The sequence below is a fragment of the Peromyscus maniculatus genome, chromosome 20, assembly GCF_049852395.1.
Source record: "Peromyscus maniculatus bairdii isolate BWxNUB_F1_BW_parent chromosome 20, HU_Pman_BW_mat_3.1, whole genome shotgun sequence".
NCBI lineage: Eukaryota > Metazoa > Chordata > Mammalia > Rodentia > Cricetidae > Peromyscus > Peromyscus maniculatus.
Genome location: NC_134871.1, coordinates 47748494 through 47817476, shown reverse-complemented (window position 1 = coordinate 47817476; position 68983 = coordinate 47748494). Strand labels below are relative to the sequence as shown.

General features: G+C 54.2%; 3 protein-coding genes across 9 annotated transcripts in view; all 3 read left to right on the top strand.

Annotated features, from left to right (window-relative positions):
* Positions 1–4465, top strand: part of Sstr3 (somatostatin receptor 3) — an 11755-nt gene extending 7290 nt beyond the window's left edge. For 3 of the 4 annotated variants that reach the window (XM_042264877.2, XM_042264879.2, XM_006979113.4), the window contains one exon: positions 1074–4465. In XM_042264877.2, coding sequence (XP_042120811.2) covers positions 1113–2396 — 1284 coding nt within the window. In that variant the 5' untranslated portion in view covers positions 1074–1112 and the 3' untranslated portion in view covers positions 2397–4465. The remainder of the gene's footprint in view (positions 1–1073) is intronic. The other variant, XM_076556253.1, reaches the window with a different exon arrangement.
* A 6831-nt stretch (positions 4466–11296) lies between these two features.
* On the top strand, positions 11297–17857 carry C1qtnf6 (C1q and TNF related 6). Its single transcript, XM_015997789.3, has 3 exons — positions 11297–11439; positions 13530–13779; positions 15726–17857. Exons 2-3 carry the CDS (start codon positions 13536–13538, stop codon positions 16268–16270), a joined length of 789 nt encoding a protein of 262 aa, XP_015853275.2. The 5' UTR covers positions 11297–11439; positions 13530–13535; the 3' UTR covers positions 16271–17857.
* Positions 17858–45531: 27674 nt separating this feature from the next.
* Il2rb (interleukin 2 receptor subunit beta) lies at positions 45532–64616 on the top strand. 4 transcript variants are annotated; one of them, XM_076556251.1, is made up of 10 exons: positions 45532–45735; positions 53540–53660; positions 54653–54767; positions 55426–55504; positions 57558–57663; positions 59702–59850; positions 60304–60469; positions 61117–61237; positions 62149–62233; positions 63040–64616. In XM_076556251.1, exons 2-10 carry the CDS (start codon positions 53570–53572, stop codon positions 63757–63759), a joined length of 1632 nt encoding a protein of 543 aa, XP_076412366.1. In that variant the 5' UTR covers positions 45532–45735; positions 53540–53569; the 3' UTR covers positions 63760–64616. The 4 variants fall into 4 exon arrangements, with proteins under 4 accessions (XP_076412366.1, XP_006979174.3, XP_076412365.1 ...); XM_006979112.4 differs by lacking the exon at positions 45532–45735 and adding an exon at positions 49857–49975; XM_076556250.1 differs by lacking the exon at positions 45532–45735 and adding an exon at positions 50617–50633 and having other exon boundaries at positions 63040–63894.
* The last annotated feature ends 4367 nt before the right edge of the window (positions 64617–68983 follow it).

Genomic DNA, 68983 nt, shown 5'->3' with positions numbered 1-68983 from the left:
GGTCCAGACCGGGGGGAGGGGGACGGGACACACGGACGGACGGGACACAGATCTGAGAAGGATAGCTTCTTAGCTTAGAGACTTCCCCTTCACTCTGCTCTGCAGGGTAGAGTTGGAAGCACTCGGGATCCAGGATCCAAGGGAACTGGTAGGGCCAGGCAGAAAGGTCCATTGGCTGGAAAAAGAAGGGACAGAGGGTCAGGCCCATGGGAGGGGCTGCCCTTAGCCTCTTACCGGGGAGTTCCAGAAGCAACAACCTGCTGAGCAGGCCTGAGGGGTTCCCTTCCTCCGGTCCCCACTCAGCAGCCCACTCCTTCACAAGGCTGCCCACTCTGGGCTCCTCTGACTCATCTGATGCCTCACTCGCTGGTGCAGGATGTGATGGAGTGAAGGGAGAGGCGGGGGGCAGTGGAAACGGTCCAGGGTGGCTTAAATCTCAGTGATGCAGGAGAGCCAAGTCCAGCAGGGGAGCCCAGCAGAGTCCCCAAGGCCCAGGCACAGAGTCGGGATAAAAGGACCTCACCAAGTGCCAGGGAATGTCCGTTCCTGCCAGCTGGTGACCCCTCCTGCTCAGCCCAGGGCCCACAGCCCTGCAGCTGGGGGATGTGGCTTCCAGATGCCTTGGAGACTTCTCATCACCCGTTTGTCTGGACGGAGAAGGGGTCCAGGCACCCATTCTTACATTTTCAGTCATCCCTCCAGGCAGGGCTTTAGGTGGAGGACCCCATGTGATGGCCAGGGTTAGAGAGGTGCTGACTTCCAGGAGAGGAGACACCATCAGCTCATTGCCATCCTGTTTGGAATTAGAGAGCTGAGGAAAGTTCTGGGCTCTGTTAGAAACGACACACCTATTTATTTTATCTGGAGTTGGGAGGACTTGAAGTCTCATCTGAGAAATAGGGATAGCATCCCTCACCTTATTGGTCTGTGCCGAGCACAAGATGCTCCTCCAGCCCTGAGCTGGCACACAGTAGGTCTCCAAGTTCAAGGTAGCGGTGGTTGAGTGGCGCAGAGGAAGGATTCTCTGACACAACTAAGCTGTGTTCTCCCCCCCCCCCCTCCGTCCCCCGTAGGCCAGGAGTAATTGATTGCTGACCGGCCTCTCATTGGTCATGGCCACGGCTGCCTATTCTTCATCAGTGCCCACAACCTTGGACCCTGGGAATGCATCCTCAGCCTGGCCCCTGGACGCTACCCTGGGGAACGCATCTGCCGGTGCGAGTCTGGCAGGCCTGGCTGTCAGCGGCATCTTGATCTCTCTGGTGTACCTGGTGGTGTGCGTGGTGGGTCTGCTGGGCAACTCGCTGGTGATCTATGTGGTCCTGCGGCACACAGCCAGTCCATCAGTGACCAGTGTCTATATCCTCAACCTGGCCCTGGCTGATGAGCTCTTCATGCTGGGGCTGCCCTTCCTGGCTGCTCAGAATGCACTGTCCTACTGGCCCTTTGGCTCGCTCATGTGCCGTCTGGTCATGGCGGTGGATGGCATCAACCAGTTCACCAGCATCTTCTGCCTCACCGTCATGAGCGTGGACCGCTACCTGGCCGTGGTGCACCCCACACGCTCGGCCCGCTGGCGCACGGCACCCGTGGCCCGCACAGTCAGTGCGGCGGTCTGGGTGGCCTCGGCTGTGGTGGTGTTGCCTGTGGTCGTCTTCTCAGGCGTGCCCCGGGGCATGAGCACATGCCACATGCAATGGCCAGAGCCAGCGGCTGCTTGGCGAGCAGCCTTCATCATCTACACGGCTGCACTGGGCTTCTTTGGGCCCCTGCTGGTCATCTGCTTATGTTACCTGCTCATTGTGGTGAAGGTGCGGTCGACCACACGGCGCGTGCGCGCGCCATCCTGCCAGTGGGTGCAGGCACCTTCTTGCCAGCGGCGGCGGCGTTCTGAGCGCCGGGTCACGCGCATGGTGGTGGCTGTGGTGGCGCTCTTCGTCCTCTGCTGGATGCCCTTCTATTTGCTCAACATCATCAACGTGGTGTGCCCGCTGCCGGAGGAGCCCGCCTTCTTTGGCCTCTACTTCCTGGTGGTGGCACTGCCCTACGCCAACAGCTGTGCCAACCCCATCCTCTACGGCTTCCTCTCCTACCGCTTCAAGCAGGGCTTCCGCAGGGTCCTGCTGAGACCGTCGCGTCGTGTACGGAGCCAGGAGCCAGGGTCCGGCCCTCCAGAGAAGACTGAGGAGGAGGAGGATGAAGAGGAAGAGGAGAGAAGAGAGGAGGAAAAGGAGAGGAGGGCTCAGAGAAGGAAGGAGATGAACGGAAGGGTCAGTCAGATCGCGCAGCCTGGCACCAGTGGACAGGAGCCCAGCACAGGATCTGCCAAGGAGAAGCAGCTTCTACCCCAGGAGGCGGCAGCTGGGGACAAGCCTAGCACCCTGAGCCACCTGTAAGGACTTCAAACCAGCAAAATGGCCCAGAGAAAGGCAGAGGCTGTGCCCGGCTTAGGAGCATGAGTACCAGCTACATGCAGTGGTCTGAGCAAGCAACAGCTTAAGCGACTTCATTGATACCGCTGTCCTGGTCATCCTTGGGCCGCCAATAAGGTTCAGGGTCCAATGACGGAATGTTCAGGGGCCTAGGTTCTGCCCTTCTGTGCTGTGTGCCCCTTGGCAGGTCCTCTGCCCTCTCTGGGCCTTGCTTTCTTCTTTCGACTCAGGGATGGGGATAATGAGGCCCCGATGGGCCCTGTCATAAGAGGGGTCTGGAGGGGGTCGTTACTGGGGGGACTCTCCCAAGCCAAGTTAAGGTGATGTGGGCAGGCTGACCAAGAAACAAGGTATCTTGGGTGTCGGTCTGTATCTTGGCCCTCAGGGAGATACAGCAGGGGCTTGGAGAATCAGGGACGCAGGTGAGCTGGGGGCTTGGTTGAAGCCCAAAGGAAGTGTAAGATGGTAGGATGGGATGCCGCTGCTTAGGACCCAGCTCAGCCCTTCCCATGCTGCTGTGTGTGGCCTCGGCCACTCTGTTCCTGCCCAGGCTTCCTACCTCTCCTGCTGGACAGCCCAGTGTCCTACAGGCCCTCATCCCGGTGTCTCAGCGCTGGGCCTCCTGTGCTCCTGGACATGAGGCGGGGGAGGTTTTCAGACGGCCGACGAAGCCAAGCTTCAGGGGCTCTCACTCTTTGGACCCCTCTGGGGCCTGCATCTGACGTATGCTTCTAATTTTGTATTCCTTTTCTCGGGGAGGGGCCACACGGCGCACAGGCTCAGGCCACCCACAGCCTGACTCACCCTATTTAGGTCAGGTACCTTGTCCCCAGGGCAGAGACTGTGGCAGCCTGAGGGGACGAGAGATAGGAGGAGGGTGGCCAGGATGAAGGAGAGGGGGCAGAGGCAGTAAGAAGGGGAGGGGAGAGGAGGGAGGAGAGAACAGAACTGTGCTGTGGCCGTGAACCAACCTTCGCCCCTTGGGCTAAGCTCAGTCGCAGCATTGATGGTCATCAGGAAGGGTCTGTCTGGGGTGCTGAGGAGAGGGGGCCACAATGGAGATCCTGGGAGTGGGCCTGGCTCCTCAGGACACCAGGGAGGGGTGGTAAGCCCTTGGTGGGGGTCAGAGCACCCCATCCTCTGTGTTCCCAGGGCCCCAGACAATGTAAAGAGGCTAACGGGCTATCATGGGTGGGCTATCCTGCCCCAGGCTGAGCCAGGACTCTATCCTCCCCCTCCCAGAGATGGCCCTTTTGGTCCCAACAAAGCTGGCCTCAGAGAGGTTGGAGCTCCTGCCTAGACCCCAACCCTACTCTGCAAAGGTAGGGTCCTCAGGGAACCCACAAATCCAGAAGCTGAGAAACCTGCATCTTCTACTCACCTCAAGCCGCTTGGCCAGGCCCTCCCCCGCTGGGTCTCAGTATCCTCCTCACCATGGTGTGGATGTGGTTCCCTAGCTCGCCAGTCTGCTGGAATCCAGGAGGAAACTGAGTCACGCTGGGTAAGCCACTGCTCACCACGATGGGGCTACTTACGGGATACAAAATGGAGGTACCCCCAACTCAGGCTCAGCCCACATCCTGCCCCTTTAGTGAGTGGTCTCTGTGGCAGCTACTGGGGTGAAGGTATTTGTGAGAGATGGGGTGCAGGAGGCCGAGGATCAGAGAGCATGCAGGCCACCCTGAGAGGAGGAAGTTTGCAAACTCAGGCCTGTGTGGAGCATGAGGCCGAGCCCTGAGGTTCCTCTGAGGAGGGGCTTGGGCAGAAGTGAGCAGGTCCAACCTTCCTGGAGGGGGCAGGGGAGCTGTGCCTTGCAAAAGGAGTTGGGTGGCCAACTGGGAAATCTTTGCTGCTTCTGACCCTAGCTCCTGTCAATAAAGATAGTGACTGGGCCATTTCCTCTCTATGTCCTGATGGGTGAGTGTGCAAGTGTGTGACTTCTTTTCATATGGCTTCACAGTCCTTCCAGGGTCATACAGATGCCCTTAAAAGTTTGAGCCTATATCCTTGAAGAGCAGCACCTGAAACAACAGACATTTATTATTATCCAAACAGCACATCTCCAAGCAGAAAGGTGATTGACTACAACTAAGTCACATGACGGTCTCCTGGGCCAATCGACAAAGACAAGGCCGTGGGGGTGATGACTGGTCAATGTCTACCTTTCCAGCCAGCCAGAAGTGAGGCAGTGTGATGGACAATATAATCTGGCCAGTGGGGTAGGGGGAGGGGGAGGGAGGTGAGGGGAAGGGCCAGACAGCAGCAGTAGGCTGAGTGTGCATAGGCTTTCTATGGCTATAATGTCTAGGTACAATCATACAGGAGTGTGTGTGTGTGTGTGTGTGTGTTTGTGTGTGTGTGTGTAGCTTTGTTCAGCGCATGGCTTTGTTCAGTGTATGGCCATAAACATGTGTCCAAAGTGTTCTCAGGCAGGTGTGTGCAGGTACAAGCAATGGGCCAGCCAGTGCCTGGGCGTTACCTGGAAGTGTCCATATGGGCCAGGGTTTCTCTGCTGCTCCATGACTCTGAACTTTAGCGACATTGGGAGCCACTGCTGGGGCAAGCACAAGTCCGTGTGCATGTGTCTACATGCATCTGAAAACCTCGACCTTGCAGGGCCGGCGTGATGCAGCTGTGTCTCCAGGACCTGCCTGGCAGGGCAGCTATGGCCCTTCCCATGAGTCTCTGGAATGAAGATGTGAAGAGGGCCACAGGGGCCACAGTCACACAGGAGGCGCCTGCTTTGGAGCTGTGATTGGGAATAAATAAGGGTGTAAGGGGCAGGCAAGGGAAACAGAAGGAGCTTGCTTTGGGGTTGGGGGACTGGAATCTATGATTTAGTCCTGAGCAGAGAAAGAAAGGCAGTGACCGTCAAGCCTGCCTGTGTCCTCCTCTCCGGCAATGGAAGCTGCTGACTTACCTTGATCTTGTCGCTCAGAGGCGGTTGCCAGGCAACAGCCCATGGCCACCAGCTTCTGGATCGGGACTTTGTGCATCAGCAACAGCATGATGGGAGAAGGGCTTGGAGTCTGCAGAGCCTGAGGCTGGGGAGGACAAGGCTACCGATTGTTGGGACCCCCTCTTTACCCGAAGATGATGTCGGCCACTGCCCCAAAGGGAGATGACAATTGGGCTCCATAGATCCTCAGGAGTAGGAAAGTCTTGAGTAGAGGGACCCCAGGCTGTGTTGCAAGGGAACTCTTAGAGGTGGGCAAAGTGTGGTCTTGACAAAGTCTCAGGGCTCTTCCTGCTACTGGTAACCCTCAGGCTCTGGGGGAGTCCATTATAAAGCTGTGGGGGGAATGTATGACCTAAAAGTCAGGCTGGAGAGATAGAGGTTAAAAAGAGTGCATGCTTCTTTTCCAGAGGACTGGAACCCACTAGTGGGCTATCATGGAGAGAAGGGGGCTGGGGTACATGGGCATGGCTCCTGCATGTTCTGGATGTTCCCAGGTGGCCACTTGTGAATCGCTACCCTTCGGGTACCGTGAGGAAGGAGAGTACATGTGGGTATGCACAGAGGGAGGTGTTGGAGCCTGAGTGTGCCAGACAGAGGGGCTGGTGTGTGTTGAGGCTCCACAGTCAGGCCATGCAGCCAGCAAGATCACGGGAGGAAAGAGTCGGGGTGAGGTCGCATGCTGAGGCAGAGGCTGTAAAGTCATGGTGTCCTGGAGAGTTAGCTCCTGGGGAACGGGGGTGGGGTGGGTGGGACTGGAGTGTGCCCTTCCCGGTCCCTGTATTGAAATCTTAACCTGCTTCCTTTCTTTCGGAAAGGAGGTCGTTATAGACGTAACGTGGGGAGGGAAGTCGTGGTCAATACAATGTGTGTCTCCAGGAAAAGAGCTTTGACTGCACACATGCACAAGAACAGTACAGAAGTAAAGGTCAGGGTGATACAGTGGGGTGGCACACACCTGTGATCCCAGCATTTGGGAAGCTGAGCATTACCCTGAGCTCAAGGCCAGGTTGTACTACATAGGGAGGCCCTTGCCTTAAAAACCCAGCCTCCCACAAAGGCCAGGGGGATACTTCTCCACGCCCAGGGATGCTGAGAGTGCCGCCAAACTCCCCAAAGCCAGGAGGAGGCTTGGAACAGACTCATATTCCTCAGAAGAGATACCAGGCTGAGGCCTTGGTCCTGGGTCACAATAAACTTGTATGTGTGCATCTGTGCATCTGTGCATCTGTGTGTGTGTGTGTGTGTGTGTGTGTGTGTGTGTGTGTATGTGTGCGCGCGCACGTGCGCATATGTGCATGAGTGCACACATGTGGGTAGGCCAAAGGCTATGTTGGGTGTCTTGCCAGTCTCTCCAAGCTTATCTTTTGAGACAGGATCTCTCCCTGTCCAGTGCTAGGACTACAGGGACATGTGACCATGAGCCGCTTTTTAACCAGGGATCCGAACTCAGGTCCTCACCTTTGCCAAGGGGGCTCTTTATCAGTTAAGCCATCTCTTTAGCCCTCGTTTTCTCCTTTTCAAGGTGAAGCCTCCCTTTGTAGTGCAGGCTGGCCTGGACCTCATGGCAATCCTGCCTCAGTCTCCCAAGAGCCGGGATAACAGGCAGGCACCGCTACCTCTACCAACACACTAACCTCTTGTTCCTGTCGCCCCCAGCTCTGGCACCTGCTAAGACCACTGCCCATTTGTCATATGGTGTTCGTGGCCTCTCCCCTCCCGGGGCCCTAGAAGATCTGCCAAGCCAACCTGCTCATCCTTCATGCAGCACGTGGTGAGCGGGCACAGTGAACTGCCAGAGGCTCAGCCCAGAAGCCAGATGGTTTGTCTAGGGGCCAAGGAGGGGACAGCAGAGAGTGCCAGTGTGTAGACACTGTGGACTCAGGCTGCCTGTGCTTAAGGCCCAGCTCATCTGTTCGCTCGCCGTCTGAGCTGGAGCCAGTGAATGAGCCTCTCCCAGCCTCAGTTTCTTCCCCACTGGGTGAAGAAGTTGCGTAGGTCGTTGAACGAGTTAATGTTCGCAGAGCTTAGGCCGGTGCCTGGTGCCCACAGGTACTGCACAAGCGTTTTCAGAAGTATGTCCACAGGACAGATGTGCAAGACCTTCTGGTGAGGTCCCAGATGTTACAGTTGTTGCCCAACATCATGACCAGGAAGAAGACCAAGAACAGGGCCATTCTCCTGCGTCAGCCTCCCCAGTGCTAAGTGGATAAAGTGATGGTAGGGTTTGGGGTGCTCTGAGACTACCCGTGCCAGCTTCCTGGTGGCACGCCATACCCCTGGGAAGTATACATAGCAAAGGAGATACCCAGCACCCCAAACCCTGCAGCCTTGGGCAGGCACTCCAGAGTGCTGTAGCGTGGGGGTGAATCAGGGATGTACGTGTGTACAAACAGCTTTTCTTTCTCACTGTCTCCAGAGTGCGCCTCCTTCTCCTTAGGGATCCAGGTACCTGGGATCCTGGCCACATCCTCTGCTACTATCTTGTTGCAGGTGGGGAAACTGAGGCCTGGGGTTGGGGGGCAGGCTGTTTCAAAGCTTTGCAGAGAAGGGACAGAATGTCCTCTTTCAGTCCGGCTGCTTTAATGGCCAGGAAATGTGTCAATATTTGCTCATGGCAACTGCCGCCTCACTGCCCTTGGTCAACACCTCCGGAGCTGGCTTGGTTTCTCCATCCCTGAGACTATGGTTGTGTCTGAGCTCTGCTAGCCCTCCACAAGGGAGGTCTCTGCAGGCTCTGGCTGCAATAAATGGGCAAACACAACTGGATTTACACGTGGGTTGTAAGTGGCAGGGGTGTTCTTGGCCACACACAATCAAGGGAACTCCAGATCCTAGCTCAGAGTGCCTGTGAGCCAGCCTCGGGCCGGGGTGGAGCCTCAGTTCCCTCATTCCTGAAGTGCACCCCACAATCCCATCTCACAGGACTGTCACAGGACTGCAAGTTGACCTGATGACTCCCGCTCAGGTCAGCCCAGTGCTTTCTGTGTCCGCCAGGGGGCGCCGCTGGACGTCAGAGCACCGCTCCTCCTCTTCGCTCAGATTCAGCTTTATTCGGCCACTGACGGATTCCACCCGGCTGGCTGTACCCGACTCTGTTCGTTTTGGTTCGGGAAAAATCGACTCTGTTCGGCTCTACTCGGCCGTACTCGGTTGGATTCGGCTTTGCTAGGCTTTGCTCGGTAGGACTGGGTTCTGTTCGGCTCTTTTCGGACATATTCGGCTCCTCTCCGGACTAGGCTTCCGTGTTGTGGGCGCCGGGGCCCTTGAACTCTTCCTGTCTCTCTTGGCTGGGCCTGGAGGGTCTTAGCCTGGGTCGCTCAATAGAGCGGGACTCAGTAAAGCCAATTTGGAGCTGTCCTCACGGGACTGTAGGTCAGAGGAACCCTACCCACTTTCTGGGGTACTGAGGTTTGGAAGAATAAACTCGGCTCTCCAGCCAGTCTGGACTGGCGGGGTGCTGGGTGCCGGGCCGCACGCTGGCTCTCTCCAGGAGGTGGCGCCCTCCTCTCCATTAGTTCAGACGTTAACTTGGCAGTGACCTTGAACTACAACTATGAATTAGCATTCACGATTTACACAGCTGACTTCTGGCGTCACCAAGTCGCTGTCCTGGCTCCTGGAAGTCAGAAAGGGCGGGGGTGAGCGGAGAAACAGACTCATACCGTGGGACTCTGGCCTTGGTGACATAGCTCGGGCTTTCTGTGTCTGGGAATATATTTGCTGATGAGGTTTATGAAAAGGGTATGGAGGGCATCATGGGCCCTGGGTTTACCTACTGGCAGGGGTGCTGACAAAAATGAATGCATGCCGCAGCATACGGGGCTTATCCGAAGTAGCCAGGAGGAAGCACCCTTTGACTGCCTGTTCCCAGACACTGTCCTGGAGTCGAGACCGCCTAGCCCAGGGTCATTAAGACTCAGAGAAGCGCCAAGGAGTGGTGGCACACACCTTTAATCCCAGCCCTCGGGAGGCAGAGTCAGGCGGAGTGAGTTCGAGGCCAGCCTGGGCTACACAGTGAAACCCTGTCTTGAAAAACAAAACACTCAGAGAAGTAAGGAAACTTACCCAATGTCACACAGCTGGAAGAAGAACATGCAACAGAGCCATAATCCAAGTCTGTCTGTCTGTCTGCGCCAGGACTGGAGCTCTGTCTCCAATTCGCCTGACCTGCCTGGGACATCCTCATGGCTGAGGTCTGTTGGCTTGGAGCCTCCTGGACTGTTAAGGTGGAGTGAGCAGCCAGGGCCTGCAAGTGGGGTGCCGAGCGTAGTGGGGTGCACAGTACTAGGCACACAGCTGGCCTCCAACACAACTGTGCCGTCCACCCTTTTCCTGCTTCTCACTATTCCATCCATCTTTTCTTTCATCTGTCTCCCCCCCCCAGCTTTCTACACCAGAGACCGGAGACTGCCTGGTGCTGTCCCCACCCCCAGGGCTGCTGCTGACTCAGCCCTTCGCTCTGGTGGCTGCAGCTTGAAGCTGGTAGCCTCTCTGCAGGCCTGGCTCAGTGCCCCAGGAATGCTGCTCAGGCAGGCAGGGCCACACAGAGGCCACGCCAGTGTGGGCCTGGTGGTGGTCCCTATATGGCCATCGTCCCTCTGTCTGCTTTCTGCTGGGCCCCACTGGTACTCCTGACTGGACCTGAGGACTTGGAGTCATTTTGGGAGGCAGCACCAGACCAGAAGAGTCTGGCGTCCTCCCAACTTGGACTCCACTCTGCTTTGTGACTTTGTACCAAAGTCTTGATCTGCCTGGGCCACGATGTCCCTGATTAAGGGATGGGATTAGATCATCTCTGAGGCTCTTTCCAGGACTGATATGCTGTTGGATTGTCTGCTTCAACACACAGGAAGACTGGGCCCAGAGACAACCCTGTCAAGGACCCAAAACATGAGGGCTGATGTTTGTACTCTTAGCAGTTAGTGGGGCCAGGAAGTCCCAGACCTAAATCTGCTCCCTAAGTGGTGGGATGGAGTAATGTCTCTGCCAAGACCCTCTACCTGCTAACTTGCTTCTTCTCCCTGGGCTGGAGAGAAGCTGGGGGAAATAGTAGGTCTAAACACTTTTGGGGGACGAAGGTCCCGAGAGAAGTGAAGCCTAGCTCAATCAGGAGATACTCAGTAAAACTAAAATGGGAAGGGTAGCCAAGGGTGAGGGACATTTGACATCAGATACACAGGGTCTCTGGCCCCAGGAAGCCAGGGCTAGGAGCCATGTCTGTGGCCCTTGCTTAAAAAAAAAAAAAATCCCCTAGCCTGCCCCGGAGGAAACTGAGGCAAGACCCAGGGCACACAGGCTGCTCCCCCATGAACTTCTTGGAGGTTACCTCTTTGAGGGAGCTGGCTTTAGGAGACAAGAGATTAGATTAATAAAGGCAGGAATCCAGGTGGAGGAGCAGGACATGAGTCATGTTTGATCTCTAGCACTTATGTGCTTGGAGGCAGGATCCTAGACCACCTAGGGCAGGAGAGGCAGTGTGTGGCCATGTTGCCGGCTACTGGGTGTTAGGACAACCAGGGTTTGTGCCTATGGAGGATGGGTACCAGTGCCCTCACGCCACCCTGTCTCTGTAGCTCTTGGCAGATGGCTCTTGGGCTCCGACTCAACCCAGGCTGTGGGAGTTCCCAGGGCTGCCTCCCTTTTCCTGAGCAAGGGAGAGCCCTGCCCCCTCCCTCGCGGCCTCCGATTTCCACACCAAGTATTTCTAAGCCCTTGACCCTCGTCCGTCCCTCTAAACTCTCAGGGCCTTTGACTCAAACAGGATACCGTGACTGAGTCTGGGCTACAGATGCCCAAGGAAGTTTAAAGATCCAAACGTCTCCCAGCATCTCCGAGGCAGAGCCCTGGGCTGGAGGGGCGGGAGCAGGAGGTGGGGAATGGGAAGCCAGCTCAGCGTGCTCCCTCCCTTTTCCCTCCCTCCCTCCGCCCTCCCAGCTCAGTCGTAGGCCTTGGGGGTCGGGCCAGCAACAGGCTATTATCACAGACATGGGCCAAGGAGCCAGAGGCCGCCCGGGGTCTGTGAGCTGAGCTTGAGGCCGCAGGACCAGGGTGAGTGGCTGGAGGCCTCTCTGCTTCTGTCTGGGCTGGGGGCTGGAGTCAGAGTCTGAGGTTCCTGTGTCCCCCTCTTTCTGGAGAGCACATAGCTCTCTCCCTCTGGCCTAGGCAGCTCCTTGAGGATCTCTTCTTCTCTTCCACCCTACACTTCTGGCCACCCGGCACCGCTCCTGACTTTTATCTGCCCCCTACGGTGACTCTCCCTCCCCTAGCCACTTAGCCCAGCCGTGCCCACCTGGATGATGGCAGTGGTCGGGTCTCCACCACCTCCAAGAGTCTCTGGCTTTTTAGCAGAGGTGGTGGGGACCTTCGAGACTACCCTAGGGTTGGTGTGATCCCCCTCACTTTAGTCCTACCTGTCCCCTCCCAGGAGCCAGCCAGGGACCCTAGCTGTGGTTAGGGCCGTTTCCAGCCGCTTCCAGGGAGACAGCCCTGCTTCCTGCTTCCCTGTCCTTAAGCCTCCCCCCTCCCCCCCTTTTCTGTGTCTGAGCCTTTGACTCCCCAGGGACCAGACCAATAGGAAACAGAAATGTCTCCAAACCATGCTGACCCTCCGGGAGACGTACTGTGCCTTGTCAAGCCATAGACACCAGGATGAGGTCTGTACCAGGCAGAGGAAGGAATGGACTCTTTGAAGTGCATGACAAGCTAGGCAGTTAAATCATCCGTGTAACCTGGCGAGGAAGACATGTTGGCATCTTGTGTGAATGAGGGGGCAGGAAGACCAGAAGGGCTAAAGCCACAAGCCTAGGTCACTCCGGTTTGTGTTATTCAGATATCCCTACAGGGTGGGACACATCTCTGGCCAGAATAAAAGGGGGGGGGTTGCTACAACCTGGAGCTGAGGAAAATAGGGGTGATTGGTCTCTGGGGGTTTTGTCTGCCTGGTGGAGTAGACCCAGCAAGACCCAGCAGTGTGGACAGGATCACTCCAGACCCGGGATGTCTCTGGAGATGCCTCCTGTCGTCACCCTGGCCCCTGGGGAGATGCTCTGCCCCTTTAACACCTAGTTCCTCTTCGCAGCCTTTCTAGAAGTCATCATTTTACCTTCTCAGCCCGTATTAACCACAGAAAAATATTTTTAAATTGTACTGAATGTTAAGGAGGCACAAAAAGGAAATAAACAAAGAGACGCCAGAAGGTGTAAAAACCAGTCTGGTTTCAATTGCAGTTTCTGATCTGTGATAATCGGGTGGCGCCAGGCCCCCAGCCTGTCACCACCTCAAAGGCCCGCTGCGGGCTTCCTGCCCACCCGTCCAGGTTCCTTCTCTAGTGTCCGGCCTACTTCCGGCTCCACTCTGAAAGCTCTGGACCCCTTCATGTTCCAGGCCCAAGATGGAACCTCACCAATTCTGATCCCTCTGAATTGCCAGGGCTTTTGGTCCTCCCCTCCCCCAATTTCAATTTACCACCTTAGCGGCCGATTGGTAGGCCTGTCATGATTGACACGACCATCTCCCAATGGTTCAACTCTGGGCTTTCTCTGCGGGGGCTCCTGGGTAAAGGGGGGTTGTTGAGGGTACAAAGATACCAGGAGGGTGAGCCCTGCTAAGCTGCATATATATCCTCAACCTTGTGTTGTTCCAAAGGGGGCATCTGATTCCCTGACTTGTTCTTCAAGAGGGGGACCTCCCGTGTCTGCACATAAGAGGCCTGCGGGGTCCAATATCTTGGTCCTCAGGGACCCCAGCTCCTGCCTATGGAGCCTGCAGGTGGTGGTGGGAGCCATGGCCTCTCGAGATGAGGGAGCCAAAGAAACATTCTCCATCTCCATGGTTAGCTCCCGGGGACATCTGGCATCTTCTTGGGTGGCTCAGTAAAGACCTGGGAGCCTGGTGTGTGCCATCTGAGGGTCTCCACAGGGGTTTCATTCTTCCCAGGCAGTGGCCACAATAGACAGGAGGCTCAATGGCTGGTCTAGTGAACCTCAGACTCGCTTCCAAGGTGGCCCCAGACTAGCCCGTTACAGGGGTCCTACCCGCTCCCCTTAGTAACACTGGGTCTACCCTGGCTACCGGAGACAGTGTTATCCCTGAGCGTTGACATGCCAGATAGGCTGAGTCAAATGTATCTCTCCATCCAGGTCATCATGGGGACAGACAGCCTGGGTTCCCTCTGGGCGGTACTCCTGCTTCCTCTTGTGTTTGGAGTCCCCACAGAGGAGCCCACCGTTCAGGAATCCGTGGCCCCCCATCTCACCAAAGGCTGTCAACGATGCTGTGACCCTGAGGAACCACTGTTCTCGGCTGACGCTGTCCATGCCCCTGTTTCCCCGTCCTTCCGCTATGTCTTGCCTGAGGTCAGGCCCTACATCAACATGACCATCCTGAAGGGTGAGTTATCACACTGGGGCTGGTCTTGGGCCGAATTGGTCTGGGATAGGGAGGGAGGCAGCGGCAGAAGAAAGGAGGACGGGCCTTGCCTAGGCCCTGCCTGCCTTCGGTCTACATGCACATAGCACCTGGGATGTGCAAGGACCGTTCTGAGTTCAGAGTGAATGAAGAGGTGGTGGGTAGATGCTGTGCAACGAACAGACATCCCCAAGTGGATGAAGCAGGTGGTGAGGCAGGCCCTGGGGTCCAAAACGTGGGCAGAGGGCGTTGAAGTGTGGGGCATGGCAGGTCTACACGGGGCTCCTGGGAAGGGAAGGGGAAGGGCGAGCCTACGCTCACAGGGCAAGGGGCTTCTCAGTAGGGGTGTGAAAGGAGATGGCAGGGAGAGAAAGAGGTGGGCCCACGGGGTCACCAGCCACCACCAGGATATAAGTTTCTCTCCGCGGGAAAAGGGGGGTTGAGCAGAGAGAGGACCTGGCCTCCATAGGTGTCATGTGGGGCACATGGCAGGGACAGAAGCGGAAGTCCTGGGGGAGATCTATGGCTGGAGGTGGGGTGCTGGATGTGGGGTGCTGGTGGAGGGGGTGGCAGCTCCCTAAATTACAGCCTCAGATGTAAGGGACTTAGTTCCACCACAGCGATGGGACCCATGACGGCCATGGCCACACCACTGATGTCCACCGTTGCTCACCACGCCCCCACCCAATGTGAGGAGATGATTGTGGGTCATTCCTCCCGCCGTGTAGATAGGGAAGTTTAGTGTCCAACAGGGACTCTCCTGGGGTCACTTCCATGTCAGGGACAGAGCAGGGCACTCCCCTCTGACTCCGGCTCATTTTAATTGCCTGGGGGAGGTCACTTCCTGGTCTCCCTGCCTCACGGCCACACTCGGTTCAACTTCAGGCAGCTTAGCCCCTGGAGGTGGAGGGGCCCGGGCCTGGTGACCCTTTGCTGTGGCTGCCCATCTGAAGCCCTGTGTTACCCTTGGACAGGCTTCCCGAAGTGGACAGTTCTGTGTAGCACCAGGCTGCCTGGGTAGCATCTGGAGCCCTAGGTCTAAGCCTTGTGGGTCAGGCTGGCCTCTTTCTAGACTTCTTGCCAGCTTATGTGCTGAAGGAAAGAAGCCCCCTCCTCAGAGCCAGGAAAAGGCTCCTCGGCCTTACGCTAGGTAGAGCAGGTGCTCAGATGCTCTGTACGCAGTGAGGTGCTTTTGCTGGGAGGTGGCATCTGTGGAGCCAGCCCACAGCCGTGAACACCCCCCCACTCCACGTTCCTTTGGTCGGCCTTCAAGGACCTGTGCCTTCCTTTCCCTCTCTACCCTCCACTGATTTCACCACCACCCTGGTCAAGGGGCCTCACCAGGAAAATATGCAGTCAGGTCTCTGCGGTACACGCCAGGTGTTTTGGGGTGCGGGTGGGGTGTCTTGCCTATGCTCAGATTCAGCCTGGAGCCAGGGCTGGAAAAGAGACTAGGTCACCATTGCCCGGGAGGGTAGAGATGGTCTGGGCCATGCTGAGTGGATGTCCTGCCCTCTCTCTGCCGAGTGAGGACTCATGTGCACCTGCAAAGTGGGTGTTGCCCTTTTAAGGTGCACCCCAGACACCCAAGACCCCCACATCTCCAGGCCATGGCAAGGGCAGTTTTCTTCTCTAACTGGAGGTGTAAAGCATATCTGACCTTGCCCCATCTCCCCACTGGCCTCAGCAGAACATCCTCCTGGAAGCCTGTCATGCCTCCCTTGCCAGGAGGGGACCCAGGCTGAGCGGGATGGAACACAGTCTGGGTCTTAGGAGATGTCTGCGGTGATAAATGCTTGGCGTGTAGTAGGCGCCCAGTAAACACCAGCTTCATTTCTGGACCCAGGCTAAAGCAGTGCCTTCCAACAATGAGTGCTTAGCATAGGCCAGGATGCCTGTCCTAACTTCTCCCCTTCATGTCCTCACAGGTGACAAAGGGGACAGAGGTCCTTCAGGAACACTGGGGAAGCCAGGCAAGGATGGTCCCCGAGGGGACCGCGGCTCTCAGGGCGTCAAAGGTGACAAGGGGCAGGCAGGCAGCCCCGGCAGCCCCTGCCAGATGCACTACTCGGCCTTCTCTGTGGGCCGCAAGACAGCCATACACAGCAGCGAGGACTTCCTGCCTATGCTGTTCGACAGGGTCTTCGTGAACACAGACGGCCACTTCGACATGACCACCGGCCGCTTCGCGGCCCCCCTGCGCGGCCTCTACTTCTTCAGCCTCAACGTGCACAGCTGGAACTACAAGGAGACCTACGTGCACATCGTCCACAACGAGCAGGCCGCGGTGATCCTCTACGCACAGCCCAGCGAGCGCAGCATCATGCAGAGCCAGAGTGTGATGTTGCCGCTGGAGCCCGGCGACCACGTGTGGGTGCGGCTCTTCAAGCGGGAGCGGGAGAACGCCATCTACAGCGATGACGTGGACACCTACATCACCTTCAGCGGCCACCTGATCAAGGCAGAGGACTGAGCTTCCCTGGCTGGTTTCGCAGCTGGGCAGCTTGGGGGAGGGCCGGTGGCTAGGGCAGGTCCTGTAGGTAGCTTCCCCGGGACTGGATCTGCCGCTCTTCGCTTTTCGTTGCTTAGGATTGTCCCTTGCACTCTGTCTCCATCCCGTCCCCCCTCTTGGCCTCGTTTTCGGAGACTCATATTCCAGAACGTCCCCAGCCTCTAGAGAGGCTTTCCTCGCACCTCATTGTGCTGTTCATCCCTGGGGAACTTTGTCGTATGGTAGATGCTGGCTTGGCATTTGGGGGCGTGCCCAGGATTCTGCATTTCTAGCAATTTCCTCAGTAATGCTGATGCTATTGGTCTATGGACCACACTTGAGGAGTTGGGCTCTCTAGGATGTTCCCAGAATTCTAGGGGTTTCCCAGACATTCTGGAATTCCCCCCCCCAAAAAAAAACTCCAGTATTCTTCCTGTATCCTCAGGTTTTCTCCTCACCCTGGGCCTACCCCCATACTGCTCTTTCCGCCCCTCCCCCGCCCGCTTTTCTAGCCACTGCTCACTTAATGCATTCATCAAATGCTGACCCCTCACTTGGTCCCAGGGCTGAGGACAACCTAGACTAATCAGACCTAGGTCCTGTCTCTCCCCTGGTGAATGCCCAGTAGCCTGGACAGGCGTTGGGGTCTGCCCAAGTGGGTCCAAAGACTTGAGCGCACGTACTGGGGTGCTCCTCTAGACTGGGTGCTTAGGCACTGTGGGCCCTTCTCCACTGCTCTGTGGTGGCACAGGGTGCTGGAGGTGGACATGAAGTTCCTTTCCCATTCTCTACCTTCTTGCCTGGTGCCCAGCATTAAAGCAAACTGTAGGTATAGTCTTGGCTGGGAAGAGACCCAGGGATTTGGAGGTACCTGGGGTAAGAGGTTCCTGGAAGTGAATTGGAGCCCATTCTCCCTGACCTTGGAAGACTCCTCCTGCCCTCTTTTTCTCATTCCCCAGGACATTAACCAAGGTCAGGCCATGCACTAAGTGCTTTCCGACCCTCCTGGACCCTCAAAAGCTCATTGTCACACAGGGCTTACGAAGGTGCTAAGGACACCCGGGAGGTGGCTCCCGTTTCACGGCTTCGCCTGCCTGGATTGCCCTTGCAGACGTCATGGGGAGCCAGGCAGGACAGAGGCGGCAGGTTTCAGCCCAAAGCAGGTCTAGGGACTGAAGCCGGTGACATTCAGGTTATCTGGGGGCCCTTTCTGAGCCACACTGCCACGACAGGCCCTGGGGAAGGTCATGGAGAAGCAGGGACGCCGGGACCCCCATGCCTTTCCCAGCATGCACGGCCCGGTGGCCCCCCAGCCTCCCCTCTTCCACTGCAAGGCTGCCCAAGCTTCTCAGGGGGAGGTGGCCTCCGTCCATTGGTGCTTCTGCAGACCCAGGGCAGGGCTGGCCCTGGGCGGGCATCTCTGGTGCTTACAGCCAAGGGAGCCATGGCAGGGTGACAGAGGCAAGGCCTGCCATGTGCTGTGAAGGCTGATTCCACAAAACCACCCTCAGCCCGACTGTCCTTGCCGGCTTGGCCAGTGTGAATAAAAATACTGGATTCTCTTGGCAAGTCAGCCTGGTGCTTTTTGCTCTATGCCTTTCTTCTGCCTTGGAAGGTAGCCACTCTGGCCCTGAGCGGGGCAGATATAGGGTTCCACAGAAACAAGGCCTTGTGTGTGTGTTCTCTGCCTGCAAAGAAATCAGCTCCAGCCAGTTGCTCACACAGCCGGGGTCCCGGAGTTAGTGGAACTCGCCGAGAGTCAGCGGGGATCCCAGTAAGTCCCCACATCTTTGAGCCTCAACTTCACTGCCTGCAAAGTGGAGGTAACAATGGCTTACCTCCCAGGTGGCTTCAGGATGAGAGGGCATGTTGCCTGGCAGGTGCCATGTTCCTTCTTGGACAACGTCTGTCTGTTGGTCATCTGCAGTGTGGCCCCCTGTAGTAGAAGCACAATGATTATTTCCTTAGAGACCATCCCCGAAACTCATGTTCCAGCCGGGAACTCCCAAGTGCCACACCAATTTATTAGCTACTGTCTTGTCACGGGGACAAAAGCAACTCAGGGAGAAAGGGTCCATTGTGGCTTGAGGGTACAGTCTACTGTGGCATGGACGACATGACAGCCAGAGTGTGAGGCAGCTGGTCACATTGCACCTGCAGTCAGGAAGCAGAGAGACACGGAGCCAGCCTGGTGTTCAGCTTGCATTCTTCCTTATAGTCGGTCCTGGACCCCAACCACAGGTAAGGGCCATCACCCCACCTTAACCGGTCTAGTCTAGAAACAGCTTCAGAGACATGCCCAGACACTGGTCTTAGGTGATTCGAGATCCTGTTGTGTCGATAATATTCATCACATACCAATCACAGTACCCCACTTGTGTGAGGGACCTCAGAGTCCCACACCTCTGTCTCATGCTTATAAAGAAAACAGCTGGAAAACCTCATCATGCCTCATGGAGGCCACATTGACTAGCATGGTCCCTTGCCTATACTGTTAAAGTGACCCGGGCCTCCCCTCTCCTTGCCTGTTGTGGTGGTTGGAAGGGCAGGAATTGTGCCCTGCTCTGTGTAACCATCACTGTTTGGTGACTCTGTACCTTGTGGAAGATGCATATTGCAAAGAACACACCGTATGCACCTGCTTGGATTCCAAGCCCAATCAGTGGCAGAGTGGGCTCTGGGTCCTTGGGGACCATGAAGGCTCTGAAGGGAGGCCTCCCGTTATACCTGCCTGCTTCCCAGTGATCTGCAAAGAGCTGACCTCGCAGTGTGCTCTGGCCAAGCTGTGGTCTGCTCAATATGCTTTAACACGAAGAAGACCCGGATCTGCTGCCTTGTGTGTCGGCAGGATTTGTGATCTGCTGACCAAAGCCCTGGAAACTTCGTGCCAGGCACCTGCAGAATTTGCACACTGAAGCCAAAGCCACAGACATTCCCGGTTGGTGCTAGACCAACACCCCACCTCACCCGCCTGTCCCACTAGCATACGCACTTCCTCCCAGCCTCGGTTCAGAGGTAGCCATGAGATTGTCTCGGACAGTGTTCGCATTCAGTAACATAGTCCCAGGAGGCCCTAGACCTTGGTAATAGAGAATCTCTCAACCGGGTAGGTATGATGGGGTTTGGGCAGGGACTCCATAAAATTGGAGGTTGCCCAAGCCAGGGCTGCGGAGAGATCTGTGTTTATAAAGGCAGAGAGATCTGGGCGTGGTGGTGAATGCCTTTAACTCCAGCACTTGGCAGAGGCAGGGGGGATATCTGTGGTTGGAAGCCAGCCTGGTCTATATAGAGTGTTCCAGGCTAGCCAGGGCTACATAGACACTGTCTCAGTGAAGCAAAATAAAAACAGAGAGAGACAGAGAACCGGACAGGATTGGATACAAGAGAGGTGCCGTGTGTGAAGCTTGGCCTGGGGTTGACCTTGGTGCTGGGCCTTTAGGAGGCAGCTCACTGGGGCCAGGCGGTACAGAGAGATCCCAACCAGAGGGAGGAGGCCTGCACTGTGGTCCAGGGTGGATGTGAGCCCCAGAAATTGGGAGGAGGCTAAATGCCGTGAGGAGGAGAGCAAGTTCCCACAGGACTTTGAAGGGGGTGGGACGTCTGGAAGCAGAGAGCAGAAACAGTCAGGTACCCAGCCCAGACAAAGCCCCTGCCCACCAGGCTCCCCGATTCCTGAAGACTGTTGTTCAAGAGACCTGGTGGCTTTCTGCCCTGGCTTTGAGCAGGGCAGTCTTTTGTTTGGCTGGAGGGATGGGGGATGCTGGGTAATTTGTCTAACCTTTTTAGACACCACATTGTCTAACATCTGGTCCCAAATCTTCTCGCCCTACTGAGGTCTTTGACTAATCAAGGTACACATGGAAATGGCAGCAGAAACCCACTTCAGAACTTATGAGGGTATACTATGGGGAAATCATGAAGTGAGGGCTTATTGTTCCAGAAAATACAAAGCACCTGTGAATAGCTTCCTGGAAGTGGTGGGCACGGGGTACCAGCTCCTGTGGGCTCTGGAGCCAGGCCAGGGGCTCTAAGGCGCCTGCTCCCCCTTTAGATCCACCCTGTCAGAGCACATCACCTCGGTGTTCCCTGTCCTGAGGCCTGGGCTGGTTCTCTCCTTTGTGTGAGCCTTGGCTTTGCTCTCCCTGTGTCCACACAATAGTGGGGAGACTCTGCTCTGACTGAAGAGCATCTGAATGACTTTGTCGAGCCCGGCTCCTCCTGACCGGGCCTGCAGGCCCCTCACTGTGGGTCCCCTGCTGCCACGTGGGCAGCTGCCGGGCAGGGAGAGCCAAAAACCACTCACCAGGAACAGAAGCAGATGGGGAGGACATTAAGGGCGGGGCACTCGGAGGCAGCCAGAGAGGAAAGAGGGATTCCAGGACACTAGTCAAGAGTTCACAGGGTTGGGCAGGCCTGGCCTCTGAGCCCAGGAGGACCGGAGACTGGAGAGGCCCCAGGGCGGCAGGAAGGCCGTAGGTGAAGACCGCAGCCACACTGAGGAAGCAGTTGACCCTCAGGCGGGTCAGAGGCAGGATGAGGTGGGGACAGATGTAGGTCCCTGTGTTCCCGCAGGTGGCTGACCTCTTCCCAGGGACAGCTTGTCAGCCCAAGGGAAGAACTGACACCTTGGATTCTGGCATCGATGGAACAGGGCTTGTGCTCTCGGAAGGGCTAGCCTCCATTTTCAGGACTGCGTTCATCGCTGAAATCGAAGAAGGGCGATGCCGTCCGTATCGACCTCCTGGCTTCCCATTGCCTCTCCCTGGCCCCTCAAGAAGCAGCTTGAGGGGCCCAGGGCCATCTGTCCACGCATTGCTCAGTGTCCAGCTGAGATCAGCTCCAGGCTGCAGTCACTTCCCTCCCCTACCATACGGCTGGTTTCTGGTCATCATCTCTGAAGAGACACCTAGCTCTTCTCTGCACCACACCGTATCCTTGGAGGGCAGTCTGAACGAGGCCTCCCCAGTCTGGTCCACTGGGCTGCTATTACTATTACTTTCCTAGATTTCCAGTCACCTCCTTGGGGGCTTGTTCAAGACCAATATTGCCTCTTAATCTCAGAAGTAAGGTGTGTGTGTGTGTGTGTGTGTGTGTGTGTGTGTGTGTGTGCGCTCCATGACCCCCCACCAGGCTCAACCTGGGCAGAGAGGACAAGATCACTTGCGCAGAAGCCCCCACTGATGTGCCCTGCTTCCCCTCTGCCCCACCTTGGGGCATTTAGACTCACTGGAGTGTGTGTTTTGCGGGGGCACTGTAAGGGTGGTCATTGCATCCCCATCAGGCCTTGGGCTCCGCTTGGATTAAAATCTGAGCATGCACAAAGGCCTCCCTTTCCCTTCTGTTTTTTGCTGCATACCCCTGTATTTGTTGGGGGCGCAAGGAAGGCACAAAGCAGAGAAAACAAAAATAACTTTGAGTTAAGGGACAGGGTGGCTGGCTCCATGGCAACTCTGAGGGTCAAGGACCGTCTCCCGCATGCCTGGCATGACGATTTTTGGTGTCTCATCCAGGCATGACAAGGGCCAGGGCCCTTGTCATGGGTCAGCAGCAGCTGCTCGCTTGCCATTGGCTAGAACTGGTCACATGACTTTATCCAACTGCAGGGAAAGAGACTAGGATCATAGAGACACAATTTACCCCTGAGCCCCAAGGAGCTAGGCTGGACATCCCCAACAAAATCAGAGTCTCACCAAGGGGTGGAGACCTGAGAGAAGCCATCTTGAGTCTAGCTTCAGCCGCAGCGCTGTCCCAGCCTCGGAGCCCCTGACCCTTCTAAGCAATGTCAAGCAGCGATGGAATTAGCCCCCCCCCCCCCAACACACACACCTCTGGTTAAGATGAAGTTACCGAGGCTCTGCCAGGGTTGAAGTCTGAGCACTTGATAGCATCTCCTCAGCTCTCTGTGCCTCAGTTTCCCCATCTGCACAACAGGCTCTACACAAGAAACTGTCGCGGGGTTGCAGCATGGAGCCTGGGGAGGCCCTCGGTGGAGCGTTATTCTGAGTCAGATGCGTCATTGTGGCCATTTTACAGAGGAAGCCACAGACTGGTCCGTGCCCTCCTCCAGAAACATGCTGTCCCCTGAGTTTGCAGTCACAGTCTACACCTGTCAGAGGGTCCCACCTTGATGTCACAGGGGCTGGCAGTGTGCAAAACCCAATGCATTTCCTCTGCTGGCCTGCGGTCTGCAGCAGGGGGATACCATGTGGGTCCTCACAACATCCTTCGTGGGCAAACGGGGTAATAAGAGTAGAAGCCAGCGTGGAGGGTGGGCTAGCAGGAGCAAGGAGCTCAGAGCTCAATGCAGGCAAGGGAAACAGCAGATTACTTCCGGGGCATTCAGGGTCAAGACAGGAGGGGAGGAGTTGGAAGGACCCTGTTGGGGGGAAGAAGTATGGTTGGCACTGTTAGGGTTTGAATCTGAGCTGCCCCCCGCCCCGCCAGGTTTAAGTTTTATAAGCATGTCCCCCAGAACGTGGCGCTGTTCTTTGAGGCCGTGGGGCCCCTAGGGTGGGCAGAAGTGGGTCATTAAGGCTGGGCTTTTGAAGGCGATGTAAGACCTGTGTTTCTGATCATGTTCTCTGCTTTCCTGGTCTTCTGGGATGTAAGCAGCCTCTGCCAGCACCCCTGCCGCTGTGACCTGAGCCCCTTCCCCGCGCGGCCGGCCTCCCCACCATGACGTGAGCCCCTATACCATGGACGTGAGCCCCTATACCATGGCTTTCCACCACAATGGAACAAAGCCCTCTGCAACCATTACCTAAGAGAAGCCCCCCCTTTCTTTAAATTGTATCAACTGTGCACACACGCAGCAGCACCTGGGCACACACCTTCCGCTGGGCAGTGTCAGAGGAATTATGGGTCGCTGGGAAGAGGCACAGGGCCGGTCTTCTCCCTGGGGCTCTCAGCCAAGCATCCAGGATCTGAGCTGTCTTTCCTCAGAGGACAGCTGGATGACGTGACCAGCAGGGAGCAGGGTAAGGCTGGTGGTTCTAACAGAGACCTCAAGGCTAACAGGGCCAGCTGGATCCTGCTCCTGGCACCTAGCAGTCTGAGTGCAAGGACTGATGGAGCTGTGGACATGCAAAGGCCCTGGGGCTGCCTCGAGGCCCCCATTTCCAACAACTTCTTTTTCCCTCCTCTTGAGCTAATGGGAGTTGATGGCTCTCACTCACAGCCGAAATAACCTTAATAATACACTGTAGTCCCTGTCACCCCTCTCCCCCAGTGGTTAGCCACATACCCTACATGAGGCATTGAAAGGATAATAGGTCATTTCAACTCTGCTACCATTAGCCAGGAATCTCCCAGAAGAGACTTTGGGCATCCCAAAATACCCGGGGTAGGTCAGACCCTGTTGAGAGCTTCAGGTCCAGAGGAAGGTGCTGGGAGTGTGAAATAAGTTTGCGTGAGGTACGAGAGCAGGTCACTAAAGGTGGGAGCAACCGCCCCCCATGAGTAGGAATTTTTCGGAAGGAAGGGTAGGAAGCAGTTTCTAGTAGCATCCCGTTCTGTGTGATTAGTCCAAAAGTCCTGTCGATGCTTTTGAGGGCCCCTTTTGTGGGACTCAAAGACCAGTGTGGGTGGCAGGGTGGGCTAGGACACAGGAGGCCCACACAGAGAGCTAGAAATGGGTTTATACATTCAGGAGGCACCGACACCTTCATCCTTTCTCCTGTCCTTCAGGGGCCCCTCCTGCCTTCCCACATCCCCCTCACCGTTCCATGAAGTCACCCGTGTTCTCTGTTTCCCCACGGCGTAGATCTTCTCGGCCTCCCTCAAAAACTCCATCTGGTGTCTGCCTGCCTTCCTCATCTCTACCAGACCATGTGCCCTGCAAAAGCAGGCGTCTGTTTGGCCCATGGTCCCTCCCTTCCTTTCCCTTTCTTCCTCTTTTTCTTTCATGGGGCCGGGGATCGAACTCAGGACCTCAGGCACGCTAGTTTCAACCATCGACTTGTCAACAGCCTAGAATGACCTGAGAAATAGCCTCCGCAGAGGAATTGTCTAGATGAGGTTGGCCCATGGGTATGTCTGGGGGGGGGGGGGGGGCGTGTCTTGACGGTTGAGGTGGGAAGAGCCACCCTGAATGTGGGCAGCACCATTGCATGGGCTGCGCCCTGAACCGTGTAAGGGTGAAGGAACGGACCCGAGCATAAGCAGTGGCAGGCAAGCAGGTAGTGTGTGCCGTCAGACATTTCTCTCTGCTCTTGGCTGTGGCGTGACGGCAGCTTCGAGCTCTGCCTTGGTGTTCCTGGACGACGGACTGTAACCCGGAATCGTGAGCCAAATAAACAACGCTTTTCTCTTCTAAGTTGTTATTGTTGTTGGGGTGTCTCATCACAGCAACAGAAATGAAATTAGGCCCCGGGGCAAGCACTCTACCACTGAGCTACGACCCAGCCTTTTTTGCTCTGTAACATTAGGCTCCCCTCGCCCCCCCTTAGCAGCCATTTATCAGCCACATTTGTGTCTAACTAATGCCCTTGTAACCATCAGGCAAAGCTTAGAATGTATTAGCTTTAAAAGACCGCTGGCTTCCACCAACCCCAAAGCTAAGATGCCATCTGATGGCATTTATAGCCTCTAGGACAGTGGCCACCCCGGCCCCCTTTGCTGTAACCTGCCGTCCTAATGACCCCAATAAGGACATGTTCTGAGTGCCTTGATTGATGACTTTCCTTTATTCTGTGACTAAAAAGTTCATGTACTCAAATGGAACATGTAATTTGGGACGACGTAACTTAATGTCCTGGGGCTTTGTCCATTCATACTTGGTTCAGAATATAGTCTCTTTTCTTCCCTTTGAGGTGGGAACTGTTTTTGCTTAACATTAGTAAAAAAATACTTGCTGAACGACCCAGGAGGAGTCCTAGGATTGGGGAGGGAAAGAGAAGGAAGTGCACATAATCCATCCCAGCTGCAGAAAGCCCCTGAGGTCATATACACACAAGTATATGGACTACGCAGATTGTATTTATGTATTTTGGAGTGTGCGTGCATGCGTGCGTGCGTGCGTGCGTGTGCGTGTGCGTGTGCGTGTGCGTGTGCGTGTGCGTGTGCGTGTGCGTGTGTGTGTGTGTGTGTGTGTGTGTGTGTGTGTAAAACAATAAAATCCAGCAATAGCCACCCAGCGCACATGCTTGGCTTCTGACCCACAGGAAGGAGTTTCTAGAACTCTTCAGGACTTCCTTGGATGTGGCATGTCCCCGTGATTACTTCCTCTTTAAGGAGACCAGCAGTGAAGCCTGAAAAGCCACAGGCATCTATGCAGAGGATCAGGGGGTGTGGTTCAGCCTACAGTGGGGGTGGGGGGGTGGGAAGCATCACATCAGCAATGATCCCTTGAATGAGAAGACTGTTCTTTGGTTTTGCTCTTTTGGGGGGCCCACCACTCAGCTCCCAAGCAAATCACACATAATTAAGAGTAAGGCTTATTCTTAATTAAGAATGCCTGGCCTTAGTTTGCCTTGTTTCTTGCCAGCCTTCCTTAACTTAAACTCATCTGTTTTTTGCCTTTGGGCTTTTACCTTTCTCTATTTTTGTATACTTTTCTTTCTTACTCTGTGGCTGGCTGTGTAGCTGGGTGGCTGGCCCCTGACGTCCTCCTCCTTCTCTTGTTCCTAGATCTCTCCTCTCCCAGATTTCTCCTTCTATTTATTCTCTCTGCCGGCCAGCCCCACCTATCCTTTCTCCTGCCTCGGTATTGGCCACTCAGCTCTTTATTAGACCATCAGGTATTTTAGACAGGCAAAGTAACACAGCTTCACAGAGGTAAACAAATGCAACATAAACAAAAGCAACACACCTTAAAATAATATTCTGCAACAGAAGACCACCCTCAGAGTGAACCAGACGAGACCCTCAGAGTAGCCACACCCGTGAAGTCTCATCAACATGGGTGCTTAAACGTGACCTGAACAAAGACACACCGGTGGACATGCTGACATGAAAAGGGAAAGACTGGCGGGGCCTCGACCCCAGACAAGGAACTATGGGCACCTAGGCAACGCTGAGAGAGAGAGGAATGGTCTCCAGTTGTTTATCCAATACCAGGTGGTCAGCCCTGAGAGCCTATACATATAGGTTTCATTATATGTGAAGGGTTCACAACACGCCCCCATGGTTGCATATACCAGGCAGACACTTCCGCCTAGCCAATTACAGGTCAGGATAGGCATTTCCGGGTCAGGGCGTCTCTCGTAACCAGGATACCCGGCGGACCTGGACACCTCCGCCTAGCCAGTTCCAGTCAAGATAGCCATTTCCGGGTCAAGGCGTCTCGCGTAACCAGGATCCGTGACATTTCATGGCCACGTAAGCGCGCAACGTGACCATGTGATCTATGCACACGCGTGGAGTAGTGACGTGACCTGGCCATGCCCCCAGCCGGTTTTAACGCGGAGCGCCATGTTCCCGGCCCTTTCTTCTCTTCCTCTTCTCCACGCACGTGTCTCTCCCACAGGCCTGCACACTCTCTATCCCTTTATCTCTAATAAAACTCTTATAAGCGGATTCTGTCGTGTTTTGTGACACTTCCTTGCAGGGTAAGAACACAACGCGGCTAAATGACTAACAATATGGACTAAGCAGAGTGTGTTTAGGAGTGTGTTTGTGTGTGTGTGTGTGTGTGTGTGTGTGTGTGTGTGTAACAACAACTAAAGAAAAAGAGGCCATAAATTTGAGAATGAGCAAGGTGGGGGTGCATGGAAGGGTGTGGATAGGGGAAGGTGAGAAATTAAAACAATTATAATTTCAAAAAATAGATTATTATTTTTAAAACCCCAAACTTGTTTTCTTTTTAATGGCTCTGATCTTCTTAACCAGCACCCCTTCCTTGTCTGAACTTTAAATGCCTCCTTTTCTGACCAGATGGCTTGGTTTTTAAATCTTTCCACTCTGCTCTTTGCCCCCCCGGTTTCTGACATTAAAGCTGGTTAAAACAAGCCATCAGGCGCAAAGCTACACAGAGAAACCCTGTCTCGAAAAACCAAAAAAAAAAAAAAACCAAGCCGTCAATATCTGCACCACAGTCCAAATGTGCTGCAAGCCACAGGAAAATGTAATGGAGTCCAGCTACTATCACAAAAGCTACCACTTGACTTTTTCAAAGGTCAAGCTGTGACTTAAGAAGTCTTGGTGATATTTTAGCATATATTAGCTAGTTCCTACAATGATTTTCTTGTATGCTGTGTACTTCCAAGAACTCCTAACAGTGTATTTATCTAAAATACCTTTCAAGCATCCAAGGCCAAACGATCTCCTAAACTAAGGTAGCACCCTCATGCAAACAGCACCTGTCTCCTAGGTCAGGCAGATAGCTTTATTTCTTGGGCAAGCTGAGACCCTCCTTTCCTATACAGCCTTACTAACACTATAGACTCCTAACTGCTTACCTAACCACTTCTAGGAATGTAGACTGAGCACATAAATCTCTTTTTTGATAGTTCTCAGTTGACTTCCTCCTTTAACCACTCCCTTTTTGGGTTGTAAAAGAAAGCCTGACAGTCGCTGCCTGAGGAAAATTCTTACCTGCCCTTATGACGCTGTAAGAATTCAAGCCTGGTGACTTGGCTGGAGGGGGAGAATTGCTATTGCTTGGGTTTATAACGGAATACCCTAGAGAACTTGAGGACAGAGAACTGAGAGGGATAAGGAGAATTTTGACTAGAGAACTTGAGGATGAGATGTAAGATGAGGAAGAGCCAGATGGGGAAGAATGAGATGATAAAAACCTAGATGAGGCAGAATTAAGATGAGAGAATTAAGACAGAACTTAGAGGGGACAGTAGATAAATATAGAGAGAAATCAGGCCAGAAAGGAGCTAGGCACGAGAACAGAAGTGTGTAGATAGGATTTTACCCCAGAGGAATAACATAGATGGACTAAGAGCTCGGTGTCCTTAGATTCATTTCCCAAAAATAATTCTTGCCGTTCATAGCTTCTCTTCTGGGCCCCTGGGAAGAATATTATTAAGGCTGGTCCTTTAATAATATTGAAGACCAGGTGCCCAATGTGGGGCTTGAACCTACGACCCTGAGATTAAGAATCTCACGCTCTACCGACTGAGCTAGCCTGGCATACAAGTTTTCCAAGTAGTAGCTTCTGTGATAGTAGCTGGATTCCACTACATTTTCCTGCGACTTGCAGCATAAATGCTCACCACCTTGAATGCCCTCCACCAAATTAACCAGCTCGTTAGCTGCTTGTGAATTCAGCTCCACTTTGGGAATCAGGACACGGTGAACATGTGGATGAATTCTTTCTCACTGTGACATGAATAGCTGCGGTCCATTTCCCAGCAGAGCTCACATCACGGACAGTCAGCACTGTCCATGCTCCTGCCTGCGTTCTGAGCTCCCATCAGGACCCCCCACGACACTCTTCTTACAATGGCTCCAGACTTTACAGTTCACTTCTCCAGACTCTTCCCATCTCTTCCTGCAAACCAGTCAGTCCCAGAGGCTCAAGAACCACACAGTTAAGGCTGGTCGCAGCATCAGCTCTCTCTGGTGTCAACCTTCTGTGTTAGTTCCTTGTTCGTTACTGTAACAGAACATACCTGACCGGACAACTTAAAGGAAAGAAATGATTTATTTTAGCTCACGAGGGGTTTTTTTTTGGGGGGGTTGGCAGTGGGGGGAATCAATGCTGGTTGCTTGGCTCCATGTCTTTAAGCAAAACATCATGGCAGCAGGCGTGTATGTCTAAGCTTCTTACCTCTGACGGAGAGGGTGAAAGGGGTGAGAGTGAGAGAGAGAGAGAGGAGAGAAGGGAAAGACAGAGACAGACAGGAGGGCCTGGGACAAGACACAGCTCCAAGGACATTAACCCACCCACCCCACCCACCTACTTCCTCCAGCTAGGCCCCGCCTCCTACAGTTTCCAGATCCCCAGCCTGGGACAGAGCAGCCAACACATGGGGACCTTCCCTACTGTGCTTCCCCTTCTCCCAAAAGGTTGAGATGATATGGTCACAGAGATGTCTCCTGTTTGCTTATGGCCTTCTGTGTGCCGGCCTTCTGTGTGCCGGCCTTCTGTGTGCCGGCTGCTCCATCCCTGCACAAAAGGCCCGTGAGGCAGGGATCATCCCCAGGTTTCAGATATGGAAACGGAGTCTCAGAGAGACAACGGAGTTTACCAAAGCTCACACGGCTAGGAGACGGCAAAGTTGGGGTCGGAGTCCACATCAGCTGTCTTTGCCTGTCGCACTGAATCAAGGCACCGGGGTCACCGGGGTCTTGGGGTCACTGGTGTCACCAGGGTCACTTCCAGAAGCCTGGCCTGTTTGCTCCAGCTCAGCTGGGCTCCAATGTATTTTTTCGGTCTTTGCATACATTTCAAACTAGGCACGCTCCAGGTCACTTATACTTACGGCGACCACATTTTTCTAAGGACCAAACTGTATATTTGGCCTAAAAAATGATTTTTTTTCCTGTTAGTTTAGCTTATTTAAAGTCTTGAGAGGTTCAGAGTCAAGTCATATGGATTTAATATTTCTTGCCACTAGGCCTGTCACAAAAATCTAGGCCAAGGGATGTCGCATTGACGTTGCATTCATTACAGTTTCCATATGTGTTCTTCCCCCGTCGCTAAGAGAACTCCTTGGTTAGGCAGAATGAAAATCCGTCATATTCTAGCCCTTCCACAGACAGCACTCAGCATGGAGCTGCCAGAGGGACCAGCAGGTTCAACCTGGGATGAGGGCCGGATGAAGAGATAGATGCCTCTTCAGCTTACACAGAGGTCGTCGGTTCATCTGTCTACTCAGCTACCCGTCTGTCCATCCACCTGTCAATCCATCCATCTATATCCATCTATGTATCTGTCATCCACCCACCTACCTACTCATCCACCTCCCCACCTACTCATCCGTCCATCTGTCCTCCTGCCCGTCTTTCTGTCTGTCCATCTCTCCCCTCTTTCTTTTTATCTTCCTTCCTTCCTCCTGCCCATCCATTCTTTCAGCTGGGACAGTCTGAGCACCTACGTAGAGCCACACCTGGTTTTCAGTACTTGAAAGCTATGGGATCCACAGAGCTTATGAACTTGAGACACCACAGCCAGGAAGACACCAAGCAGACCCACCCACCAGTACCCCATCAACTAGGTGCTGGAGTAGACAGCATGTGAAACCAATCAGGGGGCTGCTGGTGTTAATAGGTTGGGAGATCCCAGGGTTGGGGTGGGGGTGGCTGCAGGGGTAGACAGGGAGGTTTGACGGGCAGGGTATTTGGAAGGTCAGAGGTCGCACCTTGCCCTACTGTGTCCACTAAGAATGATGGCTGCCCTCTCTGGGCCCAGGCCTCTTATGATCTAGCCCATGAGATGTCCCACAGACTTACTGGTCTTTGAGATCTGGTCGCTTTCCTCTTGTCAATTGGTGTTGCTTGGAAACTAGGGTGGAGCCCACATTGCCCTCTGGTGGCAACTACTGGTATCACCCTGTCTGTGTTTCATATTAGGTCTCTCTTAAAGGAGTTATTGTCTTGAGTGTCCAAAGTCCTCAAGCAGAAGTGTCACAGGTGTGCATTTGGGGGTGAGAAGGGATAGCAGAATTAGAGGCTGTGTGTTAGCCTCACCACCCAGGCGGGAAGCACAGGCTCTGTGTATAACACACAAACCCACTGCGTGTGCCTGGGACACACGGCTGTGAATGGGTGTGTAAAGCACAGCCTTCCTCCCAGCTGGGGCAGTCAGGAATCAAGAGACACCTTCCAGTTCAGAATAGAGGAGGGTCGGATGCTGGAGAAATTGCTTGGAGGTTAAGAGCACTGACTGCTCTTCCAGAGGTCCTGAGTTCAATTCCCAGCAACCACATGGTGGCTCACAACCATCTGTAATGAGATTTGGTGCCTTCTTCTGGTGTGCAGGCGTACATTCAGGCAGAACACTGTATACATAATAAATCTTAAAAAAAAAAAAAAGAATAGAGGAGGGTCCTTCAGCAGCAGTGGAAGCATTCCAAGAATCTAGGACTCCAAGAATCTGAGGGTGTGGGGGCCGTCTGCCATTCACAGCAGTCCTCAGAAGGTTGGGTATATGTATGTGACCCATTTGTGCCAAAGAGGCCTTCATCCTTCTGTACACAAAGAACACACACACACACACACACACACACACACACACACACACACACACACGAGGTCATGACCTCCCCACCACTGGGGGAATTCACAGTAGTGTGGTCCTTCCTGGAAGCGTGGTGTTGGATCAGGGCTGGACTTGGGAAGCCAGGGAGCTCTAAGCATCAGTGTTAGCCAGACAGGCTTGCCTGCTGTACCACTCTGCCTCTTCCCTGCAGGCTGGTCTCCCTGACTCTCCATCATCCAGGCCCCCTCCTTGGGGGACATGCAAACTCCCAAGTATGGCCATCAGTTGAGGTGTCTGTTGTCTGTCCCCACAAGTGGGCTCCTAGATGGCATGGTGGACTGGTATTTCTGTGACCACCTATACCATCCGTCCAAGAGCTTAATGAATGGTTCCTCGCTGACTTGAGGCAGGCTTTCCTTTAGTGCCCAGGAAAAATACAATTCAGTATGGCAATTCAATATTAGGACATTGTCTCTTACATGCCAAGAGGTGGGAAATTTTGCCGGACCTCACAACCAGCGGTAACAATACATCTTGCAGTCACTTAAGATGCTAGACTGCTGTGGACCCAGCCTGTTGTTAAACCTGCCTCTAAGAGGACTAAGTAACAACCAACCTCCATTGCCTCGGATTTCTCATGGAATCAACTTTTAGAACCTAAGCCAATGCATAGCTGTGACCTGAAGTTATGTACTCGTCGGCACCCCCATTCCAGAACAATGCATGGGTATCATTTGCTGACAGCAGTAAGTACGGAGATCGAAAGCAACCTTCTACAATCCACCATCAAGGTTGAAAGCCTCCGTTTATGGGTCTTGACTGGTAAACAGTGGTGTCTGCTGTAGTGTTTTGTTGTCTGAGTCCGTTGGAGCCGGTGACTTAAGGCCTTGCTGTAAGACTGCCAAAGATTAGTGTCGCCGTTCCTTCCCAACATGGTGCTTTCTGTGCTGTTCAGTAAATCCAGAGCAAAGCCCTTTGTGGGGGACACACACACACAGAGACACACAGACAGAACACATGGAAGACACAGTCACACATGACAGACACACACAGACACAGTCACAGATGACAGACACACAGACACTGCAACAGGAACAAACAGATTCGCGAGACAGCCTTCAGGCAGGCACAGGTTCAGACTCAGACAATAGACAGACATGATGGAAGACACAGGAAGCCTGCAGCAGAGAGTCCAATCTGGACTCGCTCTTGGGTCATCGACTGCAAGGCCAGATGCGTTTCTCTCTCTTTCATGTGATGCATTCTTGGTAACACAGAGCTAATCACTAATGCCTATGATTAGCGCAGTCAGACTCTCACTGGATAGGCAGGGGCCAGAGAAATAGTGGGAAGGCCACAGCGAGCCTTGCAAGGCCAGGGCTGCACAGCCTGGCCAGACCCAACAGGGCCAGTGGTACCTCAGACATCCATTGGCTTTCTCTTTCCAAAGGTGTAGTGGCTAAGCAGAGAGGAATACATGTCCCAGACAGCCCTGGTTCTAATCCCAGCCCTGACACTTCCCACCTATAGGGCTTTGGGCTAGTCATTTAACATCTCTGTGCCTCAGTTCCCTCATCCAAGGAGCAGCATGAGAAGCCCTATCTGTGAGATGTTGTCAGTACTAAATGGCTGAATTTCTGTGTACATATGGATCTCACTAAATAATAGATTCTGACCCAGTAGGTCTGGGTGGGGTCTGAGATTCTGACACACTCTAGGCACAAACCCTTGCCACACTAAGGAATAAATGTCAAGGGTAGAGGAAGCATTAGTTGCTTTTCCCCGGGGAGGCTATGGCTTCTAGAATGTTCTGCCTGGGGACACTCTGCCTTCTATCCCAGTGCTTGCTTGGCTCAGCAATACTGCTGTCTCCTGTGTCTTGGGGGTGGCTGCTCTGAGACCCTGGGTTAGTCTATGCTCTAGGCCTGAGGAGGGGCAGGCACCGGGCAGGAGAGCTGAAAGAGACCCAGGAAGAGGGCCTGGTGGTGTGGGTCCACAAAACACCTCCTCAAGTGACCACGCTAGCTTGGTGAGCCTTCACAGCCCAGACCACAGACCTCCCAGCCTCTCCACCCTCACACCCCCGCCCGTCCACTCCCCTGCCCCTTGCACCTGCCGCCCCCTGCTTCCTGCAAGAAAGGCGCCGGAGGCTTCAGCCAGGCCGCCAGGCTGAAACCACAGGCCTGAGGCCTCGGCCACATCCTTCCCAACAGAGCGCCCACGGCCAGTTTACTCGGTCCCCCTCCTCTGGCCTCTGAGCACGGGCCAGACCCAGCTTAGTCTCTGACCGCTGACTTTTGTAAGATGGAGGGGGGCTGCAGGTGCCGAAAGAGCACCCTACACTAGAGTGCGTGGGTGGGTGGGCTCCGTGCATTTCAGCTCTAGGCATGGGAGCTACATCTCCTTGCACAGCCTTGTAAGCCACGTGGCCGATAATCCCGGGTTGTTGCGGGTATCCCTGGGAGAAAAACCCGAGTCTGGGGGTCCAGGGCTCCTGGCTCAGACTGCTTCACGGTAATTGAGCTCAGTGGGGAGTCATTTCTCCAGGATGGTCCCCAGCACTGTGAATGAGCTGGCTGCAGCCATCTTGATGAACAAGAAGGAGAAGGGCAAGCAGCCTGGGGCCTAGCTGACCCTCTTTGCTCTGCCAGGTCCTGGAGGTCAATCAAGGTCATGGGTTCCTGGGGTCAAGCCCCATATACCAGTGGAGGGTGCGCTTCTACACAGCCCTGATGCTTGGCTTTTCCCTAAGTCAGGGTTCAGGGAGTGGGGTGCAAAGCACACGGAGTCTCTCCCAGTGTCTGAGAAGAGCCCCAGCTCCCTTGAGGGTTGTACAAAGCCCAAGGTGGACTTGCCAATCAGAGGGTGCCTTTCCTGGAGAAGGATTCAGGATAAGCCAACCTGAACCAGCCTCCTCTAAGGGCTCTGGCTCATGGTGCTTTGGCCTCTGCCAGTGGCCATTTCTCTTTGGGAATCTTTCCTGCAGTTTGGGATTCGTGGACTAGTGGGATGAGGGACCTGAGGGACCTGGGCCTCGTGAGTTGGTGGCCCTGCTGGGACCCAGCTCTGACCTGTACCAGTGGTGGGGCTGGAGAGGCAGGGAGGATACTGGAAGGAACCCCCTTATCTAGCCTGCCTGTGTTGGGTTGGAAGTGTTGGTGGTTTGGCCTCTGGGCCGAGTGAGGAGGAAATGGGATATGTAGAGATGTGGAGCCAGCCAGTGAGACAGTTTTGGCCCTCATGGTCCCCAGCACCCCTCAGCACGCTGACTTGTGGCATAGTCTAGAGTAGACGCATGGTATGGAGGTGAGGAATGTGCCCCGTAACCCCAGGAAGGAGGGTTGAGTAAACAGTCTGTGAGAGAACAGCCTCTGTGTACTACGTGCCTCTCAGGATGCCTTTCAGTCACTCTGAAAGCGAAACCAGCCACCCACCAGACATGGGCCCTGCTCCCTCTGAGAGCTCTGTGGCCTGTCTCGATTAGCCAGCTGCCCAAAGCGGCAAGGACTGGGAGGACTTAACCCCCTAGGTGTGCAGGGGACTCACAGGTTGTCCTGCCACGGAGACCCTAGCCAGGAGCATGGGGGCCCCTTCTTTTCCTGTCACCAGCCCTGCTGGGGAGCCAAGCAGGATGGAGTTGGTACCTTAGGCACCTTTGGGCGGGCACCATGGGGGACGCCACATGATGATGCCAACCTGCCTCTAAGACCCTGGGAGAGAGAAAGCTGGAGGTGGGCATGCTCCTGGCTGCCCCTTCATGGGACACCGGCCTTACCTTCACCACAACCCTTCAATCTGTGCTCAGTGGGTGCTCCCTCAGCCTGGCAGAGGTGCCTACCCCAGTCAAGAAGTCCAGGTGCACAGCACAGAAGCCCACTCAGCTTCCGCCAGCAGCAAAAGAGAGCCCAGAGGTCTCTGGGATTCGGACTCGAAGGCTCAGAGAAGCTGCATGTGAGGCGGACCTGCTGCAAACACCCTCACCAGCCTTGGGGCTTCCCTTCCCTTCCCCACATCGCTTCCAAACAGAGATCTGTGAGTGGAGAAGGTTGGTCACAGGTCACCCCCCCCACACACACACACACACACAAGTCAGGCTTAGAACTGAACTTTCTGGAACACTTACTCCCTTTTTATGAAAGTGTTGCCTGGTTCTAGAATCAAAGATGAGGCTAAAGCCAGGTGTGGTGGTGTATGCAGTTAATCCCAGCACTCAGGAGGCAGAGGCAGGTGGATCTCTGTGAGTTCGAGGCCAGTCTAGTCTACAAAGCGAGTTCTATCCAGGACAGCTGAGGCTACAAAGAGAAACCCTTTCTAAAAAAAAAAGAAGAAGAAGAAGGAGGAGGAGGAGGAGGAGGAGGAGGAGGAGGAGGAGGAGGAGGAGGAAGAAGAAGAAGAAGAAGAAGAAGAAGAAGAAGAAGAAGAAGAAGAAGAAGAAAAGAAAAGAAGAGGCTAACACAGATCCTTAAACTAAATTGTGATGTCTTGGATCCATCAGTCATAGTCATAAACAAGCTTGTGAGGTAAACATCAGCCAGGGGTTAGGAGTCTGACTTGTTAAGCTGGCCTGGTGCCTGGTGGCCCACGGCTTAAATCTCAGCACTCAGGAGGCAGAACTAGGTGGATCTCTGTGAGTTCGAGGCCAGCCAGGTCTACACAGTGAGATACTGTCAGGGGCAGGGGGGGGGGGAGGAGAGGAGAGGAGAGGAGAGGAGAGGAGAGGAGAGGAGAGGAGAGGAGAGGAGAGGAGAGGAGAGGAGAGGAGAGGAAAGTCTGGCTTGGGCTGCCCCGATGGCTCAATGGGCAGGAGGGCTTGCCACCAAACTGGACAACCTGAATTTATCTCAGAGACCTGTGTGGTGGAGAGAGAGAAATGACTCTCTCAAGTTGTCCTCTGATCTCTACATGTGTGCTATGACACACTCATGCTCGCCTCTCAGAATAAATAAATCAATGCACATAGACACACAAAAAAAGAGTCTGAGCTCTTCCGTGACATGACTGAGTTCAAATCTCAGCTTTAACACTTTGGAATTGTGATGTGGGGCAAGCGTTTCTAGGCCCAGTTTCCTCTCATGCAAGATTGGGATAATTGTCCCTAAATCCTGGGGTGCTAAGAGGATTAAATGATACGACACGCACCAAGCCCTTAGATTAGGGCTGTGGAAAATAGTCAGTGCCGATGACTGGCTGAGGAAATCGTTTTAATTCCTTAGCACCTCTTGAAGGGTGCCTCGTGTGAGCCACCAGGGATGGTAGAGGGGCTGGAGGCAGGCAGGCAGGTGACAAGAGAAAACTGTGTCCTGGGCTGTGTGTCACCCACTCTCCTTGCTGCTGCAGCTGGGATAGCTGTCAGCTCTGATCTCCTTTAGGATCTGGGACTGCTCTGAAAGGTCCCTAGTTCTATACCCCTTGTCCCCTGAAGGCCCTGAAGCACTGACCTGGGATAGATACATTCTAGCCATTTCTGGAAGCAGCTGTATCAGTCGGCCATTTGTTACTGTAACAAATACCAAGACAGTCAAGTTATAGAGAGGAAAGGTTCCTTTTGGCTCATGGTTTTGAAGGTTCCAGTCCATGAAGCCTGGCCCTGTTGTTTTGGAACTGCGCCTACATTTCCTGATGGCAGTGTGCAGATGAGTCATACCCCTCATCTCATGGCCCGGAAGCAAGAGTGGGAGAGAATGATGAATGGTCCAGGGACATTTTCAGTACCCCACTTCCAAGGGTATACTTCCAGTAACCCAAAGACTAATAGTGCCAAAGTGGAGACCGAATCTTTTCTCCATGGGCCTTTGGAGGGACATTCCAGAGCCACACCATATCAGCAGGAAGTTGTCACACACCACTTTAGATGGACTTTAGTCTAGCAGCTGGCGGGGCAGGTCTGAGGACCGGATTCATGGAGAATTGCTGGGAAGCCATTCTAATTCAACTTGGAAATACTGACCGGGCAGAATTCCAACGCTGCCAGTGAAGGGGCAGAAGGGAGGTGAGGCAAGAGAGGTGGAACCCGGCGTGTGTGCTGACAAGATGCCGGAGGGCAGAGTGGGAGCGGCAGGAGCTGCTTCCTAGACCAGAGACACTAAGACGTGAGTGGGGACCAGAATCTGCTGGAGGGCTCACTAAAATAGATGCCACTGAGCCCCAAGACAAGAGCACCAGTCGCCCAAGCTGCAGTGGGGTCTGTGAGTTTACATTTCTGTTTTTGATTTGATTATTTATTTGTGTGTGCGCGTGTGTGTGCGTGTGCGTGTGTGTGTGTGTGTGTGTGTGTGTGTGTGTGTGTGTGTGTGTATGGGAGTGTGTGTGTGTGCACTTGCAGAGGTCAGCATCAGATTCCTCAGTGCTGGAGTTACAGGATGTTTTCACGATGTTGAGCTCACCAGTCAAGTCCTTGGATGCCAACTCTGTTCCTAAGGATCTCTGCTCAGCAAGCATTCTTAGCCACTGAGTCACCCCTCAAGTCCCAGGGAATCTGCATCGACGCCAGTGCCAGTGTGTTCCCAGGTAATCTCGAGCTGCACTCAGAAGACTGCTGTCCCTGCAAACAGCAAAGTCAGGTTTGCCGTACCTTCCGGGTTGGGTTTAGATAAATCTGCCTGAGGAGGCAGAAGGAAGCATTTAAGGAAAGCTATAAGGAGAGGCTGTGAACCCTGGTGCAAGCTGGCGTGACCGTCTCATGGCCTCTTCTCCCTGCCATACTCGCCCTGCCTGAGAACACCAGGGGCTAACAGGCCATGGATGGTCACGTGTCTTACACTTAGGGTGTGAGCTCTTCCAGACGAAGACGAAGGGGAAAAGGTGTGATGGCCGTTCTTCATTAAGAGGAACAAGCAGTGCCGGGTGGGGCAGCCCACACCTGTGATCCCAGTCCTGGGAGATCAGGCTACAAGTCAAGTTTAAGGCCAGCCTGGGATACAGGAGGTTTTTGTCTCCCTCATCCCCTGCCCACCACCCCTCCCCCTAATAAAAAACAAGAAAAAAAGGCGGGGGGGGGGGGATGGACTGAGGATGTTGCTCAGTTGGGAAAGTGCATGCCTAGATGCACAAAATTCTGGGTTCTGTTCCCAACACTGCATAAGTTGAATGTGGGGATGCATGCCTGCGATCCCAGCACTCGAGAAGTAGAGACATAGAGACAAAGAGCATCTGGAGTTCAAGACCATCTTCTGTGGCATAGCAAGTTCAAGGCCAGCTCGAATGAAAGAAAGATTACAGATTCTCAGGGGAGAGTTCTGCAGGGCTCACACTTAGTAACTGTCCCCACTAAGACTGGTGTAGGGAGGACGCTGTACAGCAGCTCTTAGATGTCCTTGCCGAGTGCCAACTACCCAACAGGTGAGGTGAAAATTCCTTGGGAGAGGAACCTCAGGCGTTCTTTCTCTAGAGGAGGCAGGGATGGAATGTTCTGATTGGCAAGCCTGGTCACAGGTCTCTACCTAGCTGCAAGAGAGGCTGGAAAATGAAAGTGTGGCTTCTGGGTGGGTGGGTGGGGGTCTGCTCTGGTTTGCTTTCTGTTGTTATAACATTCTGGCCAAAAGCAAGCTGGGGAGGAAGTTGCTTTATTTGGCTTATATTTCCAGGTCACAATCCATCATTGAGAAAAGTCAGGGAAAGAACCCAGAGCCTAAACCACAGAAGAGGACTGCTTTCTGGTTCACCACCAAGCTTATGCTGAGATGGCTTTCTTATATAGCCTAGACCCAGGAGAGTAGGGATGGTGCCATCCACAGTGGGCTGGGACTTCCTATATCCATCATCAGTCAAGATAATTCCTCTCAGATATGGCCACAGGCAATTTGATCTGGGCAGTTGAGGCTCACTCTTCCAAGGTCCATCAAATTGACACTAAGATCACCAGCATAGGGCCTAAGACTCCTAAAAAAGGAGACACTCCCAACTGAGGAGACACCCCCAACTGAGGAGACACCCCCAACTGAGGAGACACCCCCAACTGAGGAGACACCTCCAACTCGGGAGACACCCCAACCCAGGAGACATCCCAACCTATGAGATACCCCAACCCATGAGACACCCCAACCCAGGAAAGGTTTACAAAGTTCCTAAGTAAAGTATGATGACGCCAGATAAAAGCTGGGGGACAGCAGCTGAGAAGAAAGATCCTCCCTAGAGGGTCCCATGCCAACTCCTCCTTCCCTTAGAATGCACCCACCTTACACAGCAGTGGCACCCGGAAGTGAATTCTCTGTGGTGGGTGGGCTGACAGTGGTTGATGGCCCATTTAAGTTAGAACCAAAGGCTAATCTTTTGGGGGGTGGGGGGGATTTCAAACTCTTAAATCCCAATTTCCAAGCTGGGGTGGGGCGGCTCAACCTGCAGTCCCATCACATGGGAGGCTGAGACAGCAGGGTGGCTCCAAATTCGAGATGAACCTAGGCTACAGAGTGAGACCTTGCTTCAAGCACTCCCCAGTTAAATATATAAAGACACCTCACTTTCAGCTCTTCTTGCAAATTCTGAGTTTGCTGGCAGTATTGACCCAGCATTCCCAGCAGCATGCCACATTCTTCACCCACCCGCACCTCCATCCGGAGTAACTTCAGCCCTACCCCCTCCCACTACAGCTGGGGACCCTGTCTAGGCCCGCCTCGGAGAGATGTCAGGCTGCTTCCCTCTCATGGGGCCCAAGGCTTTGCTTGTCCCTCAATGTCACCTCTGCCGTGTCCCCTACACCTGCTCAGAGCAAGACTCTTCCATCGTGAATGGGACCCCTGAGTCCTGAGGCTGTCGCTCCTCTGTTTCCCTCAGGCCACCCCTGATGTTGTGGCCATCCAGGAACGAGGGCACCTGGACTCATAGCCTTACCGTCAGCCGGTAAGGGAGTCACACTTTTTCTGTCTGTGAACCCGGAGAGTCCTTGATATCGGGAGGCCCAGAGGCTGGGGTCACATTTCAGCAAATTGCTGTTTGTCCCACAAGTGCCACTAGGTTTATCGTGTGTCCACACTGAAGCTGGGGTGGCCCTCGGTGTGTCCCCACATACCTGCAAGAGCCCCTTGTCTGGTTACTACGTGGGCCCCGTGTGGAAACACTGCTTGGGAGCTTAGCCAGGGCAGGCGGTCCCACACCCCACACTTTCTGTGAATCCTCATCAGCGGCCCAGTACCTTCTGGGGACTTTGTACCAGTCCAGAGTTTCTGCCCCTGTCTCCCCATAGGCCCAGCTTATCCCTGTGATTCTGGGGAGCTTATCTGGATACTTCGTTGATATCTGATACTCTGTTGATATCTAGATACCCCAATAATATCTGGTACCTTGTTGATATCCGATAATCCCTTGATATCTGGATGCCCTGTTGATTTCTTTCTTTTTTCTTTCTTTCTTTTTTTTTTCGAGACAGGGTTTCTCTGTGTAGCTTTGCGTCTTTCCTGGTGTAGACCAGGCTGGCCTCGAACTCACAGAGATCCACCTGCCTCTGCCTCCCAAGTGCTGGGATTAAAGGTGTGAGCCACCACCGCCCAGCGCCCTGTTGATGTCTGGTACTCAGTTATGCATATGGCCAGAGCTGGAGAGACACTGCCTCTTCTCCTCTCAGTCCCTATTTAGTTTCTTGAAGTAGTGCTGAGGCAGATTTGACTGGGTAGCAGAGGCAGGGCCAGCGGAGGACTACCCTGCTCTCTGTATATGTTGTAGGGCCAGGGCCAGCCTTATGTTTGCCCACTGCCCCACATAGCATCTTTGCTGCTGAAGGCACAAAGGGTCCCCTGTTCTTTGGAGTCTCTAGACACCGGCTCCTGGAGCCACACCTCACGGGGTTGTGGGAGGGGGCGCATCATTCCAAGGTTGATTTCTAACCTTGATGTGTGCTTCTCCTAAGCAGACATGTGGGCTGCCGTGGAGACAGCTAGGCAAAGCCTTCTCGAACGAACATTTAAATGTTCAGTTCGTTAATAAAAAACACTAAAACAGCCCCAAACAAAACAGCAGGGAAGCGGGGCTTCTAGGAAGAGTTTCTCACAGGTGCTCTGCAGACATCGCACATCCTTTCCTCGAGGTGACACCTCGCTTGTCTTCTGAGAAAGATCAGAGATCTTGGCGAAATCTGTTTTCGAAAAGAGCAAACAGAGTATTCGAGAAAAGAGCAAACAGAGACTCTTGCCCTACATGTTTCCCATGGGGGCAAGGGCAGGGAGTGGGCATTGCACAGTCTTCCTGGCTGTCCCTAAGGGGACATTCTGGCAAGGCAGTGAGGAGACCCAGCTAGGTCACCTTGTTACTGACCACATTGTAAATTTGGACAAAATGCATTGTTCCTGGGCTCTGAGCACAGTGGGGAAGATGGCCAGGAGCTCCTCTGGGCCACATGACTTGAGGTATGCTCAAGGTTGTAGGACAAGGTTAGAGAGATTGTGGTGGATGGGAGGCCACACGAAGGGGACCTGACTTTAAGTGGGGGTTTTAGTTCTAGTTTATTTTCAGAAGGAGATACTGTGTTTCAACAAGACAGGGCTCCTAGCTGCCCTCCCTGGAGGCGATGGTGGATATGATAGTTCAAACCTGTCCTAGACACTGACTAGCTGACCCACTTGGAGCTGCCCAGTGCCAGCACCCACTAGCTCACAGCGTGTGCACGCATGCACATGCACATGCACACACGCATCGTGCGCGCACACGCGCACACGCGCACACGCGTGTGTCTTGGAATTGTCCCAGGTCAGGGAATAGGGGTGCCTTCCTGTCCCTTCCAGACACCCTTCTGTCTTTTTTCCTTGTTACCAGTCTCCCGTGGATGCCCATTTCACTGCCTCTGGTCTCGTGGCGTCACGACCACACTGTCAAGCTTCACACGTGTCCTGTGTAGATCCCTGTTGGAGGCATGTTCGGCATGGTTTCGGGGCCACATCTGGAGATGTCAACGCACGTCGGATTGCCTGCCGGAGAGGTGGGGCTACTTGAAGCACACCACACACACACAAGGATGTGACTTATGCTTAGAACCACCTCGGGCAGCAAACTTCTTGAGACTTCAAGTCTGGATGCTTCCCAGCATCATCTGTGTTTTGCCTCCCTCTCAGGGGCCGCTTAAGGTGGGGGACCCCTTCATTCTGAGACATGCGTGTTGAGCTAGGAAGTCTCACACTGTGCCGTCACCATAGAAGGGTACTTAAACCGTGGTCAGCGGACCACGGCATCTTGTGCAATCTGTGTGGCATAGGCAGTCCACCATCAATGGAAATGCCATCACCACTGTATCTGAAATTGCCAGGGGGTTTAGAAATTCCAAACCGTCTGTCCTTCTCTTTCCCTTCCTTCTCCCTTTCCTAGAAATGCTCTTGCGAAGGTCAGGTCATTTTCAGGCTTTACCAGTCTGGATGAATCCCATAGTTTCTGTTTGCAGTGAGCTCCACAGCCTACACAGCGGAGTTGTGATCTGGGACACTGGCCCTAGCATCTATCTGAAATCTGGACTAGCTTCAGCCCCGGAGCTGAGCTGGTCTAAGAAGGAGTAGGGTGGGGACGAGGTAACCAGCTCTGTCCCCTTCTTAGCCCTGGGCCTGGTAACCCTCTCAGGTCCAAGATGGTTGCAGAGAGAATCTAGATGTGACCCGTGTGGAACTATGTCGGATGCTGAGGATGCTGTCAGCAGTGATGCTGGGATGGCCAGGGAAGCATGTGGCTCTCAGAGCATCATAGGAGAAAGCACATAAGGGGACCAGGGAGGAGATGAGGACTATGGCAACGTAGACATGATAAGGGGTGAGAAAGGAGCCATAGAGGATGGCATCTTCTAGCTCTAGCACTGGCAGATGGGGTGTCCCTAGTGAAGAGTAGGTGTTGGTCGAGCGCCCCAGTCACTAGCCACTAGACTGTCTCCTGTCCTTACCTTAGTTGGGTCCCTCTGAGGTTCCTTTCATCAGTTGGGAGGAACAGCCCTCAGTCCTGTAGAGGTGGTACTTGGAGTCAATACCTGATAAGCTCTTGGCCAATGACAAGATGATGCCATGGGGGTGGGGCTTTCTCTTCAGCTCCCTAACTGAATAGCAGTTCTTCCAATTAGGGAGGGAGTGGCCTCCAGGTGGGTCAGAGTGTCACCTGGATGCGTGATGCCATCCAGGCTGAGCAAGGAGAAGGGAGGCTGGGGGTGGGGTGGGGTGGTGATGGCTCAGTAGATGCTGGGATCATCACAGTGGTAGAGGATGGATTGCGGCAGAGTTAGAAATGGCGCCCGGAGTCTACTGACCCAGCCCTCTGTTCATCGCTGTGAACTTCCCCCAACTGCTGCTGGGCTGTCGTGGGACCTAGAGATGGCCAGTGGGATGCTAACAGTAGCTAGGACAGACTGGGTAGAGCGCTGGCTGTGCAAGCCCGAGGACCTGGGTTCGATTCCGGATCTGGGAGGCAAAGACAGAAGGATCTCAGGGACTCACTGGTGAGCCAGTGCAGTAAACGGGTGAGCTCCAGGTTCAGGGAGACTCTTCTGTAAAAGCAAGATAGAGGGCTGGGAGGTGTCACTTATTGCACACACAGGAAGGGCTGAGTTCTAACCCCCAGAAACCACATAAAAAGCTGGACCTGGCTGCACACATGATTGCAATCCCTGGTAGGGAGATCGCTGGGGCTCGCTGGATGCCGGCTTGGCTCCAGGTCCGATGAGAGACCCTGTCTTAAGGAAAGAAATCAGAGAGTAACGAGTGGGGGACCTGACATTTTTTCCTCTGCATGCTTGCACAATGTACTCCCAAACGTGTGCATGCACACGCATACCCTACACATGCACACACCAAATGAAAAGAGAAATAGCCAGACCATTTCAGGGAGGGGTCCTAAATGGGTAGAGACATGCAATTTGCTTCTTTCTCTGCCTTCTAGCTGCAGGAATGAGGGTGTGATGGGTGGCACCCCAACAGCTCTTTTGGTCCGTGAGGAGGCAGCAGGGTGGTTGTTGAGGATGTCCTAGGAAGAAGACCCTCTTGGCTCTGGATTCTTACCTTACAAAGCCACCTGCCGGCCTGGACTGCTACTTCTGGACCTCTTTTTACAACTGTGAGAGAAATAAGTCCTGTTTTCTTTTCAGCTGCCTTTTTCGTCTCTCCTGTTGATGCACGCAGCTGAACTGGGACACTGCTGCCGGTGGGAAGGGGTGGGAAGGTGGCTTGCAAGGCCTGGGTTGGAACAGGTCAGTGATGATGAGATGGAGGAGCAGGTGTGGCACTGATGCAGGGGGCCAGGGGCTTGCGAGGAGGAGCTGGTACAGAAGCCCGGGGACTGGAGCATGGACCCTGGTGACGCCCAGAAGCTTGAATGACGAGGAATGTTGGAGCCTGTCTTATCCAGGGCTTCTCTTGCTCTGATGGAACCCCAGGACAAGGAGCTGATGCAGAGGCCAGGGAGGGGTGCTGCGTATTGGCTTGCTCCCCATGGCTTGCTTAGCCTGCTTTCTTATAGAACCCAGGACCACCAGCCCGGGCATGGGACCACCTACAATAGACTAGGTCCTTCCCAGTCCTTTCCCATCAGTACTAACTAAGAAAATGCTTTACAGGCTTGCCTACAGCCTGATCTTACAGAGGCATTTTCTCAACTGAGGTTTCCTCCTCTCAGATGACTTTAGTGTGTGTCAAGTTGACATAAAACCGTCCACGACAGAGTCACAAACCGAGATTCCAGGGTTCAGAGGAGAGGGGCAGCTGAGGGAGGTACGGTCTGGCTTGGTCTCCAACAGGGGCGATGCTATGGTGAGGAAGGGGAAAGTCACAGCTGAGAAGGGACACCGGGGCCAGGAAGCCCAAATGCAGACATCTCGCAGCCCCTGTGGAAATGGGGCCCTGGGGTGGGGCTGGGTGCAGTAGCAGGAGAGCTATGAGCTATCTGTGGAAGTGGAAGATGCAGGGAAGTTTTTTCAGTGGGACCCCATGAGGATGAGGAAGGAAGCAGGAGTGTAAAGGGTCTAGGAGCAGCACCAGCGGGAACCAGAGCGTGGATGCTGGGAGGAAAGGTAGCCTAGTGAGGGGGGCTTGTCCAAACACAGTAATTCCCAGCAAGAGCTCTGGGGTGACTAGGTGAGTACTGTCAGACCTCTGACGTCTGAGAAATTTCCGGATTCTTCCTCACAACACCCTGGGGAAAATGCTGGAGTCTCTAAGACAACAGGCCAGGGCCCTAAGGGGACTCCACTATCTTCTGCTAGGATGGTCTGTGAACACTGGAGTCTTGCCTGTGTGTGACATGGCGTGTCTGGGCCCTGAACTTGAAAGTCTCAAAGCCTGAACAGGATGGCCAGCAGGAGCGCCCGAGCTGGAGGAAGCAGGGCTGGGAGGTTCCTTGAGACCTGAAGGCCTGCTGACTCCTGTGGACTTTCAGGCTAAGCCTCCAAGCTTGGACTGTGTGACAGGTATTCTGGAAACTCTGGGGAGAGGGGGGTGAGATGACCTGATTAGGGCTGAAGAAAGATCATCATGGCTGCCCATTCTGGTCACTGAAAAGGAAACTGAGGCCGGGCAGGAAGCTCTTGTGGCCCCAGGGATGGGAGGAGAGCCGGCCGGCACATTCATCCCCCTGCACCTGGACCGTGGCTAGGGATTTGGATCCTGCTAGGTCTGGTGCCCTGAGCGGCTGCAGAGAGAGGGTGAAGGTGGAGTTCGCGCCTCACTTGCCTTATAGACCAGAAATCCCAGCAAAGAAGTCGGGGTTGGGAGAGAGAGGGAGAGGGAGAGAGGGAGAGGGAGAGGGAGAGGGAGAGGGAGAGAGAGAGGGAGAGGAAGAGAGACTGAGAAAAGAAAGATTGGGGAGAGAGACAGGAAGTTGAGAAAGGGTGGATAGAAAAACAGAGACAGACGGATTAAAAGTAGGGTTTTTAGGGCCTGGTTGCAGACAAAACCATCCCTTGCCCACCCCACTGGCCATACTGGGTCCTAGGCTCCACTTTCCCGCAAAGGTGTCTGGGAAATGGAGTCTATCACATGGAGGAGACCCTACAGGGTCCGGCGAGCGTGAGCTCACCTTTTCTCTCATCCCTGTACATGTCCCTCCTGTTTCTCACAGACCAGAGGCTCTGAGTAGAGGGTGAAGTTTGTGGCCCTGGTCTGGATTGACAGGGCCTTTGAGGCATTTTGGATGCTTAGTAAGTGTTTGCTGACTGGAGAGAGGGGTGAGGGAAAGAGGGAGGAGAAGAGGCCTGTGCCAGGCATTTACCCACCAACCCCACAGTTCCCCAGAGTTTTCTTGAGTGCGAGCAGCAGGAAATATTAGACAGAAGGATTTAGAGCATAGAGAAAAACAGATAGAAAATACAGGATAGCCTCGAGAGGACCTGGAACCTATTCCAAAGGACCCTGACTGTCTCTGCCCTAAGGTATTTATAGAAATGCCAAGGGGTGGAGCAAAAGACCTCCTCCCCCAGCACGGCCAAGTGCAGACCATCTCAGACACCTGCACTCTGGCTTGTGGTCTAATCATCCTCTCCATGCGGACCTGCTGGGTAAAGCCACGAGGAACCTGAAAATGGGCTCCCACAGGCCTGGACAGTGCCAGCTAGGCCAGTCAGTGTCATTACCACAGACAGAGCTATGGTGACATTGAGTCATTTAAAACTGGGTCTGTGGTTTCTGATTTTTGCCCAGGGATAGTTATTTCTTTATATGTCTTTAAATTGTCTTAACTGATTCTGTTTATCTAGAAGGAGGAGCTAAATCCAAGGTTTGTGAGCAAGGGAAAGAACCCTTCCTCTCCCGTCTCTGCTAGGACAGCCAGCCATCATGGGATCCTAAGAAGCTTCTAGAAGTAGTCTATGCTTAGGGAACCCGGCCTGACATTTCCCCTGTCACTGGGGTTATGTTTCTCACTCTCTTCTGCACAGAACTTCTGGGGAGAAGGGAAGTGGGGTGAGAGAGAATCCTCAGCCATTTTCTGCGGCTATAATTGTGACGGAGAACTGAAGCTTGTTGGGCTCACAGCTGTGGGTGTTCCAGACAGTGGCCGTGGGTAAGGCCTTCCTGCTGCATCCGGGCACATGAAAGGCATCACATGGCTGGACAGAGCGGCGCGTTGCCTCTTGTCTCTCTTCCACAGCACGTCACTCTGGCCATCGTGTGGAACCACCTTCATGACCCCACCCCACCCTAAAGACCTCCGAAGTTTCTGTCTCCACAGACAATCAATTGTATGAATTTTTTGGGGGGGGATTGAATGTCTAATTTATGAGCATTTGGGGTGCATTCACACCCCACCAGGGAGAACTGGCTTTTACTTCACGCCTCCATGTAGTTCCTGGATGCATGCCCGTGTGCTGGTCCTCACCACATGCCCAGGCAGAAACCGATAAAGCTCTATTATAGTTTGGATATGAGATGCCCCCAGAAAGCTCTTGTGTGGAAAGTCTGGTACCCTGATGTTGCTATTAGAAAGGTGTGGGATCCTGAGGATGCAATCTTTGGGCTATCCCATGGATGAGTTTACAGTTGGATGGGCTGTTAGGAGGTGGGAAGCAGCTGAAGGAAGCAGGTCCCTGGGAACATGCCTTGGGCGGATGTGTCCTGTCCTCAGAGGCCCATTTCCCTTCCTGCCCTTCTTCCTGGTTGACAAGTTGGAGCAGCTTCCTCCACCCTTCCAGCAAGGTGTTCCAGTTGTGACAGCTTCTGAAACCCCGGGAGCCAGCCAACCAGGGACTGAACCCGAGAGCCAAAAGCAATCTTTCCTCCATTAAGTTGACTTTGCCCAGGGATTTTTGTTATCTCGGTGGAACTAGAATAGCATCTCATTTCACAGATGTGGGAACTGAAGCTCAGAGAGGCCAGATCACACTGCCAGGATGACTCTCCCCAGCAATCTCCCACATATCTCTGTCTCTGGATCAGTGCTGGCCTCCACAGGAGGGTCTTGTACTCGATTCTCTTTTCAGGGTCTTTGATGTCACTTTGCGGCGTCTGTGGAGGGAGCCATCTGCCGGGCTGTCCTTCCAAATTTTCCTATCCACTCGCGCCGCATGAATGTTTCCTGGGAAAGATGCAAATAAAAATCTGCTCCCCACACCCTGACAGGGTGCCAGTGACAGACCAGAGGAACAGCTACACCCAAGTCCAGCTTAGTGAACTAATGTTTGTTAGGCTTATTCATGGAGCATGGGTGATCTGAAAGCAACTGTGTCACTGGGAGGTCTCAGCCTAGCATGGATGATAACATCCCTGTAGATGCTGCTAGATGGAGTCCCTTCCTCCATTAACCCTTTACACTTATAGCATGTAGCACCCCTGAGTCATATATATATGTGTACGTATACGTATATAAGTATACGTATACGTATATGTATATGTATATGTATATGTATATGTATATGTATATGTATCCTGTGGGGGAGGAGGCTGGCCCTCAGGTGAGGGTCTGAGGACACTCTCCTTCCCTTCTGTGAGGGGATGAATGTCAGCGGCTCTGATCTTGACGTAGTCACAGCTGCGCTGATGAACTTGACAATGCCTGTTCAGAGAACAGAATTCGGCAACGCTTCCCTTCTTTTGACAAGCAGCAGCAACTTGTATGATTTCCCCAAGCAGGATATTAAAGCAGGATGAAGGGAGAAAGAAATGGGGTGTGTGTGGGGAGGGCAGTGTCCCTGGGCAACGGACTCCTCCAGTCCATGGCCCCATGATACTACATGTAAATAGTCATTCATTTAAGGAGAAATTCATGACTTCTCATCATTAAAAATAAAAGCTGCCGGGCGGTGGCGGCGCACGCCTTTAATCCCAGCACTTAGAAGGCAGAGATAGGTGGATCTCTGTGAGTTCGAGGCCAGCCTGGTCTACAGAGCGAGTTCTGGGACAGGCTCCAAAGCTACACAGAGAAACCCTGTCCCGAAAAAAATAAATAAATAAATAATAAAATAAGCCATGAACTGAATTCTCCCCCCCCCCCGCCCATCTCACCAAGAGAGGAAGAATTAGAACCTATGATTTTGAAGAGAAGATTCTAGAAGGTCCAATCAGTGGCCCATCAAATTGCTTGTCAAGCCCCGAAAACCGGTCACCCCTGAATGCTAGCCTGAGTAAAGGGCATCTCAGAAGGCTGAGGTAAAGGGGGGTGGTGTCAATGGGATAGGTATGTAGTGGGAGCCAGGACGGGAATCGGCTAAGGGGACACCTTAGAGGGATGTGTTTGTGAGCGGCTTGGGCGTTAGGGCGTGTGTGTGTGTGTGTGTGTGTGTGTGTGTGTGTGTGTGTGTGTGTGTGTGTGACAAAAAGACAACAAGGCTTGGGTGGCATGTGTGAGAGGCCGTGGGAGTGTTGTGGGCAAAGAAGGGCCTACCCCCTCAGGTCCTGCACGTAGCTGGGTCCCTCTGCCACGACTACGGTGTGTGAGTGTGCCACCACATGCGGTGGCTGCTCCTGAGCGTAGGAGGAGATCTTATCAGCACTAGGTGTGTGTGGAGTTTCAGGCTACCTCATCACCCCCCATCTCTCCACCTCCCACTGGGCCTTGCCCCTCATCCTCTGTACAGGAAGTGGGCTCGCCCTGGGTTTCAGTCTGTTGCTGGCCTAGCTTCTGTCTGCTACCTAAGCTGCTGAGCAGGAGATGGCCGAGGACCCAGGCTCCGGCAGGCCTGCAGGGAGCATACCGCCGCAACTCCATGTCGCAGTCAGGTGATGTCCCTGTGCTGTCCCCTTGGGAGCTCAGGGTACCCCACCACCTCTTGCTGGTCATCCCAAGGGACAGGGGGCTGGGAAGACACTCATCTCTGACTCAGTTCCCCCTGGAGTTTCTGTGTGGGCTTTGATGCTCAGCCTTGTCTTGGGATCCCCTGGGGATGGGGTAGCTTGGCTGTTACGGTCTCTCCTTTAAGAATAAGCCCCTTCCAATGTCAGGCCACAGTGGCTTCTTCCTAGCCCATACTATGGGGGGCTGTGAGCCACTTTGCCATGAAGGCCTTCTCTGGGCCCCGCGTGGTGATGTCTTAGCCCAGAGGGAGGAGGTGGGAAGCTGGACTCAGAGGCAACATGGTGTGTATGGGATACGGCTGCTTCCTGTGCAGTAGGTCTCCACCTGAGGAGTCCTTCTTAGGCGGTGAAGGAGGGAGAGAGGGGAGGGGATCTTCCCTGGGACCTGGCTGTGAGCCGGCAAGGCGGACTGACAGGGATCTGAGGGCCCTAGGCTGGAGGCCAGAGGTAGCGCTCTAGCTTAGATGTGTCTCTTCGTTTACGGAGTGACTGAGAGGGCAGGAGTGTGTCCCGGCACTGGGCTCCGTCTCTGAGGCTGCCTGAGGTAGGAGCTTCCCACGGTTAGCTGTACTTCAGGGTCAAGGTGAGTGGCTGAGGGGGGCCAAGCTCCCTTTGAAGGTTCCCTTCCTTCCACACACTCTTCCAGAAGATGCCCTCAGTTGGGCAGCAAAAGGTGAGTGACGTGTGTGTGTGTGTGTGTGTGTGTGTGTGTGTGTGTGTTTGTAAATGTGTGTGTGTATCTTTGTGAATGTGTGTGTGTGTGTGTGTGTGTGTGTGTGTGTGTGTGTGTGTGTGTGTCTTTGGGAAGGTGGGCAGAGAAAGGACATCTGAGGTCAAAGGCCAGCAGGTCAGATAGACAGCCTCCTCCCTCAGTTGACCCTGGACCCCACAGACCCGTGGAGCCTCAGACTGCCTCAGGCTGAGGCTCGCTCCTTCCGTCCTGGGAAACAGGATGGTTTATGCCCACGTAGAAAGAGCCATCACAGAACCCGCTCTTGTGCTGTGAGACTACGCTGTGACAGGTGTGGGTCAGTCCAGGACAGGAAGCGTGACGGCCAGTCACCGCTGACCCTGCTCCGTCGTCACTGTACTGGAAATCAGGTGACCCAGTTAGAAGAGCCTGGGTCTGTGGGATGACAGGCCCTGTTGAGGCCTCAGTGGAGACATATGAGTCAGGGGTGGGAACGTCTGGTAGTTGTGAAGGGCATGCGTGGGTGTTGCCTCAAGGGGGCAGTGCCTGGGACTCTGAGGTCTTGAGCTGCGCTTGCGTCGCCTGAGGCTGGCCTCACGGTATGTGGTTTTGAGTGGCTTCCTTAGTCTCCCAGAGACTAACGTTGTCCATGATGGGTGGATGCTCCTGTGCCCCTTCTGTCGGGGCTGGGAAGCAGGCTTGAGAGCTTTATCCAAGGCCTGCTGTGCTTTGGGCTGGTGCTTGTGGTCTGGCCCCCACCTTCCTATGGTTTTGCCTCTTTCATCCCCCTTATCCTCTCCCCCGGGGTTATGTCCCAGGTCCCTTTCATCTTGAGGCTGCTCCGATGCTGAGCCTAACCTGGGTGACTCCCTCATCAAAGCCTATAGGACTTCAGCTCAAGCCGGGCCCCTGAGGGGCTGTGGAGGGCCCCCTCACTTAGATTCTCCAGGGACCTGTAAGAGCTCCCTCCTGACTCAAGCACCTGCAGGGACCTGATTCTTCAGGACAGGGAGGTCCTAGGTGGAACCCCAGCTCTGTAGACTTGACCCTGGGAGCCTTGGTCTCCCGGTCTGTGTAGCAAGGACACAGAACAGCTGCTGAGCTGGGGGGCAGAAGAGAGTGGCTGGAAGCCTGACGGCCCTGGTACACGGCCTGAGCAGAGCTCACTGAACATCCCCGGCAAGCACTGTCACCAGCCTGTCCAGCATCGCTCACCGTCCCGCAGACCCCTGAACACACGGGATCCCTTCAATGCATGACATTTATCGGACATCTCCCATGTAACAAGCTCAGCGGTGTGGAATAGGCACTCTGCCTTGCCAGTCGGGCACCTGTCGTGCCGGAGGGGTGGACAGCAATCCAAGGCAGGACATCCTTCCTTCACGGGGGAGACGGGGGTGAGCGCCACAGAACTAGGAGAGAGGGGAATTTGAAACGGACCTTAAAGGATAGCAGGAGCCTTGGGGACAGCGGGAGGAGGGGGGGATGACTCCGGAGAGGCTCATAGAGGACCAGACCAGAGCCACCAGCTTGTGTGGACTGCAAGAGCCACCCTAGGGCAGGGCTCAGCCTTGCTTTGCAGGCTTTGCAGGCTGTCCAGGGCTGAAGTGGTGGCTCTTGGTGACCCTGTGGAGCCTCCTCTTCTGAGCCGACACTTCAGCTTTCACCCCCATTGTTTCAGTTCACTCTAGGAAAGGCGAGGGTAGAGCATCCTGGGTACCGCTGGAAGCCCATGGCTGGCCAGCAGCTGTCTGCTGTGGGATAGGTACTGTATTGGTAATCACAGACTCAGGAATGAATGAAATCCAGATGTGCCTTGTCCTCATGGACTATCTGTGACTCATGTGCACGGGGATGCAAGTGTGTGTGTGTGTGTGTGTGTGTGTGTGTGTGTGTGTGTGAATGTGTGTATGTGTGAGAGTGTATGTGAGTGAGTGTGTGCATGTGTGTGTGTAAGCATGAAAACAAATGGATAAACATGGTATTCCCCTTGTTTTCTACTTCAGTTTTTACAGTATTAGTTATCTCCATCAACCACGGTTGGAAAATATTAAACAGAAAATTCCAGAACTAAGCAACTCAGGCATTTTCAATTGAACGCTGTTCTAAATCATGAGCTAAAGCCTTGAGCTATCCTTCTCTATCCTGCACGGGGCTTGAGCGAGTCCTTTGCCCAGAGTATCCATGATGTAGATGCTCCCCACCCACTAGTCAGCTAGCGGATTCGATTGTCTAATCACCTGTGCAGAGCTCACGGTGCTATGATGAGGGCCCTGGCACCTCACCTGGTTATGCAGAGTGGGCACCTGCTGGAAGATACTTGAAGTGGGAGAGATACTTTCTCTGTGTAGCTTTGCGCCTTTCCTGGAACTCGCTCTGGAGACCAGGCTGGCCTCAAACTCACAGAGATCCGCCTGCCTCTGCCTCCCGAGTGCTGGGATTAAAGGCGTGCACCACCACCGCCCGGCTGGGTTTTTAATTTATAGGAAAAACATAGTATGTGTAAAGACTGGTTTGGTCGCATGTCTTAGGCATCCTTGGAGGTCTTAGGACATAGCCTCTAGGGGACACATTGGCTGAGCACTGTACAAAAACAAACAGACGGTGCTGATCACAATGGAGTGAAGTATGGTAAGGAGGTGACACCTGATTAGGGTCAGGAAGGAAGGGAGTGAGTGAGCTCCTGTGGGACAGAGGGCCTGGGGCTGGGCTGCACTGGCTCCGGCTGGGTGGAGAGCCGAGCAGGGTGAGAGGCTCCTGACTTGTTCTCACTGGGCTCTCTGCTCTCCTCCAATTAGGGCTCGTGTCTTCAGCTCTGCCGCTTGGATATGATGGCTGCCACAGCTCTGTCCTGGTGCCTGGGCCTCTCCGTCATCCTCCTGTGCCCGGCTACACCTCGGGCGTCTGCAGAGGTGAAGGGTGAGGACCCAGCATTTTGATGTCTGTGCTCTCCCTGGTGGGAGGCCGCATCCCAGCCTCCTGCTGCAGAGAGGAGAGTCATCCACGGCAGGGATCATGGGAAGAGGGATGAGGTGATGGGACCAGAGGGCAGATGCTTACCTCCCTGTGGCCTGCACAGGCCTCTCCCAGGGACAAGTAGGGGCTGCCGATTGGCCCTGTTTGGCCATGGACAGGCTGGGGTCCCTTCTATCTCTGAAGCTCAGTTTCCTTCCTTTGAAATGGGTCTGAGTTGGGAGGGGGGTGACAGGCGGCTCAGTGAATGAAGTGCCCGTCATGCAAGCATGAGAACTTGGGTCCACATTCCCATAAAAACTATTCAGGAATGGGCTGGCAAGGCTGCTCAGTGGTCAGCATGCATGCCCCACCCCCACACCTGACAATCTGAATTCCATCCCCCAGATCCCATGGTGGAAGGAAACAATCAATTCCCAAAAGTTGTCCTCTGGCCTCTATACACATGCCATGGCCCCTGTGCTATGTGCACCTGCATGCATGTGTACACACACACACACACACACACACACACACACTAAAGAAAAAATCAGGCACTTGCAATCCCAGTGATGAGGTAGAGGCAGGAGGATCCCTGGGCCTTGCTCACCAGCCAGGCTAGCTGAATCGTCAAGCCAAGGTCTCAGTGAAAGATCCTATCAAAACTCCAAGGTGGATAGTGCCTGAGGGGTTGTTCTCTGGCTTACACACACACACACACACAAACACACACACACACACACACACACACATACACACACACACACACACACACACACACACACACACACACACACACGCTTGCGACAACGAAATTAACCTGAATCCCTTTTCTGCCTATCTGAGTCACCTACCTCCTCCTCTGGCAGGACAGGGTGCCAGGAGCAGGGGGGTAATGAGCATGCCCAGAGGCCATGTGTGTCCTGCAGCCAGCCACTCACACCCTGCTTTGCCCGCAGACTGTCCCCATCTCGAGTGCTTCTACAACTCCAGAGCCAATGTCTCCTGCGTGTGGAGCCGGGAAGAGGCCCTTCAGGCCACCTCCTGCCACATCCAAGCCAAGTCGAGCGGCCGGTGAGTGTGGCCTGGTCACAGAACAGAGCCTCAAGTCTGCGGGAATGCTAATCTGAATCCTGAACCTGAGATTCACAACAGTTAGCACCAGGCTCAGCCACTCAGGCATTGGGGCTCCTGAAAGTGGGTGGGATCCAGGCTCCAGCTGAGAGTTTCAGAGGTCCTGGGCTGGGTAGTTTGGGGACAGTCATTGTGAACCTCTGATGCCAAGGCTGTCAGAGGCAAGCAGGGTGGGTACTTGGTGCTTCGTACATTTTTGGAGCAACCTGGTATTTCGGGAGAGCCCTCAGGCAGCTGTGGGGTCAGGGACCATTGCCTGGGATGCTGTCCTGTGGGGACAGGAAACATCTGGGAGCCACAGGCTTCTTTAAGCTTAATTTAGCTGCATGGAGCTTGGGGGCTCTTGGAGTGGGGGTGAGGTTTGAGTTGATTTGTGTTCCTTGGTCACCTTGGCTGCTGGAAGGCCAGGCTGGGGGCTGGGGTGGTAAGGGCCTGAAAAGGTATTCTAGAGATGAAGGACCCTGGGAGCATGGGAGGCAGCCAGCTTCTCACATTCTGTGCTGCTGTCCCTAGCATGGGGGTTGGGGAAGTGAGAAGGGTCTCTGAGTAGCTCTGTATTCCTGCCTTGCTTTCTAAGGTGTCTTTTCTGTTCTGCAAGGACCTGGAATGAAACCTGTGAGCTATTTCCCGTGAGGCAGGCATCCTGGGCCTGCAACCTGATCCTCGGGGACCTAGAAGTGAGTAGCATGGGCGTTGGTGTGCGTGTGAGTGTGCGTGCGTGCGTGCGTGCGTGCGTGTGTGTGTGTGTGTGTGTGTGTGTGTGTGTATACATGTGTGTAGTCAAGTCCTTCCAGCTGTGGGCTGGGGCCTCAGGGTGGTTCTGGACCTCTGCAAGCATCAGCCTGGTGATGTAGAGCAGGTGATGTAGATGCTTGGGCTGAGAGTGAAGGACAGAAAGTGGGATATCGGCCTGTGCCCTTGCTGCCCCTGCCCAGACTCTTGGTCCCTCCTTGTCTGCTGGGAGTCATGACACCCTTCTGCATCCCAGTAACAATGACAATCATACCAGACTCTGGCTGAGGTCTCAGCATCCAGGCTGTAGGGGAGAGTGGCATGCTAAAGTTGGGCATCCCTGTCCCGGGACTGCCTCATGACAGCTCGGTAACTCTGTGCAGCCTCAGTGCCTCAGTTTCCCCTCCCATAAAATAGAAAAGGAAATGGAAGCTCCCTCAAAGGGTCATTGTGGCACAGAGCAGATACCGAGAGTCACAGATAGACCCCCATGATTTTTGTCTCCTTACCAAGGAAGAATCTAAGACTGAGAGATGTGGTGTCTGCTGGAGGTCACCCAGCCACAAGCAGCTGAGCTGGGATTGGCCCCAGGCCTGTGGGCTCCTGGTGGCTTCTCCATATCACCCACCTGCCTCTTGTAGGGCCTGAGTCCAGACCATGTGGATGTAACTTAAAAGTTCCTCAGACTGTCTGAGGAAAGGGCCGAGGCAGGGGTAGGGGTTTGCCCTGGGGAGCCCGGGCTGTGTTGTCCAGGCCTTGGCAGGTTTCACAGGTTCTCAAAGAACGGGAAGGGGAGGGTGGCACACAGCACAGCTGGTGAATCTCCAGCTGTGCCAACATGGGGCTTTGCAGGGACCGCCTCCCATGCTTTATTTCCTAACTGTGTGACCTTAGGCAAGTCCCCAGTCCTCTCGGTATTTCAGTCTCCGGGACTAACGAATGGGAATGGGGATAGTGTGGGTCTGTCTTAGGGAGTGGTGAGAGAATTCAACGAGGTAATTTATGCAAAGAAGAAGGGACAGAAGTCCCCAGCAGCCTGGTACTGGCAATTTCTTCAGGACAACCGCAGAAATAGTAACCAAGTCGTGCTATTATTAAGTGGGTAGACCGGAACTGGTAGCAGCTGTGAGAGATGAAGGCAGTGTCCTCAGTGAAGAAGGGAGGAAGCAATACTTGGTTGGTTGGTCAGGGAACTCTTGATGGCCAAGTTCAAAGTCTGTGCAGGTCGGAGGGGTTAGGCCTCAGGGCTTGGACTGCAAACCACCACCCAGTCCCAGAGCGTAGGTCCCGCCATGGCCTGCCTCTGAATCTCCTCCTGCAGCGTAGGAGCCTGTCCACACAGGAGCCTGTGGCACAGCCTATTTGGGGGACCACGTCACTCATCCTCTGTGCTCTGGTCATTCTGGGAAGCTGTGGCTGTAATGGCCTCATGGGAACCCACTTCCTGCCGTTGAGCTGAGTGGTCTGAGCATCCCTAACCACAGGCTTCTAGAGTAGCACGGGGAGGGACCACTGTGTTCATCAACAAGGCGTGAGCAGGGACGGCCTAGCCATTTCCTCCCGGAATAGCCGGGGGTAAGGCTATTCAGTAGGTCCAGTTCTGCCTTCTCTGTGGATGACCTTTTTGGGGGCTTAGCTCTTTGCCTACCTCTTGTGATGAGAAAATTCCTCTCAACCCTGGTGGCCTACTTCAGTTTATATCAGGGACCCCAGCGGCGGTCTGTGTTTGTAAATAAAGTTTTATTGGGATGTGGCCCTGATATCGGTTCATTTGCTGTCTGTAGCTCTTTTAAGACAATAGCAGAGTCGAGTTGGGACAGAGGCCATGTGGTCTGTGCAGCTAAAAGTGTTCACAATCTGGCTGGCTGCAGACAATGTTTGCTGCCCCCTGCCTTGGATGACTGGAAGAGGCAAAGCATGTCCTTGCCTTGATAATTTAGTGGCCCCTTCTTCTCAATGGCTTCGGGTAGCTACACCTCCGCCTTTCCTCTCTTGTAGTTCCAATCACTGACGGCTGCAGATACCCTCAACATAAGCGTGGTGTGCTGGGAAGGGAAGGGTTGGCGCAGGGTGAAGACCTGTAAATTTAAGCCCTTTGAGAACCGTGAGTATGGAGTCTGGGTTTGGGGGTCCCATCTCTCCCGGTAGCCATCAGCCTGAGTCCTTCTCAAACCTGTCCCAGCGCCTACCTGGAAAGCTCCCCCACCCCTGCCTGGAAGGTTCCCACTCTTACCTTCAGCTCTTACCTAGTTGTGGGTCTATCTCCCTTGCTGGGCTGGGAACTCCCGGAGGGCAGAGTCTCTGCCAACCCTGCAGCTCCTCTCTGAGCCCTGAACTCCAGGCCTGAATAGGCAGTGCCGGGGGAAGGCTTGTTGAATGACTAGGTGACCTTGGAGGCTGCCTCTAGAGAAGAGAAGGGGTAGAAGGGAGATCCAGGCAGAATTCAAATCGTAGTCCAGCCTTGACTCAGTCTGGCTGGCAGGTCATTGAACATGTTGGGGCCTTAATTTTCTTCTCTGTAAAGTGGGGAGAATTGAGGGCCTCATGATGGGAAGGAATGTGAGCTAGGATGCATAAACTTCTCAGCGTCTAGGCACAGGAAAAAACTTGTGTTTTGTGGGTGGACAGAATCTCAGGGTTACAGACATAGAGCAGTTTAGTTCAGGGAAAATGAAGTACATATCACACTTAAAATCCACGCAGGCTGGGCATGTGGCTAGAACACTTGCCAAGCTTGTACCAATACACTCTCACAAATACTAACAGACAAATATATTGAATACATATAGTGTAATTGAGAAATGAATCATAGACATGTTTATGGTTTATATTTACATTTAATAAGTATATTTGTGGAACACACAGATATAAATTTATATTGAATGCTATGTAATTATAGTTATATGCTTATAATTATTTAAATTATGTTTTATACTGTATAAATGTATTCACATGATTACAAATACATCAATAATAAAGAGACCTGGATAAAATAAAGTATATGAGCTGATCCCTGTACAGCTCTCAGATCAGTATTCAAGCAGGCCACGGCTGCTTGCCAATCACTCAACAGCTGATTAGTCACTCCTCACTCCTGGAGAGTGTCCCAGGTACCAAAGGCTCAGCAGACATCTCAGTCCCTGACTCAGACATCCCAGGAGGGGGTAAGCACAAAAGGAAGAAGATCCCAAATAGATTCACTCTGTGAGGTGTGGGCAGAGTAACAAGAGTAGGGGTGCAGGACTAAAGAGGAGCAGGTGCAGAGGAGGAGGAGGAGCAGGTGCAGAGGAGGAGGAGCAGGTACAGAGGAGGAGGAAGAGCAGGTGCAGAGGAGGAGGAGCAGGTGCAGAGGAGAAGGAGGAGCAGGTGCAGAGGAGGAGGAGGAGCAGGTGCAGAGGAGGAGGAGCAGGTGCAGAGGAGGAGGAGCAGGTGCAGAGGAGGAGGAGGAGCAGGTGCAGAGGAGGAGGAGGAGCAGGTGCAGAGGAGGAGGAGGAGCAGGTGCAGAGGAGGAGGAGCAGGTGCAGAGGAGGAGGAGCAGGTGCAGAGGAGGAGGAGCAGGTGCAGAGGAGGAGGAGGAGCAGGTGCAGAGGAGGAGGAGCAGGTGCAGAGGAGGAGGAGCAGGTGCAGAGGAGGAGGAGCAGGTGCAGAGGAGGAGGAGGAGCAGGTGCAGAGGAGGAGGAGGAGCAGGTACAGAGGAGGAGGAGCAGGTGCAGAGGAGGAGGAGCAGGTGCAGAGGAGGAGGAGGAGCAGGTACAGAGGAGGAGGAGCAGGTGCAGAGGAGGAGGAGGAGCAGGTGCAGAGGAGGAGGAGGAGCAGGTGCAGAGGAGGAGGAGGAGCAGGTACAGAGGAGGAGGAGCATGTGCAGAGGAGGAGGAGGAGCAGGTGCAGAGGAGGAGGAGCAGGTGCAGAGGAGGAGGAGCAGGTGCAGAGGAGGAGGAGGAGCAGGTGCAGAGGAGGAGGAGCAGGTGCAGAGGAAGAGGAGCAGGTGCAGAGGAGGAGGAGGAGCAGGTGCAGGGAAGGAGTCAGGACAGTTGCTGAGGAGGAGTTGGTGCTGGGGATGCTGTGTGGTGGAAACAGGGCTGAATGTTCTTGGTATCTTACTGATTGATCCGTGATACCTGTTCCCTCCTCTCTGTCTACAGTCCGCCTGGTGGCCCCTCACTCACTCCAAGTTCTACACATTGAAACCCAGAGCTGCAACATAAGCTGGGAGGTCTCTCAGGTCTCTCACTACATTGATAGATACTTGGAATTTCAGGCCCGGACACGTTCCCTGGGCCAAAGCTGGGAGGTGAGGACATAGCCAATCCCCTGCCTCTGCTGCACCTTCCTGTTCTGATGCACGCCCTTGTCCATTTCTACACACTGATGTGCAGCTCTTTCACGGTGGTCCTCCCTGATTGCTTATCACTGCCTGCTCCTCCCATGCTCTTATAGCCAGAGGATGCACCTATGTAGACCCCATGGCGAGACAATATTTGAGGCTCAGCAGCTGCCTTTCCATATTCCAAATCCAGGCACTCCCTGGCTTCAGGGCTTCAGGGGGTGGTGGGCTGAGACTCATCATCCACACACTCATTCCTATACTTCCCTGGGGACCCCGGGATTCAGGGCCCCAGCAGCTGGGGGAGCAGGGAGCTTTTGAGAGGGCCAGGGAGAGGCTGCTTGCTCAGCCTCTTGACCTGGCTGTGGGAGGTGAGGTGGACAACGGAGACCTTGCTGAGCGGCACCCATCTCTGCTCAGGATGCACGCCTGCTAAGCCTTCAGCAGAGACAGCAGTGGATCAACCTGGAGACGCTTACCCCCGACACCTCATACGAGCTCCAGGTGCAGGTCAGGGCCAAACGAGGTGAACACAGCACCTGGAGCCCCTGGAGCCAGCCCCTGGCCTTTCGGACAAGGCCAACAGGTACAATGGGCAGCGTGGAGGGAGCTGGGCAGGGGCCAGGGTGCTCTAGGAGCTACGGGGGGTGGATCTGCACCTCCCATAGACTCACTTTGCCAGAGGCAGGGCTACTGAGGGGATCAGCCATGGCCCATGTGTGGTAGGGAGTCTTGGGTCCACTCTCAGGGCCAAGGGCTACTTTCCCCCAGCTTTACGTGTAGGCCAGGTGCTGTGAGGTGAGGTAGCCCTGACAGAAATAAAGTAGGCATAGCCTCTTAGCCTGGATACTGTGGGGCTGCCACGCTGGTGGGGGACCCTTAGAGGCGCATCCCTCGTCATGTCACTGGCTGAGTGTTCAAGGGACCCAGAAGCTCTAGGTGTGATACTCAGGGGCAGCCTCAGTAACAAGTAGGGGTCCAGTTGGTACAGCCATGGGCTCTGCTGCTGGGAATGCCGCAGGGCCATTGCTTTTGAAGCACAGTCTGCCTTTCAGGACAGGTGGGCTTGAGTAGGATCGAGGATCAAGTCCCCAGTAAAAGCAAGCCTGGCTAGACACTGATACCTGGCAGGGTGTGACATGGGAGTGGGGTGGGGGTGGGGTGGATCTGGGGTTCAGCTAACCTGCTGAGGGGCCACCTCTCACCTTCTACCTTCTCTTGCACCCTGAACAGATTCCGGGAAGGAGACCCTGGCCCTACCATGGCTCAGACACCTTTTACTGAGCCTTGGGTGTGCTTTTGGCTTCTTGGTCTGTGTCTACGTCTTAGTCAAGTGCCAGTACCTCGGGCCATGGTAAGGATGTTCCTGACCAGTATTCCTTTCCCACCCCATCACTGTCATGTGCGTCTTTCCCAGGTTGGGCTGGCCTGAACCCTGCTCCCTCACACCGGGCCTTCCTCTGTCCCCTCCCCCAACAGCTAACTTGTCCCTGGGCCCCATCCCCAAAGGTGGAAGCTGGTATGGGAAGGGGAGACAGATCGCAGCAGGAAGAGTCCCCTGGGGCTCCCCTGAAGGTCACAGGAGCCTCTGAGTGTCCTATCCATTCCAACCATGTCACACTCTTGTTTAACCCTCCTTAGAGATTCCCCGCCACACCAGTAATATATCCTGACCCTTGAGGGGCCTCTGTTGGAGACGCTGCGCCACTCAGAAAGCGGCTCCCCTTTCTCCAGTTGGATATGTTCAGGTTCTGAGCAGCTTAGCAAGTAGAACCTGAGATAGAATTCAACTTCCGGTCACTGTCTCCCTAAGGCCAGCTGTTACGCAGCGCAGGGCAGGCGCCGCCATCCATGAGAGTGCTCCCTAGGAGGCCTTGCTCCTGCTTCCTCTCTAGCCTGACCCCCGAGGGCCTCCACTGGAAATGGTGCCATGAACCATAGTCTCTCCCACTCAAGAGCTATCTCTTGACCAGTGCTCAGTTCTGGGTCCACGGAATGAGCAACCCTGTCACACATTTGGTTTAGGTCTGTCTTGTCAGTGTGTCAGCTTCTGGGGAGCAGAGGCCTTCTCTGCTGTCCACTCGTGGGTCCCCAGTACCCCGTGTAGTGTTCTCCCTTAGTGAGTGTTCGGTCAGCATGGTTGAATAAATGAGTGGACGTGGAACAGGCCCCTCCCCTAGTCTCAGACCCGGGGAGCTGGTGGTAGGACATCACACCACCCCTCCCGGACCTCCCCCTTCACCCCTCCCCCTCTTCCCTGGCCAGGCTGAAGACAGCTCTCAAATGCCACGTCCCAGACCCCTCTGAGTTCTTCTCCCAGCTGAGCTCCCAGCACGGAGGAGACCTTCAGGTAGGAGCCAGGGGTAGAAGACAGAGGGGGGTGGTTGATGGGCACCCCAAACACAGGCTGCAGGGCAGAGGTATGATCAGGTAACAAGGGCTTTGCCCTAGTGGGAGGATCCAGGATGCTGAAGTGAGCAGCCTCTTTCGTGGGCCCAGCTCTGTCCCTGCTCTGGCATGCTTCTAAGTCACACGGCCCTGACTCTGGCTCTGCCACTGCCTGGCTGTGTAAGCATAGGCAAGTTATAGAATCTTTCGGGGAGAGGTGAGTTGGGGACCCGCCAGTTCTTTATCACCGTGGGCAGGACTTGTGTCCTTCTGCACTGGCTGCCTGTGACTTGAGCAGGATGGGCCCTCAGGGACAATGACCGGCTGGTTAACTCCATACAGGCCAGTGGGGATTCTGGCCCTTCTGTGTCCTCACACCCAGTTTAGTCCAGGTACACAGCAGGGGCTCGCCAGCCAGCCACACTCGCTCCTAGTCAACATCCCCTGGACACCTGTGAAGCAGTACTGTGGCTGTGTTCATCTAGCATGTGGCCGAGGCTGATAAGTCCAGAAAGTCCATCAAGATATCAAAGCTACAGGATGCTTTTAGGTCGGGGGTGGGGGCTGCTGCTGGAGGACCAGGAGGAAAAAAAGGAGGAGGAGAAGGAGGAGGGGGAGGAGGAAGAGAAGGAGGAGGACGAGGAGGAGGAGGAGGAGGAGGAGGAGGAGGAGGATGAGGACAAGGACGAGGACGAGGACGAGGAGTTGAGTTCAGTGGTGCGGCAGGAGGTAGAGCGGTCCACTCACTCTCCTCACTTTCTCTGGCAGAAATGGCTCTCCTCGCCCTTCCCCTCATCCTCCTTCAGCCCAGCTGGTCCTGCCCCTGAGATCTCTCCACTAGAGGTGCTGGAGGGAGACACCAAGGCCATGCAGCTGCTCCTGCTACAGCAGGACACAGCCCCCTCACCCTCGCCCAGCGGCCACTCCCAGACCAGCTGCTTCACCAACCAAGGCTACTTCTTCTTCCACCTGCCCAACGCCTTGGAGATCGAGTCCTGCCAAGTGTACTTCACGTACGACCCCTGCGCGGAAGAAGAAGAAGACGACGTGGAAGAGGATGGGCCGGGGCGGCCCGAGGGATCTTCCCTCCCTCCTCTGCTCCCTCTGGCTGGGGAAGAGGATGACTACTGTGACTTCCCACCCAGAGAGGACCTGCTGCTCTTCTCCCCCAGCCTGGGCACCCCCAACACTGCCTTTGGGGGCGTAGTCGCCCCGGAAGAGAAGCCTGCCCTCTCCCTGCAGGAAGGACTTCCCCCCCTCCCATCTCCTGACCTGATGATGGGCTTGCAGTGCCCTCCGGAGCTGGTGCAGGGAGGTGATGGAGAGGGGCTGTCTGCTGGAAGCTCGGGGGAGCAAGCCAGTGTCCCTGAAGGCAGCCCTCGTGAGCAAGGCCAGGACACGGCCCGGGCCTCCGAGCTGCCTCCAAACACTGATGCCTATCTGTCTCTTCAAGAACTACAGGCCCAGGATCCCGCCCACCTGGTGTAGACTAGGTCAGGTCGGGTTTGAGGGGGACCGGATGAGGACTGTTCCTGGCTATCCGCACCCCAACACTTAGTCATCCTCTTCGGAGCTCCACTTGCTGCTCTCTGGTCCACGCAGGATCTGGGGTGGGGAGGGGCGGTCAGCTCCACCTCCCTCTCTAGTCGTGAGGTCACTAGCTTCCTGTACCTGCCTTATTCCTGCTCACCTTCACAGAGCGGCCGGAGCCTGCTTCCCCAGACACAGTTGTGCCCACACTCCTCTTCTGTCCTTGAGCTTGCCGTGGCTCCCTACCCCTCCGCACCCTTCCCTGTCCCAACTCTTGCCTCGCCAGCACTGCTGTGGGACAGCTGTCCTCGGGGTGTGACGTGGCTGCTGCTGTCTCAATCAGAGCAGCTGCGTCTACCCAAACTAAGAGAGCCTGCTAAGACTGGTTGCAGCCTGTTGACTGTTGACATTCTCTCATAGAAGGAGGGGGATAGGAAGGGTCACCAGACTGTCACCAGAGATTCCAGCCACTCTGTTGCCTGCCATCTCCAGCTATGTGTAATTCCGCCCCTGGTGCATGTGTTCTTGGAAGATGCCGGCACATGCCGGGGGTGGTGGTGGTGGGGGGATTGATTGAAGTGAGGACTCCATCTATGTAGCTATAGTGACATCATCCCCTGTTCTGGGGTGGGAGTTTCTGTGATGCAGCTGTTTTGGAGTCCCCTAGGCTCCTGTAAGTAAGCCTCTAAGACTCAAAGGTTCACCAAGCTGGACTTGTGGATTCCTGCCTTTGATGCCATATACGAGAGAAGTAGATATCCGTTCATGTATTCCCCCCGCCCCGCCACTCTCCCCCAAAAAAGCATACACAACAAGCATTGTGTCAGCATTGTGTCCTTTGTGGAAACCTCACAAGGATCCCACGGGGTCCCCTGGAGTCCCCCTCTTGAGTGACACCCATTGGGGCACTGTTTGTTGTGCCTCCCCTAGGTGACAAATGTCCCTCACCTCCACCTGTAAGTCCTGCTTCCAAGGGCAGTGCGGCTTCCCTAGCGCACTCACACTTCCCTGGTCCACACTAGAAGGAGTTGATGGGGATAACGCCTGCCCCATCTTCCGTCTTTGGAGCTGTCTCTTGACCTCCCAGGGATGGGCTCAGCGTGAACACAAATACCTACGCGCCAGCGGCTGATGTATCTTCCCACGCCCACCTCATCAGTTCACGAGGGAGCCTGCAGGAAGGTTAGCCTGAGTCCCAGCAGCCCAGGCAGAGAGAACACCTATGCCTAGGTGTCCCATCTCACCCTCAGAGGAGAGTGCTGCTCTCTAAGGCAGCTCCTCCAGCACAGGTCTCAGTGTCTGTCACTGCTCCAGGGTTGGTGGCACCATGCTGATCAGTCAGATCCTATCTCCTAAGGGAAGCAGAAACCCAGGCCTAGCTAATGGATGCCCTGTCCACAGTGCCTGCCTCATGGTTCCTGCTCATACTCATTGGCTGCCTGGCCAGACCACAGGCCTACAAGCTGATTGGCAGCCTGAGCATAGAGGGTCTGTCACAGAGGCTGGGCCTGATCTAACCAAGCAGATTATCTCTCCATCAGATGTCCTGGGAGCTGGTGCTTGAGACAAGGCCCCAAAGCTTAGCAAGAAAGGATGAGCCAATGCAGAGGGTGTTCGGGTCCCATGCAAGAGTTTTCCTGCCTACCAGGGTTCAGAAGTCCTGCTTCCTTCTGTATGAAATCCCACACATCCCCTCCTGCCACGGGATGCTGTCTGCGGCCATCCCCCTCTGTCTCAATAATGGATTAGACCCAAACTTCGCACCCATACTCTTTTTTTTTTTTTTTGTTTTTTTTTTTTTTTTTGTTTTTCGAGACAGGGTTTCTCTGTGTAGCTTTGTGCCTTTCCTGGAACTCGCTTTGGAGACCAGGCTGGCCTCGAACTCACAGAGATCCGCCTGGCTCTGCCTCCCAAGTGCTGGGATTAAAGGCGTGCGCCACCACCGCCCGGCTCGCACCCATACTCTTGACTGTGTATCCTGGGCAAATGTAAACCTTTGGAATTCCTTTGCCTTAGCTCCCAAACAGAAGTAGAACTTATTTCCACTGTCTGAAGAGGCCTGAGGAGGATTTGGTTCTCTCTCTTTTAATGATCTGTGCATGCTGTCTTTGTAATTATTCCCTGAGAAGTTTTTAACTCCTTCTTTTTTTTATTTGTTTGTTTAAATACACATATTTAAAGACTTTTCATCATATCACTTCTGTGGCTGGAAAACTCAATCTTTCTATAAATAAAAGGCGATTATAAAAAGGAGGTACAATAAAACTACGTAAGGTGTGACTCTGATCTGGGGGCGGAGCCTGGTGCGGGAGCTCTGCCTGGCTGGTTCCCTCCCCGGCATTGCGAGGAGGAGAGCAGAGGGATAATGTTTATTCCACTGCTGTTGGAAGCCTGACATTTCAGTCTAGAAGGACGATACCGCTGGAAACCGAGGGAAACTTCCTCCGAACAAAGCATCGATGTTGAGGACATCTTTGTCATTTATAGGAATCAGGTTTCTGTGCACAGATATGCTCCAACTTCCCCTAGCTCCACATCCAGGCTTGGGCAAGTGTTCCAGTGGATCATAGATCATGAACCGATCTATCATTCATTTATCTATCTGCCCCCGTCCCTCCCACCCCATGTAGTTATCTTAATGATCACTTTTTAACTATTGGGATTTTTGCAGTGTCTTGAGAAACAATAGTCAGCCATCGCTACCATTCATGAAGCTGCTCATGTGGCAGACATTGCTAGTTGATTATACTTATGCATGGCAGACACTGCTAATCAATTGCACCTATACATGGCAGACACTGCTAACCAATTGCCCCTGTGCAGAGCAGATCTTAATACTTAATCAGTCTTCCTTCCACCAGAGGCTGGATGCAGCTTTTAGATTCTGCAGTACTGTTTCTGGGGCAGTCCCAACTGCTGAGAGCTGGCACCTAGTGACATGTCTGGGTTAGGCTGCCTGTCTGTTTCCTTCTACAAAATGAGCTCTTCACTTTCCCCGGGCTGAGTCTTCGGGGGGGGGGGGGGACAGATGCTGAGATGAGGCAGTCTGGAAAGCTGAGAGGGGCCCAGAAGCCCAGCTGTTCCCCATGTCTGGTGGGAGACCTGAGCTGGTGCAAGGTGTAGAAAGGGGCCACCGTATGCCAGGTGGAGATGGAACCATGAGCCAGTGCCACTGCTTGTCCTGTGGATATCTTGGGAGAGAGGCCAGGAGGGAGCAGCTGGCAGGGTAGTGCAGGGAAGGGGGTGCCAGGATTCCCAGGGTCAGATTTCAGGGGGAAGGTACCAGCTGGAGAGTAGGCATAACCCAGGCTCTGGAGAGCCTCAGGTGCAGAGTGGGGAGCAGGAAGCAGCTGGGAGCACCTAGGGGTGCAAGGAAGGGGGGGGGGCGGAGGGGAGGGAGGAGCTTCAGGCCTCTCCTGTGTCCTTGTTAGCCTGGCCTGTTCCTTCTTCATTCCCCAGGTTGCATCTCTGCTCTAGGCAACTTCCAGAGCCCAAGTTTTCAGGTGAATTATGGTAGAAATATTTTGTTCAAGTCGAAGGCCAAAATCCAGCCTTGCCTTATTCAGTGTGATGGCACTGTGATGATCAACAGAGGAAGTCTCAAGAAAGCGAAAGTAAAACCCAAACACCAGAACACATTGGAGGCTGGCACTGTGGCTCAATCTGTACCCCAGGATGGGGGGCGGTGTCTAAGACCGGGGGATCTCAGGTTTGAAAGTAGCCTGGTTCATATAGTGAGTTCCAGGTCAGTCTGGACTACAGGACAAGCTCCTGTTCCAAAAGAAACAAATTTAAATAAATAACCACAAACTAGTCAACTTCCTCTGCCCCCACCAAAAAGATATATCACCTCTCATGGCCTTGAGAGGCAGGTGTTTGCTTCCCACTTTGCAGATGAGGAAATCGAGGCCGGGGTAGTTGAGAAGTCTAGCCGCTAGTGGGTAGAGACATAGAGTCTGTACTCCAGGCTCCTCAGTCCCTAGACTTTTCGGAGTGCAAACCTGCCAGGAGACACTCCTACCAAAGGCGGAAAGCCGGGAAGCTCTGTCTTAGCCTCCTGGTAGCCAACCTCGAAGAAAGAAAACGATGCAATACCCACCACACCGTGGGAGGAAGAAAAGCCCTTCTCACAGCTCCACTGCCCAGGACACGGGGCTGAGGATGTGGCTGACAGTCAGGTGAGGTGGCCTTGGACTCCGCTCTCCTCCTCATGACCGGAGCCTCCCTCCGTGCACTGCCTCCCATCCGACACTCCAGCCTCCCCCGGGCCAGGCACCAGCACCTGCTGCCTCCTCCCTGCTCAGCCTCCTCCCTGGCCCACCTGTCTCCATGACCCATCTACCAGGCATGTCCATGTTGACTTTGCAACATGATGTCATCTATAAAATCCACACGATTGTGTGAGAACCACACAATTAAGGTAAAAAAGAAAAAAAATCACATACTTTTTTTTTTTTTTTATACTTAAAACAGTTCTGTGATGGGCGACACTCACAGCTGTCCTGCATGTAGCTGCAGGGTGCAAGTCGGGAACAAAACCTTCCACCAGGGACCCTCCCAAGATAATCTCACTAAGGACCACAGGTGACCATACCACATCCTTGTTTGACTCCAGAGACACGCTATGGTCATCAGGATAAGACTGGGTTCTTCGATGTCACTGTCCTTGACTTGGTGACCCTGGGGAGCTCCCCTCGGCCCCATGCCCCATGCCTGTCAGCGCACCGGGTATTTAGACTAGACTGCTTTTAGGTCTTTCCTCGGTGCTCAGTCTGCAGCTCTAGGTACCACTTGGAAGGTGGCATGAGGCTGGGACCGTGTGTGTCACCTTCAGAGTTGGAGGCTGGGGTTGGGGGTGGCCGCAAACAGAAACTAGAAATAACTGATTTCCATTGTCACGTGCTGATCTCTGAGGTTGAAACAGCTCTATACTCAAGCAATCAACTCACAAACTCCTAAAGATCCCTCAGAACCCCATTCGAGAAGTTCTGTTTCTGGGAGGCCCTCTGAGGCCCTCCTCTTGAGTCGAGGCAATTCTGGAGACTCTCTGCTCTAAGCATCCTGTCATTAGTGTGCTCCAGCCTTACATATGTGCCCTGTGTTGTTGTTGTTGTTGTTGTTGTTGTTTTTCATCCCATTTTACAGATGAGTTTTGAACTCAGAGTGATTTGACGGCTCACTC

What these genes read in the sequence shown, in the direction of transcription:
- C1qtnf6 (XM_015997789.3), top strand. Translation starts at nt 13,536, where the DNA reads ATGGGGACAGACAGCCTGGGTTCCCTCTGGGCGGTACTCCTGCTTCCT. An exon ending in CAACATGACCATCCTGAAGG is followed by an intron (nt 13,780 to 15,725) that starts GTGAGTTATCAC and finishes ATGTCCTCACAG; the next exon opens with GTGACAAAGGGGACAGAGGT.
- Il2rb (XM_076556251.1), top strand. Translation starts at nt 53,570, where the DNA reads ATGATGGCTGCCACAGCTCTGTCCTGGTGCCTGGGCCTCTCCGTCATC. An exon ending in GGCGTCTGCAGAGGTGAAGG is followed by an intron (nt 53,661 to 54,652) that starts GTGAGGACCCAG and finishes CTTTGCCCGCAG; the next exon opens with ACTGTCCCCATCTCGAGTGC. An exon ending in TGATCCTCGGGGACCTAGAA is followed by an intron (nt 55,505 to 57,557) that starts GTGAGTAGCATG and finishes CCTCTCTTGTAG; the next exon opens with TTCCAATCACTGACGGCTGC.